The sequence below is a fragment of the Bubalus bubalis genome, chromosome 16, assembly GCF_019923935.1.
Source record: "Bubalus bubalis isolate 160015118507 breed Murrah chromosome 16, NDDB_SH_1, whole genome shotgun sequence".
Lineage (NCBI taxonomy): Eukaryota > Metazoa > Chordata > Mammalia > Artiodactyla > Bovidae > Bubalus > Bubalus bubalis.
Window position 1 is genome coordinate 47,689,938 of NC_059172.1, and position 72,089 is coordinate 47,762,026.

Consider the following 72,089-nt stretch of genomic DNA (forward strand, 5'->3'; position numbering starts at 1 on the left):
GGCAGCCCTACTTCCCAAGAGGAAGGAGCATGAAGCCCCCCCCCCCCCCCCCCCCCCCCCCCCCCACCGCAGGAAACATTATTCCTGTCCAGTCTTCAGGTTGAGAAAAACAGCCATGGTGACTCACTTTCAAGTCATGTTTCCTAATGAGAATGCATCAGAATCATTAATTATGTTGTCACAGAAACAGAGCGAGAACCACAAATTAAAAGAGAAAGTCCACTTAGCAAGGCATCCAGAGCCCCTCACAATTAATTTCAACCTACCTTTTAGCCTTTTCTGTAGTCTCTGACCAATTTTCTCCCTAATTTCCATTCTTTTTAGGAGCTCTGTGGTTTGGGTGAAAACGATTCCCCCTCCCCCACTGTAAGGATGGGTGTGATGATTTTAAATTATCACAAATTCTTACAGATTTACCCATCAAGAGGTGGGGACTTGCTTTGACCAATATAATATGACAGAAGTTACATTGCACAGGTCTCAAGTTTGGATGTCAAGGGTCCTTGAGCCGCTATTCTCATCTTCGGGAGGTGCTCTTTGCATGAGAACCTGTCCAAGCTGGCTGGGTAGAGAGGACACACAGAAGAGAACTGAGGCAGCCCAGACAACTGGCAGATATGGGGCCAAAACCCTGCAGGACTGTCTGGCCCTGAGCCAGCTTGCCAAATGACCCTAAATGCTTGAGTGAGCCTGGCCAATACCACATGGAAGAGAGTGAGCCATCCCACCTGAGTCCTGCCCAAATACCTGACCCACAGGCTCATGAACTAAGAAATTGTGGTGGTTTGGAGACACTAAATTTTGGAGTATTTTGTTATGTAGTAGCAAAGACTAATGGAAAGAGTAGGTTAAGCTAATCAGGGTGAATCCTTCTGGCCTGTCAGAACACAAGTGATCAGTGCAGGCTCAGGTGTGGTCCAATTGGTGAGAACCTCAAGGCCTTGATTGAGGATTCCTGATCAAAATTGTTTCTCCTAGAAGACTCCTGAGAGTCCTTTGAGTCCACGGAAATCAAACCAGTCACTCCTAAAGGAAATCAACCCTGAATATTCATTAGAAGGACCGTTGTTGAAGCTGAAGCTCCAATACTTTGGCCATCTGATGTGAAGAACTGACTCATTGGAAAAGACCCTAAGTGTGGAAAAGATTGAAAGCAAAAGGAGAAGGGAGTGGCAGAGGATGAGATGGTTAGATAGCACCACCAACTCAACGGACCTGAATTTGAGCAATCCAGGAGATTGTGGAGGACAGAGGAGCCTGGTGTGCTGCAGTTCATCGGGTCACAAAAAATTGAACACAACTTAGCAACTTAACAACAACAACAACTCTGCATATTGTGTCATAAGGTGAAGCTGGAACTATGCAGTCATTTGCCACCATAAACAGGAGCAGCTTGAGAATGGAACCCTTGCATGACAACCTGCCAGGAGGTGCAGAAAAATGGAGTCAGAGGCTTGGTCAAAATCTCTGTCAAATGGCACTGGAACTTCACATCTTCTCTAGACCTTAAATTTATAGTATATATAATAAATATCTATATTAAATTTATATGGGTTAATTTATAGGAGCCATAAATTCTTTGGTTATTCAGGACATCTGACCTCAGATTGGGTTATTTGTAACTGAAAGTGTCCAAATTTCAGTATACCCTCAAAGTGCTATATCTGTGGTTTCATGTTCATTTCACCAATGAAATCCTGCTTTCCAAACAAAACCTTAAGCTGAAACATAAAATGAAAGAAAAACGTTTAAAGTAGTCATGAGCAGCCAAGAATCCTGAGACCAACATCTTAACTCCTATATTCACTCCCTAGGATTGCTGTATGCAAGTACCACCAACTAGGTGACTTACAGCGACAGGAGTTTATTGCCCCCTAGATCTGGAGGCTTGAACTCAGACATCAATGTGTCAGCAGTGTCCTGCTCCCTCTGAAACCTGTAAGGGGAATCCTTCTTTACCTCCTCCTATCTTCTGACTTCCAAGGCAAGAAGGGGCTCTGAGTATTATAGACTATGGAGAAACTACCTAGATTCACATATTATATTTTATTTTTACATAAAAAGCTGATATCTATAGAGCAGAGTACCTGTCCAAAGGTTCACAGCTTACTGACTGACAGAACTGCAAGTTGCATATACCTCAGTGGCAGAAAGGCCAGACAGTCCCATTTGTTCAGTATGTTGCTCTTGCCACCTGTAACCAGCATGTAATGATTAACAGCTCTCCCTTATTCTGTAAGTGGTCCTGATTTAAACAATAAATTATACGGTCACCGTACTCACTGACTTTCAAAAAAGTTACTTTGGAAGTTGTCAGTGAAGATGATTTCAGTTGTAAGTAAGTGAAAACCAATTCAAACTGGATTAAATAATGAAAGATTTACACCAAAAGCTTGGTTTACTTTGATCTGTCTGATGCACATGGCACTTTCTCCAAAAGTTGACTTCACTTCAATGGGGCAAAGAATATAGCACCAACCTGCTTCCTCATACATATGACTGTGCTAGATGATTTCTCATTCCAATCCCAGGCAAAAAAAAAAAAAAAAAAGAAAAAAGGATATCTTAACTACCTGTCCCCCAACAAACAATAGCAAAGAGGCAGATGTCTCAGAGGCTCCCAGCAAAGGAATCCTATGCTTGTCTAATTTGCCAGCATTCACACCTTGTCACCAAAAATCTGTGGCCAGAGAGTAGTCTCACTGGTCTGAATCAGATGTCTTCCAAGGGCCAAGAATAAAATCAACTTCAGCCAAAGTGGTTGGGATGGGCAAAGTTGGCACAAATACCCAACAATAATCAAGGTAACCAAAAGAAAGGGAAATGGATGTCGGGGAGTCACTCTCTTGTCCTTTCACAAAAGAGATTGTTGTCTTCAAAAGATAAGTGAGGTTTTGGCCTTTAAACAATTAATGCACCAAAGTACAACCCAGAGAGTAGTGATCCAGTCGTTGCCAGGAGTCCCCATAAGGTAGGTTGCATACAGAGGACAGTGGGCTGAGGGTCATTTTCTCTATACCCACCCTCTGGTCTTGGAAAGGGACTGGGTCAGAGCATCAGATACACTTGGGTTTGAATCCCAGCTCTGTTACTGCTGCTTAACCTCTTGAAGTTCTCTGATTCCCACTTGGAAGATGGGGACAATAATGTCTACTTCATATTGTTTTGAGGGAATTAAAAAGCATTATCTAGCAGGGTACAAAGGTAATCAGTTTTCTTTCTTCATGCTTTAATAACTTGTTTAGAGAGAACAGAATCAGGGCAAAGGAGCCATAACAGTCTGAGTCATTGATCTTTACCAAAGAGAAGATCCTATTATCTTGGTTTATGAGACATAGCTTGCACCTACATCCCCCTGGTGCTTGCTGCAAACATTCTGAGTAATTCAGTTTGGCTCTCCCTTTTCTGGACTTGGTTGCCTGCCATCTCTGTGTGATTTTGTCATTAGTGTGTTAATTAATGATGTCACAGTCTTCTTTCAGATCAATTCCTTTTAGGGTTCACACTTCGGTCTACAGATGCCTAGTCTTGAACATTTTATGTGAGGTTATGCATTTTAACATATGACAAACCTGGACAGTGTATTAAAAAGCAGAGATATCACTTTGCCAACAAAGGTTCGTACAGTCAAAGCTATGTTCTTTTCAGTGGTCATGTACAGATGTGAGAGGCTGCCAGTGTCTGACACAGGTAGCCAATAAATACACTGTGTACATTTGATGTTAAAATTCATAGGAAAGACTTCTGAAAACGACTGGTAGAAGTGAAATTGTTAAAATCCCTAAGCATTACAGAAGCTTATTAGACTTGTCCACTGGGTTGATAGAGATGAAAAAATGGGAAGGGTTCTTGGCTAGAATAGTCCTATTTAGATGACACTTTGAGACTATAGCCTCTGTGTGCCTTGTATTCAGTGCTACTACATGTGTGTATAGTGGACAAACTTAAATCCTTATTTGAAACATCTAGCTTTTCTAGATGTGTAAAAGTATACAACTTATTTTGAAAGTAGAGAGTTAAACACCTTTTAAGTATTTTTTTTTCTGTTAATTCATAGAAATGGTTGTATTTGGGGCATGGAATTGTCTTGGAGAGTAAGCTGACTGGGTGGTGGGGACTGGGGGAGGGGACAGGGAAGGAAGTACAGAGAGAAGAGCTCCCTGTCCATCAGTCTTTAGACAAGTTCAGATTGTCTAGCCATTGTTCTGCTTGTGCATTTTAGTTAATACTGCTGTGTATTAAAGAATAAGCAAATCCTAATGCCCAAAGTGGGCTTCCCTGGTAGCCCAGCTGGTAAAGAATCCACCTGCAATGTAGGAGACTCTGGTTCAATTCCTGGGTCCAGAAGTTCCCCTGGAAAAGGGATAGGTTATTCACTCCAGTATTCTTGGGCTTCCCTGATGGCTCAGATGGTAAAGAATCCACTTGTTATGTAGGAGACCTGGGTTCGATCCCTGGGTTGGAAAGGTCCCTTGGAAAAGGGCATGGCAACCCACTCCGTATTCTTGCCTAGAGACTCCCATGGGCAGAGAAGCCTGGTGGGTTACAGTCCACGGGGTTGCAAAGAATCCGACACGACTAAGCATAGCACAGCACAGTATAGCATAGCATAATGCCCAAAGTATATTAAAAGCAGAGGTAGTAAAATAACCCCTTTAATGCCCTTTTGTTGGTTTTTAGGAAGGGCTGTGTTTTTTGGGAGTGTCTATGTTAGTCCACCTCTTGGAGCTGAGGTAGTCTGGTACTTAATCACTGAAATGCTAGAGGAGAAGTAAGAGGAAGGGAGGGGGAGGGGCTGTTAGTAATATTTCCATTAACTGGAATATAGTTTTAGGTTATAACCATAGGTCTATATGTGCATTTTTGTAAAGTATCTATGTTTATAGTGGACAAGGTTCATTACTTTGCAATATCTCGTCTTTTTATACGCCTCTGCTTGTGGCTCAGACGGTAAAGCGTCTGCCCGCAATGCAGGAGACCGGGTTCGATCCTGGGGTCGGGAAAATCCCCTGGAGAAGGAAATGGCAACTCACTCCAGTACTCTTGCCTAGAAAATTCCATGGATGGAGGAGCCTGGTGGGCTACAGTCCATGGGGTCCCAAAGAGTTGGACACGAGTGAGCGACTTCACTTCACTTATTGTTTCTTCTCCATGCTTCTCCCAACTCAATTTCATGGTTCTGTAAGATAACACACTCTGATTAAATGTCATATTAAGGTAAGGAATTAGTAGATAAAAGGAAACAGAAATTTTGCTAGTAGGTAAACGAAATCACAGGAAGCTGCGGGAAGATGACCTCAACCAGTGGAAAGAAGGGTAAAAAAGATATATTGTGAAGACTCGGACATTTTAGAGTTAGTTCCCCAAACTGGCTGTGCATCAGAATCACCTGGGAACTGTAGAAACTATTCATTGCTCACATCTGACTCCTGGAGATTCAGATTCATGTGACACAGATTGGGACCTCTGAATAGGAATACGTGTCTTTATCAATACCCAGATGATGCTGATATAATCATTCTCTAGACTGCTTGGAAATTTTTTAGGGCAAAATGTAAAGATTTTTTTTAAACTTAAACTTTTAACTTTCATTTTTTGAAAAACATTTTGAGGTCCCTTTTCTCATCAGATTTTTCCCTTGGCTTTCTTTTTTTGTGTGTGGTGGGATACATACTAGGTGATGTCTGCTCTTTTGTAGAAGCCAAGAGTCTGATACATTCTTTTGCAATGATCATGATAGGTTATTGTAATATCCTTTGAGTTAAATCAGATGGAGTTTTCCATTTCCATGTTTTCATTAGAACTTACAAAAACAGAACAAAACTCCTAGAGTATATGCTTAGGAGGCACTTTAAAATTTTTAATATTTGTATTTCCTTTAAATGTCAACATGAATTGCCAATGAACAGGACTAGCAGTATTTAGTTGATCGTTCCTTTTTAGTACAGAAATGACAGATTTTAGATCAATTTTCTTTCAGTGTTTGCTACAACTTTGACAACTGGATAAATGCTATTATGACTTACCAGAAGGATGATTTCTCCTAAGACAGATTCCTTACTCTTTGGCATTTTTCAGAACCTCCTAGAAATATCTAGAAGGCTTTTAAGCCATCTCTTCCTCACTCCTATAGTACACTAAGCAGAGCTCCCCAAAATTGTGTTGAGGATTTTCGTACTGGCCTTTTTATATTCTTTATCCCTAGTAGAAATTCATTCATTCATTCAAAAGTGTTTTTGAGCATAGTATGCTCTATGCTCAAACGACCGCACAATTGCACTCATCTCACATGCTAGTAAAGTAATGCTCAAAATTCTCCAAGCCAGGCTTCAGCAATACGTGAACCGTGAACTTCCAGATGTTCAAGCTGGTTTTAGAAAAGGCAGAGGAACCAGAGATCAACTTGCCAACATCTGCTGGATCATCGAAAAAGCAAGAGAGTTCCAGAAAAACATCTATTTCTGCTTTATTGACTATGCCAAAGCCTTTGACTCTGTGGATCACAATAAACTGTGGAAAATTCTGAAAGAGATGGGAATACCAGACCACCTGACCTGCCTCTTGAGAAACCTATATGCAGGTCAGGAAGAAACAGTTAGAACTGGACATGGAACAACAGACTGGTTCCAAATAGGAAAGGGAGTACGCCAAGGCTGTATATTGTCACCCTGCTTATTTAACTTATATGCAGAGTACATCATGAGAAATGCTGGGCTGGAAGAAGCGCAAGCTGGAATCAAGATTTCCAGGAGAAATATCAATCACCTCAGATATGCAGATGTCACCACCCTCATGGCAGAAAGTGAAGAGGAACTCAAAAGCCTCTTGATGAAAGTGAAAGAGGAGAGTGAAAAAGTTGGCTTAAAGCTCAACATTCAGAAAACGAAGATCATGGCATCTGGTCCCATCACTTCATGGGAAATAGATGGGGAAACAGTGGAAACAGTGTCAGACTTTAGTTTTGGTGGCTCCAAAATCACTGCAGATGGTGATTGCAGCCATGAAATTAAAAGATGCTTACTCCCTGGAAGGAAAGTTATGACCAACCTAAATAGCATATTAAAAAGCAAAGACATTACTTTGCCAATAAAGGTCCATCTAGTCAAGGCTATGGTTTTTCCAATGGTCATGTATGGATGTGAGAGTTGGATTGTGAAGAAAGCTGAGCGCCAAAGAACTGATGCTTTAGAACCGTGGTGTTGGAGAAGACTCTTGAGAGTCCCTTGGACTTCAAGGAGATCCAATCAGTCCATTCTAAAGGAGATCAGTCCTGGTTGTTCATTGGGAGGACTGATGCTGAAGCTGAAACTCCAATACTTTGGCCACATCATGCAAAGAGTTGACTCGTTGGAAAAGATCCTGATGCTGGGAGGGATTGGGGGCAGGAGGAGAAGGGGACGACAGAGGATGAGATGGTTGGATGGCATCACCGACTTGATGGACATGAGTTTGAGTAGACTCCTGGAGTTGGTGATGGACAGGGAGGCCTGGCGTGCTGCAATTCATGGGGTTGCAAAGAGTCGGACATGACTGAGCGACTGAACTGAACAGAACTGATACTCTATGCACTAGATACAGGGGTGAAATAGGCAGTACCATTCCTGCTTTAATGGTGCTTATAGTCTGATGTAAAAGAAACAGATAATTATGCAATCTGGATTGTAGTTGTATCAAACAGAAGTAGAAATAAACTTTCTCAACAACCTCCCCTCTCTATCTTCCCAAAGAGAAAGCAGAAAGGGTTTCTTAGTAGTATTTTGGGCAATGAAAATTCTTGAACTCCTGAGAGAGAGGTAAAAGGAAAAAGTTGTCCCAGACTGACCATAAGACAAATTAGAAAAGAAGAAACCAACCCTTCTCTAAAACTGTGATTTCTGCTTAGCCCTTGGTATCCTCCAGGAGTCCATTCTTCACGTTATTGTTTTAACTGGAGGTTTGCTGTGGATGGCACTTACTGGTGCTGAAGAGAAGGTAGGCATTGATTGCTTAAGTGTGTGTGACTGCTGCTCACTGCTTATGGTGTTCAGAGGACAACTGACCCAGGGATGAGGGGTTTCCAAAAGACCTATAAGATCCTTTTGGTTTTTGATGCCAAAAAGTGACTTTGAATTATATAAATCAATACAAAATCTGACACCTGGAAGTTAGCTGATATCATACCAGCTACAAGGACATCTGTCTAGTAATAGGAACACAATTGCTACTCATGTCCTCAGGGCCCTATTATCCTTATAAGATTGTAGCCCAGATCATTGAGCCCTTCTCATACCACATACTTCATCTTTACCTTGACTGTGGCTCCTGAGAGAAACTACAAAACACCCACTTGTCAGGTGTCCCCTGCCTGATGACCTCCATTAAACCAGGTAAGACTGAGAAGAAGAGACCAAGAAAATAGCCTCTGGAAAATTGAAACAGGCATCACAACAATTCATTACTGCTATCCTAACCATTACTAAGTTCTCACTCAGTGTCTGTAGGCTCTTCATTCACACCCAGCTCTAACTTGCTTGTCTGTTGTTGCAAAAGACCTGGAGGAGGATTCTGGGAAGGTGGCAGAGTAGGAAGTACCAGGTCTCTGTCTCCCCACAGTGCCAACAATTGTGCTGGTAAACGTGTCTAATGTAATTACTTTGGAACTCTGGAGTCTGTTGAAGGCTTGCAACTTCAAAGGGAAGACTGGGACTGAAAACTGAAGTTTATGTTAGCCAATACCATTTTTTATCATGATCATAGCTACCAATCTCCCATCCCCAAGCTATGTGGCAGTTAGCTGTGAGTGTTCCTGGAGTAGGTTGCAAACAGAGAGGACCAAAAAGACCCTGTTCTATAAGTATCAGGGATCTGTGCTCTGATTAGGGATAACTGGTTTCATCACAGTTATTGAACCTGTGTCCCCTGCACTGGAAGTGTGAAATTTTAACCACTGGACTGTCAGGGAAGTCCTGTGCATTTCTAAGATAGTTGTTTTAAATATATATATATATAATCAAGCATTATATATATATATATATATATATACAAAGCATACACAAAGCACACATATATATATACACACATATATATATATATACATACATACACACATACATATATTTTATATACCTACCATCAGGTCTTTTCAAGGAGAGTTTCTGTTGATTTAAGGAAGTGGGCCTGAGGGCCATTGTTGTTTCACCTCCCCTTGTTGCCAGCCCTTTTTCTCTGACAGAATGACTGCCAAGAGATTTAAAAGGCTACCACTTTTTCTGCATCCTTCAGTATTCTGTTTTTCCCATGGGAAAACAAATCAAAGACAAGGATATTAAAAACAACTACATATACAGGGAAATTAGAAAGTGACCATGCATGAACAGGGAAAAATTCAGAAGACAGACCTGAGAAGATCTTGTTTACACCTCAGATTGATCCTCACCACAGATTCAGCTTATACTAACAACAACAATGACAAAAAAAAAAAAAAAAAAAAAAAAGAAAGAAAGAAACCAAATACAAACTCCAGCGAACACTGAGGAAGATGTGGTGTGCAGAAAGTCAAGAAAATGATGAGTGGGGGAATTCTCTGCCAGTCCAGTGGCTAGGATTCTGCACTTTCACGGCCAAAGCCAGGTTTAAATCCTTGGTTGAGGAATTAAGATATCACAAGCCGTGTAGAGCCTCCAAAAAACCAAGCCAAACCAAGACACTAAATTTGATAAAGAAATGGGTATAAGAACCTAACAGACATTTTTCCAAAGAGACATGTAGATGGCCAACAAATAGGTACTCAATACCTGTAATCAGTGAAATACAAATTAAAACCACAATAGGATATCACCTCACACCTGTTAGAATGCCTATTATCAGAAAGACAAGAGATGACAAGTGTTGCTAAGAATGTGAAGGAAAGGGAACCCTTGTGCACTATTGGTGGGAATTTAAATTGGTGCAACCAGTATGGAAAACAGTCTGGAGGTTCCTCAAAAAATTGAATATAGAACTACCATATGATCCAGCAGTTCTAATTCTTGGTACTTATCCAGAGAATACCAAAACACTAATGTGAAAAAATATGTGCAGCCCGTTGTTCATTATATATATATATATATATAAAATGAAATATTACTCAGCCATAAAAGAAATGAAATCCTGCCATTTGTGACCACATGGATGAAACTTGAGGGCACTGTACTGAGTGAAAAATAAGTCAGATAGCTCACAGACACAGAGAACATACTGGTGGTTGCCACAGGTGGGGATTAGAGAATAGGCAAAGTGGATAAAGGGGTTCAATGGTACAAGCTTTCATATATGAAATTAAAAAGTTATGAAGATGCAACATAGATGGTGACTATAGTTAATAACCACAGTATATATGTGAAAGACCTAAGAGAGCAGACCCTAATAGTTCCCATCACAAGAAAAAAAATTGTAATAATATAGTGTGATGAATTTTAACTAGACTTGCAGTTATCCTTTTCCAATATATGCAAATATCAAAATCATTATCTTATATATCAGAAACTAATGTTACCTGTCAATTAAACATCCGTAAAAAAGCTTTAACATATCAATTAAAAAACCCTCTTACATAGCTACAGCAATCAGAAACAGTGTGGTACTAGGAAACGGACATTCATTAATGATTTAGAATAATAGACCCCAGAAATAAACCCTTGTAATAATGTATAATCAAATGACTGTTGACAAGAAGGTAAAGACCATTTAATGGGAAAAGGACAGTTTTCCCAACAGATGGTGCCAGGAAAACTGGATGTCCACATACAAAAGAATGAAGTTATACTTTTAATTAGCACCATGTACAAAAATTAATTCAAATTGGATCAAAGGCCTAAATGTAAGACCTAAAGAAACATATCTCTTAGAAGTAAACATAAGAGAAAAAATTTACAACAATGGATTTGACAATTATTCCTTGGATATGACACAAAAGGCGCAGATAATATAAGAAAAAATGAACAACTCTGACTTCATGAAAATTTAGGAAAATTTTTTATTCATGGAATCTATCAACAAAGTGAAATAGCAATCCATGGAATGGAAGAAAATATTTGTAAATCATATATCTGATAAGGAAAATAATATCCAGAGCATATGGAAAATTTCTAAAACTCAACCACAAAAAGTTAAACATCAATAAATGGCCAAAGGACTTGAATAGACATTTCAAAATAAGATATGGAAATGGCAAGTAAGCACATAAAAAATGCACAACGTCACTAATCATGAGGTAAATGCTAATCAAAAGTACAAGGAGATACAACCTAACATCTATTAGTGTGGATGCTATTTAGAAACTCAGAATAAAACAAATGTTGGCAAAAATGAAAAAATTAGAGTCCTGGTACACTTTTAGTGCATAACGTAAATGTAAATGAATGTGCAGCAGCTATACATGTATAGCCTTTGTGTAAAGAGTTACAGCCACTGTGGAAAACAGTAGGATAGCTTCTTAGAGAAATTAAAAATAGAATTACTATATGACCCAACATTTCTACTTCTGGGTATATGCCAAAAAGACCGAAAACAAGATATCAAAGAGATATTTGTACACTCGTGTATATAGTAGTAGTATTCACAATAGCTAAAACATGGAAGCTACCCAAGAGTCCATCAATGAATAGATAAGCAAAATATATATCCATACACTGGAATATTATTCATCCTTAAAAGAAGATTCTGGAATATTATTCAGCCTTAAAAAATCCTGACATATGCTACAAATAGGGATGAACCTTGAGGACCTCATGTTAAGTCAAAGAAATCAATAAAATAATACAAGTAGTGTATCATTCTACTTATTTGAGGTACTTAAAGTACTCAAAGTCATAGGGACAGAAAGTAGAATGGTAGTTGCCAGGAATGGGGAGTTGTAGTTTAATGGGTATAGTGTTACAGTTACACAAGATGAAAAGAGCTATACAGGATGAAAAATACTCCTAAATACTGACTCAGGAACTGTTTGCTATGTGTTTACACAAAACTTTATTTATATTTTCCTATATACAGGTTAACTGAGCAGATGACCACAGAGATCCTTCTAATATTGCTTGACCAGTGTTTGTAGGCTCTCACTTAATAACTACAGGATCTCTGTTCCTAGACTGTTTGGATTTTGTTGGTTTTGATTTGTTGTTAGTTTTATTGCACACCACATGAAAATTCAAGTGGGTAGACTGTTGCTGGAGAAGGCAATGGCAGCCCACTTCAGTACTCTTGCCTGGAAAATCCCATGGATGGAGGAGCCTGGTGGCCTGCAGTCCATGGGGTCGCTGGGAGTCGGACACGACTGAGCAAATTCACTTTCACTTTTCACTTTTGTGCACTGGAGAAGGAAATGGCAGCCCACTCCAGTATTCTTGCCTGGAGAATCCCAGGGACGAGGGAGCCTGGTGGGCTGCTGTCTATGGGGTCGCACAGAGTCGGACACGACTGAAGCGACTTAGCAGCAGCAGCAGCAGACTGTTGCTAAACTTATATGCAGAATACATCATGAGAAACACTGGGCTGGATGAAGCACAAGCTGGAATCAAGATTGCCGGGAGAAATATCAATAACCTCAGATATGCAGATGACACCACCCTATGGCAGAAAGCGAAGAAGAACTAAAGAGCCTCTTGATGAAATTGAAAGAGGAGGGTGAAAAAGCTGGCTTAAAACTCAACATTCAGAAAACTAAGATCATGGCATCTGGTCCCATCACTTCATGGCAAATAGATGGGGAAACAATGGAAACAGTGACAGACTTTATGTTTTGGGGCTCCAAAATCCCTGCAGATGGTGACTGCAGCCATGAAATTAAAACAAACATGCTTGCTCCTTGGAAGAAAAGTTATGACCAACCTAGACAGCATATTAAAAAGCAGAGACAATACTTTGCTAACAAAGGTCTGTCTAGTCAAAGCTATGGTTTTTCCAGTATGGTATTCCAGTCATGTATGGATGTGAGAGTTGGACCATAAACAAAACTGAATGCCGAAGAATTGATGCTTTTGAACTATGGTGTTGGAGAAGACTCTTGAGAGTCCCTTGGACTGCAAGGAGATCCAACCAGTCAATCTCAAAGAAAATCAGTCCTGAGTATTCATTGAAAGGACTGATACTGAAGCTGAAGCTCCAATACTTTGGCCACCTGATGCAAAGAACTGACTTATTGGAAAAGATCCTGATGCTGGGAAAGATTGAAGGCGGGAGAAGGGAATGACAGAAGATGAGATGGTTGGATGGCAGCATGGACTCAATGGACATGAGTTTGAGTGAACTCCGGGAGTTGGTGATGGACAGGGAGTCCTGGTGTGCTAAAGTCCATGGGGTCGCAAAGAGTCGGACACGACTGAGCAACTGAACTGAACTGAAATACAGTTATAATGCTACCAGCAAGAAGGGACAGTTGACAACCTGATAAAAAGAAGAAATGAAAGAGAATAACCACAAAATTATATGGATATTAGACATCAAAAAGAACTGACTGCATGATACTGTCTAGTTTAGGGCTAGAGATACTACCTAGAGACCCTACACATCTTATAACCCTCAGAGCAGCACTGTCTTCATGCCAGCACCATATCAGATGGTATCAGTCGCTCAGTCATGTCCAAATGTTTGTGACCCCATGGACTGTAGCCCACCAGGCTCCTCTGTCCATAGAATTCTCCAGGCAAGAATACTGGAGTGGGTAGCCATTTCCTTCTTCAGGGGATCTTCCTGACCCAGGGATCGAACCTGGGTCTCCCACATTGCAGGCAGGTTTTTTACCATCTGAGCCACCAGGGAAACCCCTCATGCCAGCTGATTAAGTAATAATTTTATGACAGTGTCAGTGTCCTTCAAGAAATAATTTAATTTGTATTCAGTTTAATCTTTCTAAGAAAGTAAAGGTGTATGCACTGCATTTTACTAATTTTCAATACAAATTGCTATGATTAGGCACTTTTCAAACAAATATAGGTGGCTGGCACACCCTGAGAAATCATCTTTCTAAAACATTTTAAATTAAAAAGCACAGGAATCTAATTTAAGAGAATGGAAATGTCATAGCAGAGTTTATTAGAATACTGTAAAGATTTTTTTTCTGAGCTGGATTGTTTTTACCTTGTGCTGATACCCAGGTTTAAAAGTTATGAAATAAGATTGTACAACCAAATGCCAAATAGTAAGCAACTATTTTAAAATTAGTACTTTCCTTGGTGACTTTGGTTACATCACACTCGTGTTTAGTGCTTCAGTATTGGGTGGATGTAATATAAGCCATCTGCATGTAGTAAGGTCTAAATTTCTGTTCACTTTGTAAATCAGAGATGGGCTCAGAGGAAAATGGTTTTATATCTCATATTAGGAGACCCTAGACTTCATAAAGAGCAAGCAAATGCTGCTGTACCTAACTAAGTCAGAATTCTCTGCAGATTGGGATTAGAGCCATATAATAGTGGTGAGATTGGCTGGTAAATCTGTCAGAGGAAATTAATTTCCATTCAATCATCAAACACTTGGTGAGTGCCACCTGGTGTGCAAGACATGGTGCTAAGTGCCAAAGAAAAGTTTTTTGTTTTTGTTTTTTCTAAACTTGCCCCAGATTAGCATCAGGGACTTTTTAGAAAATCAGAGTACTTGAGGGATAGTTAATTTGAGTCCCTCCATATCTGGAGATACTGACTTTTAAAATAAAGTTTGAAATTGCTGGAGGCTAAGTTAGAACCCTCTGGGTACAGACACTGATGATTCCTACCTCACATCACCAGTCCTCTGTAGCTTGAATAGGTTTCAAAGTGAGGAATGAATATACAGTTTAATGGCTCAAGGCACACATGCAGTCAGGAGTAGAGTTCTGAGTCCACAAAGTGACATGGTTACATATTCAGCTTCTAAAGTTGCCTTAGGAGACTCCAAGATGGCAGAGTAGAAGGCTGTATGCTCATCTTCTCCTGTGAGAACACCAAAGAAGGCCAATGCCAAAGAATATTCAAACTACTGCACAATTGTGCTCTATTCACATGCTAGCAAGGTAATGCTCAAAATTCTTCAAGCAGTATGTGAACTGAGAACCTCCAGATGTACAAGCTGGATTTAGAAAAGGCAGAGGAACCAGAGATTAAATTGTTAGATCCGCCAACATCTGTGGATCATAGAAAAAGCAAGAGAATTCCAGAAAAACATCTACTTCTGCTTCACTGACTACACTAAAGCCTTTGACTGTGTGGATCACAACAAACTGTAGAAATTCTTAAAGAGATGGGAATATCAGACCACCTTACATGAGAAACCCATAAAAAGGTCAAGAAGCAACAGTCAGAACCAGACATGGAACAATGGACTGGTTCCAAATTGGGAATGGAGAACATCAAGGCTGTATATTGTCACCCTGCTTATTTAACTTATATGCAGAGTACATCATAGGAAATGCTGGACTGGATGAATCACAAGCTGGAATCAAGATTGCAGGGAGAAATATTGACAGCCTCAGCTATGCAGATGACACTACCCTAATGGCAGAAAGCAAAGAGGAATAAAGAGCCTTTTTAAAAATTTTTTTTAAAGAGCCTCTTCATGAAGGTGAAACTCAACATTCAAAAAACTAAGATCATGGCATCTGGTCCTATCACTTGATGGCAAATAGAAAAAAATGGCAACATTGGCAGATTTTATTTTCTTGGGCTCCAAAATCACTGCGGACGATGACTGCAGTCATGAAATTAAAAGATACTTGCTCCTTGAAAGAAAAGCTACGACAAGCTTAGCACATTAAAAAGCAGAGACATCACTTTGCTGACAAAGGCCCATATACTCAAAGCTATGGTTTTTCCAGTAGTCACATACTGATGTGAGAGTTGGACCATAAAGAAGTCCGAGTATTGAAGAATTGAGGCGTTTGAACTGTAGTGCTGGAGAAGACTCTGGAGAGTCCCTTGAACAGCAAAGGAGATCAAACCAATCAATCCTAAGGGAAATTAACCCTGAATACTCATTGGAAGGACTGATGCTAAAGCTGAAGCTCCAATACTTTGGTCATCTGTTATGAAGAGCTGACTCATTGGATAAGACCCTGATGCTGGGAAAGATAGAGGGCAGGAAGACAAGGGGATGGCAGAAGGGGATTGTTGGATGGCATTAACAATTTAATGGACATAAGTTTGAGCAAACTCTGGGAGATAGTGAAGGACAGGGAAGCCTGGAATGCTATAGTACAATGGGGTCACAAAGAGTCGGACATGACTTAGCTTGACTGAATAACAACAAAGTCACCCTTTCTTAACCATTTGCAGTCACCATTGCACTGGTGAAAGCAATGGTTCTCTCAATAGGAAAAGGGAATCCACTGATATATGCAGTTACAAATGATCTCAGAATATTGACGTGTCAGAAACTTCATGCCTTGGAAGTCACTTTGGCAAAACTGTTTTGCACCTGAGTTTTAAAGCCTCACCTACAACAGTCTTAAGTGGCAGAGCCCACTTACATGCTGCACAGTATCTGCAATGCTGTGGTCACCAATTTGGTCTTACTTCTTGGCCCCCAAATGCTGGTCTGGTTCTCAGCCCCCAATTTTTGCTTCTAGACTCCACAATACACTGAGCCTGTAATATGCTGTTCTGAGCCCTTGCATATCTTTTCTTTCCCGGCTCTGTGCCCAAGTGCATTGCACATTATCAACCATTTCTTTCATTCCCATGGTCCCCAGATGCCCTGTCAGTCCACCCTGAGGAGAGGGAGTTTTTCAGGCACCCAGTTCCCCAGCTCTAAGATTTCATTCTCTTGTAGCCCTTCGGGCACCTGGGGTTTGAACAAGAGCATCTTGGAAATTAGGTGTTCTAAGACGAGTTACCACACTACTACACTGGAAAGAAATGTGACGTGAAACAAGTGTGTTGAAGAAAATATTGAAGCTTCCAGACACTGATACCTGGGTCACTCATGGGATATCCAAGACTAGTTTTGAGCTTTTTGGGTGGTGCAGTGGTAAAGAATCCATTTGCCAATTCAGAAGGTGCCAGAGACATGAATTTGATCCCTGGATAGGGAAGATCCCCTGGAGTAGGAAATGGCAACTCACTCCAGTATTCTTGCCTGGAAAATTCCATGAACAGAGGAGCCTGGCAGGCTACAGTTCATGGGGTCGCAAAGAGTCAGACACAGTTGAATGACTCAGCATGTAAAACTAGAAGAACTATCTACCTGTTCTGTTCTCTTTCCTCCCCAACTCACTGATGCTGCTGCTGTGTTGTTGCACTTGCGGGCTCTTATGTTGCTGTGGATCATGCGCTGTGTGCGTGTGTGTGGTGATCCTGGGATTGTGAGAAACTATTTTTTTGCACTCTACCCTCTGTGGACAGTAAGACAGGAACTCGGATCTTCCAGAAGGGCTTTGAGCAGTAGCTCAAAGGGTTCCAGAAACCTGGTTAAGCAGGGTGTAGAATGGTGGAGGTGCTGCATAATCAGCTGTTACCATGCATGCTTGTTCTTAAGTTGTTGCAGGTTTCTTGGAAGCAGTTTATTTTCATTCAGAAATGTGCACTTGCATGGACGCATGTGCACTTGGCACAATTAAGGTTGACACATCAATGACCCGGTGCCCCTATCTTTTTGTGAGTGCCTATGGTTTGGGAGTGGGCATGTGTTTGGAAGCTTTACTGAATTTTTGTGTGTGAAAGAATGACTGGAAATGACTGTGAGGATTACATTTAGCCATAAAAATAGATCTGACCATATTTCGTGTAAGCACAAAATATTTCATTGACGCTCCATCTCAAGGAGTCAGCAAACACTTGGATTAATGCAATGACTTACAGGGTCCGAGTTTTTCTTCCTGTCTCTCATCACCACTCTAATTTCTGCCTCCTCTCAAGCCCTACTTCCTCCTCCCACTGGCTTTCTATCCCTCATTCTGTATCCACCAGCACCAATATGCCCAGGTGTTTGGTCCTGCTTGTACCTTTCTTACTCAATGGCTCTGTCACCTCCAGATCTTTATTCAAATGTGGACTACCCTGGAAATCCTTTCTGAAATTGTACCTCAGCCTGCCAACACACCCTGATCCTCTCTCTTCTTCGCTTGTTTTCTCTTTATCACTCATTATCCACTATGTTGTACGTATTTTCTGACTTAATTTGGTTTATTATTTGTACACTATGCTGTGTGTGTGTGTGTGTGTGTGTGTTAGTTGCTCAGTCGTGTCCCACTCTGCCACCCCCATGGACTATAGCCCACCAGGCTTCTCTGTACATGGAGTTCTCCAAGCAAGAATACTGGAGTGGGTAGCCACTGCCTTCTCCAGGGGCTCTTCCCAACCCAGGGATCAAACTCACATCTCCTGCATTGCAGGCATATTCTTTACCATCTGAGCCATCAGGGAAGCCCCATGCTGTGGACAGTGTAAAATCCACATGTATAAGCATACGTCTATTTTGTTAATCTGCTGAATCCGCTACATACAGAACAGCGTCTGGCACAAAGTAGCACTCAATAAATATCAGTAAGACAGTTTAACAACTAGTAGGGCAAAGGTGCCCTTATATTTCTCTTTTTCAATATGCTCTTGGTGATTCTCACACATTAATTTTTCCAGAGGAAAGTTAGGATAATTACAAATTTTAAAATATCCTGTTGGAGTTTTATTTGCTTGGGCTTTCCAGATAGACAATTTTATCATCTACAAATAATAGTGAATCTTATTTATTTGTTTATTTGTGTTAGTATATCAAGTAGTACTTCTATATTCAAGAGTATATTGAATATATATATATTTTATATATATATATATATATGTTCTCTTCTTACTGGATAGTCAAAGATATTTTAAAAATCATAAATTATTTGATCAAACACTTTTTGTTACCTAAAATAATTATCTTGGGACTTCCCTCATGGCCTACTCGCTAAGACTCCATGCTCCAAATGCAGAGGGCTTGATCCTTGGTCAGGTAATTAAATCCCACATGCTGCAACTAAGACCCAATGCAGGCAAACAAACATTCAAAAAAAAAAAAAAAAAAGAGTAAAAAAATTTTTAAATTATTATCTTATGGTTTTTTCTTTGACTTGGTAATATGGCTAATATATTTCTAAAAATAAAAAGCTAATATTAACAGATAGTATTTTTGAGTGGTTACTACCTGCAGGCACTGTTGTAAGTGCATTACAGATACTATCTATTTTGTGCTCCCTTTTTTCTGTTTAAAATTGGGACTTTGCCAATGTTACCAAATAAGTTGGTGAATTTTTGAACTTTTTCTATGTTTGCTGCTGCTGCTGCTGCTGCTAAGTCGCTTCAGTCGTGTCCGACTCTGTGCGACCCCATAGACGGCAGCCCACCAGGCTCCCCCAGTCCCTGGGATTCTCCAGGCAAGAACACTGGAGTGGGTTGCCATTTCCTTCTCCAATGCATGAAAGTGAGAAGTGAAAGTGAAGTCGCTCAGTCGTGTCTGACTCTTAGCGACTCCATGGACTGCAGCCTACCAGGCTCCTCCATCCATGGGATTTTCCAGACAAGAGTACTGGAGTGGGTTGCCATTGCCTTCTCCATTCTATGTTTGAGATCAGTGTAAACAGCATGAAAATTTTCTGTTCCTTAAGCTTGATGTAATCGACCTGTGAAACTTCCTCATCAAGTTCTTTTTTAAACTTTTTTTAACATGCACACATTGCTTAATTTATTTATTATTTATTTGGTTACACTGGGTCTTCTTTAGCGCACATAGGCTTTCTCTGGTTGTGGAGATCAGGGGCTACTCTCTAGTTGCACTGCATGGGCTTCTCATTGTGGTGACTTCTCTTATTGTGGAGCATAGGCTCTAGGCACATGGGCTTCAGTAGTTGCAGTAAATGGGCTCAGTAGTTGAGGCTCAAGGGCTGTAGAGCACAGGCTCAGTTGCTCCGAGGCACGTGGAGTCTTCTTGGACCAGGGATTGAACCCATGTCTGCTGCATTGGCAGGTGGATTCTTACCCACCGTGCCACAAGGGTAATCCCCTGAATTCTTTTTATAACATAGTTCTTAGCAAAGTTTTAAATTTCTGTCATGGTTATTCAAGTTTACTACTGTTTTATTTTATTCAATCTATGTTTGATTTATATATATTTCTGTAAAACATCTTTTTTTTTGGCTGTGTTGTGCAGCTTGTGGGATCTTAATTCCCACAAGGGATCAAATCTGTTCCCTCAGCACTGAAAGTGCAGAGTCCTAACCACTGGACCAGCAGGGAATTCCCTATTTTTGTAAAAATTTTAACTTTAAATTTTTTTGCATGCATTAGCAAACTGTGCTTTTTCATTATAATTTAAAATCTTCATATTTGAGGTTATATCTTTTCTTTATTCTAGATGTAGTATATCTGTGTTTTCCCTTTTCCTCATTCAAATTAACAGCAATTTCTATTTTACTGAACTTTTCAAAGCACTAGCTTTAATATTTATTTTTCAGTTCCACTGCCAACTTCACATGAATTCTGCTTTCTAATTCATTAATATCTTCCTGACCCACTTAATTCCCTTATTCTGCATGAATGCTAAAATGTTTGTTTAGCTGGCCTGTTTCTAGATTTCTGAGTTGAATTATTGAATTAAATTGCTTACCTTTTCTTTTTCTTGATTAGTTGTATTGAATTGTTTCTCTCCACCTAACTGATTTAATTCTGATCACATTTATGATCATGTAATATCTGGAATGCTCTTACTAAAATGCCAATCAAGTAGTAACCAAGTCTCCATCATATTTTACCTGAACTATTATAACAACCTCCCAACTGATCCCCCTGTTTCTACTTTTTGCTATGTAGATAATTCTGGAGTGATCATTATAAAATATAACTCATACCATGTCTACCCTCTGCTCAAATCCTTCCACAGGCTCCCCACCTCCTTGGAGTAAGTCAGAATCCTTATGGTAGCCTAGAAAGTTCTACATGATCTGACCCCATATAATTTCTCTGACTTCCCTGTCAACCAACCCATAGCTTGCTCTACTCCCAGCTTCCTCAAGGTCTTTGTGCTTTCTATTTTCTCTGTCTAGCATGCTATTTCCTCAATGTCTCCATGATTGACTGTTTCTCTTCCTTCAGAACTCCTCTGAAACATCACCTTCTTAGAGATTGCTTCCTTACCACTATTTGCAAAAAGGCATCCCTTCTCTGATCTCCCTCTATCTACCTTATTATTTTTTCCAAAGAATTTATCACTATCTTAAATATTATATATTTATAGTGGGTTTTTGGTCTATGTCCTTCCACTAGCATGGAACTCTATGAATGAAGTTACATGTTTTCCTACTATGTCTCTGAAACATAGAAAAATTTCTAGAACATGGTAGCCCTACAGTAAATATTTGTTGAGTGAATAAGGGCTTCCCTGGTGGCTCAGATGGTAAAGAATCTAACTGTAATGTGGGAGACTCATGTTTGATTCCTGATGAGGAAGATCCCTTGGAGAAGGGAATGGCTGTCCACTCCAGTTTTCTTGCCTGGAGAATTCCATGGACAGAGAAGCTAATAAATAATAGAATTATATAAGGCTCTGATTTTGATCTCTAAGTTCATCTTATCATGTAGACATGTTATGTGATGTAAATATCTCATTTTTTAAATAGTCTATAATTTTTGTTTTGCTTTCCACTTTGTCTCGCAAGTTAAGAGCATTGCTATCTTCAAAATAGCTTTAAGAATTATACATCAGTTATTCAGTTTCAGGTTTTTTGCACTGAGGTTAGCTAAAATGATTTCTATAATTTTTTTTACTTGGGAAAATTATTGAGATTTTTTTCCGTGATTCTTTCTTAAAAAATATTTGTTAAATAATAGAAAATTTTTTTCCCTGAGATAAAAATATATCTATGTCTCTAGCTATAAATCTATGGATGTGAAATTAATATGACTCATGATATTATTCATATGCTATTTTTGCTTTGTAGTTGATCTTGAAAAGACTAAGAGAGGGCAATAAAATTTCCAACTACTATTGTTTCTTTTTTTGTGTGTGAACTACTCCTTGTATTCTAAAATCTTTTAGTTTGTATAATTTTTTCTGACCATTATAAACAACTTAAATAAGGTTTAAATATAAATTATATACTTTATATAATTTCAGTGAGTTTTATCAAGAATATGCCATATAAACCACGAAAAATACAGACTATTTCCATCATCCCAGCATGTTCTCTATGCCACTTTGAAATCAATATTTTCCAAATGACTCCCTCACACAATCACTAATGTGATTCATTTTTCAATGTAAATTCATTTTTCAATAGATATATGATATGTACTCTCTTTTATCTAGCTTCTTTCAGTCAGCATCATGTTTGGGAGATTGTTTTTTTTTTATTGTTGCATATATCAATATATAATTATGTGGGGGATTATTAGGTATTAATTTCAAAGGATTGGGGAGAAAGAAGTAAGTAGAACTTCAATGTATACCAAAGATTTATTGTTGGACAGACACATGTATAGCTTCTAACTTCAGTTACTATGCATGACACATGAACATTCATGCACAAATATTTCTATGAAGAGCTGAAGTCATTTCTCTTGGATAAATAGCTAGAACTTGTATGGTAAATGTCTATACAACTAAACTGACTATGCCTGTTTACAAATGGCTCTGTCATTTTACACTCCCAGCATAAATTTCAGATCATTTAACTTGTTCCATACAACCTTGACGATGACTGGTATTTTCAGCCTTTATAATTTTAACCATTCTTACGATACTATAACAATGCCTCATTATAGATTTTGATTATTTCCTTAATTAGCAGTGATAATTGAGTATCTTGGCCATTTATTTATATTCTTTTGTGAAGTTCCTATTCCAATGTTTTGTCCATTTTTAATTTGACACCTCATCTTCTTACTATTAAGTTGTAAAGGTCTTAATATACTCTAGATACAAGTCCTGCTTCCTTTGGGGACACTATTTCACTTATGTGCTCACATTTCTCTCACTCTTGAATCACTTCTTTTGTTGGAAGCTAGATGCCATGAATCAAGGGTGTTCAAGTAGGCTGTGGAGGAGTCTGTGTGTCAAGGAATGCAGGCCTCTGACCAATAGCCAGTGAAGAATGGAGGTCTGTCAACAACCAAATGAGTGAGTTTAGAAGTGGATTCTTTAGCTCCCATTGAGACTGGATATGACTGCAGATCTAGCTGAGAGCAAGACAACTTGAGCCAGAACCACCCAGCTGAGCCTCTCCCATATAACCTACCCTCAGATTATGTGAGATATTAATTTTTTGTTCTTCAAAGCTGCTAAGTTTTGAAATAATTTGTTTCACAGCAATAGATTACTAATATCCATCCAAACTATGATAACTTAATCCAGTTTTAGGATTGGATCAAGGTTTGGAAAGGCATCTGAATATTCCTGTAACAATTGCTGCATGTGATTGACAGAGCTAACAAATGCCTTGCCTCTGTCTCCTGTAGGGCCCTGAGCCAAGTACTATAAATCTGGGCCTCATCTCTCCTACTCAGACTTGCCAGGACAATGATGAGATTAATTATTTCCATGAAAAGAATTCTAGGAACTTCCTGGAGAGCTTGGCTCATGTGTAGATCTTGGAAAACTGTAAAAGTAGTTTCTTGCCTATTTAAACATAGCCAACAGTGACCAAGTCCTACACAAAACTTTTAACATTGTCCCAAAGCTATGTATGAAGTGGCACCTGATTATTGTTGTTTCAGTCTCATTTCTCACCACGCTTTCTTTCCCATTCTGAACTCCAATTACATGACGTTCTTTCAGTTTGTCAGAACCTACATGTTCTATCACAGGGCCCTTCAACATGCTATTTCCTTGTTCCAAAGTTCCTGTATCTTCTCTGTTCCTAGTTAATTCTTACTCATCTCCTAGATCTCATTTAAGTGTTGCTTCCTTAGAGGAGCCTGTCCAGACAACCACTCTGAGTCTAGGTTATATTTCTTTCTTATTTGATTTCAAAGAGCATACATACCTTTCCTTAGCTCATCATTTCAGGTTCAGTTAATCAATTTATTAGTGTGAATACTTGATTACTATCTTTAGTAATCCTTAGTTATAAGTTCCATTTAGCCTTAGTTATAAGTTCCATTCACACAGAAACTGCATCCATTTTGCTCCTCCCTGTAACACAGAATAGAATATAATAGGTACTGAGTAAGTGTTTGTGAAAGGAAGAAAAAATGGCAATTAAAACCCATTTTGGCCAAAGCAATCTTAAGAAAGAAAAACAAAGATGGGGGTTTCATGTGTCCTGATTTCAAACTATGCTACAAAACTACAGTAAATAAAACTATGGTACTGGCACAAAAACATACACTTAGATCAGTGGAACAAAAGAGAGAGTCCAGAAATAATCCCATGCTTTTGTAATCAATTAACAACAAAGGAGCCAAGAATACACAGTGGGGTAAAAGAAAATCTCTTTAATAAATAGTGTTCAAACAACTGGACAGACACATGCAAAAGAATGAAACTGGACTACTTTCTCACACTATATACAAAATAAACTCAAAATGTATTAAAGACTTAATGTAAGATCTGAAACCATAAGACTCCTAAAAGAAATCATAGGAGGTAAGCTCCATAACATCAGTGTTAGTGATATTTTTTGGGATCTGTTCCTCAGTCAAGAAAATAGAAGCAAAAATAAACACATGGTACTACAATAAACTAAAAACCTTTGCACACAAAGGAAACTATCAACAAAACAAAAAGATAAACTACTGAATGGGAAAAGATAGTTGCAAATAATATATATCTGATGAGGGGTTAATATATAAAATACATAAAAACCTCACACAGACTAGTATCAAAAAGATAAACAAACCAATTAGTAAATGGCAGAGATCCTGAATTATTCTTCCAAAGAAGACATACAGATGGCTAAAAGACACATAAAAGATGTTGAATATAACTAATAGGCAGGGAAATGAAAACTCAAACCATAATGATTTATCACCTCACAATTGTCAGAAGTGACTTAGCATGCACATGCACAAAAAGACAACAAATAACAAGGATGTGGAGAAAAGGTAACCTTTCTATACTGTGGAAGCTATGTAAATTGGTGCAGTCACTAAGGAAAACAGTATGGTGGTTTCTAAAATAATTAAAAATAAACAGTGCTGCAATGAACATTGGGGTACATGTGTCTCTTTCAATTCTGGTTTCCTCGGTGCACGTGTACACCCGTGGCAGATTCATGTTGATGTATGGCAAAACCAATACAATATTGTAAAGTAAAAAAGTAAATGAATAAAATAATTAAAAATACACAATCCAGCAATTTCACTTATGGATATTTATCTGAAGTAAGCAAAAACACTAATTTGAAAAGATACATGCACCCTTATGTTCATTATTTATTTACAACAGCCAAGAAACAGAAAGAACCAACTGCTCATCAATAGATGAATGAAGATGGTTATAATAGGCAATAGAATAAAACTCAGCCATAAAAAAAAATGGAATCATGCCATTTGTGACAGCATGGATGTAGCCAGAGGGTATTATGCTAAGTGAAATAAGTTGGGTGGAGAAAGTCAAATACTATATGATTTCACTTATACATAGAATCTAAAAAACAAATGAACAAACAAAACAAAACAGAAACAGACTCATAGATACAGAGAACAAATAGGTTGTTGCCAAAGGGGAGGCTATGGGATGGGTTGGGCAAAATAGGTGAAGGGGATTAAGAGGTACAACTTCCAGTTAAAAAATAAATGTCACAGGTAAGTAATGTATAACATAGGGAATATAGTAATATTGTAATAACTTTGTATGGTGACAGATGGCTAGTAGACATCATGGTGATCAGTTAGTAATCCCTCCTATGTAAATGTCAAATCATTATGTTGTATATCTGAAACTAATATGATATTATATGTCCACTATACTTAAATTTTTAAAAAGGTGATAAAATAATTGCAAAGAAAAGGAATCCATTTTAATAAATGGTACCCTCTGAGTAGCACAAGGACTATGTTCTAGTCAAATCCAGAGAGAAAGCTTTCCTGTAATGTGGTATCAAACCACATCTCTGAAAGTGAACAGCATTCTGCCATAAGAACAAAGCAACCACAAAAGTAAGAAATAATGAGAACCTACATAAGTTCACAAGTCATTGGCTCCAGATCTAGTCCATTATTTCTTCTCTGTAAATGAGAACATTAGTCCTTCTATCCGGATATAGGAAGTTCCTGAAGATCACGTAAAGAATGATAGGAGCTTCAAAATTAAACAGGAAATGAGTTTATAAGATGGCAGCTGAATGCCAAACAGATCTGAAGAGATAGCCAGATCCCTCCTAAGCATAGCTGATGAAGACCACCTTTGCTGGAGAGCTACCTACTCAACCACTCATAACTAGAATTCTGGACATGGCAAAATACCCAACAGCGACAGCTTAGGATTTGAAAGGGAGAAAAGGTGATGCCAAGGTAGGACAGGATCACTAGGCTATTTGTCCTTTGTTGTCTTGAAAGTTGGGCCCAGGACAAGACCCAGGAATGCAAAGGAAATTCCATAAAACACTAGAGAAACCAGAAGGCACTGTCACATACACTACATCTGGGGTGCTGCCAAAGAATGCTGGGCCTGTCTGTTAGGGAGCTATGTAATCTTGTGAGGTGGTGCTGAGTTCAGCTGATTTCCAAGAGTAATCAAATAATTCAGCCTCATTCAAATTTAAATGTTGAAGCCCTAAACCCTAAGTGATGGTGTCTATAGATGGGTTCTTTGGGAAATAATTAGGTTCAGAAGAGGTCATGAATGTGGACCTTCATACTGGGATAAGTATGTTTTTTATAAAGACACCAGAGAGTTGTCTGCACTACCCTTACCCCCTTTCTGTGCCATGTGAGCACACAATGAGAACGTGACTGTCTGTAAACCAGGATGAGAGACCTCATAAGAACTTGATCATGCTAGCACCCTGATGTCCAATTTCCAGTCTATAGAAATTCAAGAAAGTCTATAAAATATAGACAATAGAAATATAAAAAAACATGTCTGTTTAAATAACCCAACCTATGGTATTGTGTCATGGCAGGGTGCAACTACGATAGTGGCAGTGATACAGTGACGAATAGAAAATACACAGTCCCTACTCTCATTGGTGAATGAATATGGAAGTTTGATATCAAACATTAACATTAAACATGAGTAATAGAGTGTACAGTGCAGCACAGGTATATGTAACAAACATTTAGCCTTGGCAGGAACTAGGGAAAGAGCTACTTTAAGAAATAAACTTTGAGATCTGAAAATCGAAAAGCAGTGGGAGAGCATTAAAGGACTTTGAGGCATAGAGACCAGGGATACAGCCATAACATCAGGTTGGTAAAAAAGTAATCTCAGCTTTGGACCATGAATTTTAAATCATTAAAACTAGGCTCTATTAAACCCGTCTATATTAATCAAAATACGAACCATTACAATCAACACATTGTTTTGCTTATGAGAAATAAATTTGTTTATTCCTGTAGCATAAAAATCCATGCTTCAGGATTCAATGAACTCTTAGAAAGCATTTTCAACCTCCTGCTGGTTGTGCAAACATTTTCCCTGCAAAAAGTCGTCGAGATGCCTGAAGAAGTGGTAGTTAGTTGGTGACAGGTCAGGTGAATATAGCGTATGAGGCAAAATTTGTAGCCCAATTCGTTCAACTTTTGAAGTGTTGGTTGTACACTGTGTGGTTGGGCATTGTCCTGTTGAAGAATTGGGCCCTTTGTGTTGACCAACGCTGGCTGCAGATGAAGCGCATCTCATCAATTTTCTGAGCATACTTCTTAGATGTAGAGGTTTCCCTGGGATTCAGAAAGCTATTGTGGATCAGACCAGCGCAGCAAACAGGGACCACAATCTGTTTCTGGTGCAAGTTCGGCTTTATATTGCCAGTTGTCATATAAAATCCTCTTTGCATCGCACATCACAATCTGATCAAGAAATGGTTTGTTGTTGTACAGTATAAGAAAAGACGACACTTTAAAACAATGATTTTTTTTTTTTTGGTTAGCTCATAAGGTACCCACTTACCAAACTTTTTCACCTTTCCAATTTGCTTCAAATGCCAAATGACCATAGAATGGTCAATGATGAAGTCTTCGGCAGCTTCTCATGTAGTTGTAAGAAGATCAGCTTTGATGATTCTCTCACTTGGTTGTTGTCAACTTCTGATGGCCATCCACTGCACTTCTCATCTTCAAGGCTCTCATCTCTTTGCAAAATTTCTTGAACAACCACTGCTCTGTACATTCATGAGCAGTTCCTGCACCAAATGCATTGTTGACGTTGTGAGTTTTCTCTGCTGCTTTACAACCAACCCATTTTGAACTCAAATAAGAAAATTGCTTGAAATTGTTTTTTGTCTAAAATCATTTCCCTAGTCTAAAATAAATATAAACAGCAAGTAATAAGTCATTAGCAAAAAAACATAAAGTGAGAAATGAACATTAAAATGATGAATAACATAACCACATTTAAGAATGTACTCCAGTATCAAATTGCAGAGTTCAACAATATAAAACCACAATTACTTTTGTACCAACCTATCAGTGGGATGATATTAGATGATATTAGATATTAGATGAAAGATGAATTAGATATTAGATGATATTAGAGCCTGCTCAAACCAGCTCATACAAGTCATGGTTTGCATCTCTTCCCAACTTTGTGTTCAGTGATATCTCATTGGTAGCTTGAAAGTAGACATGTTGGGAGGATTTACACAGTGGAATTTTTTAAGTGCAACAAATCAGACCTTTCTCCCCTCACCTCCCACACCACAGAACTACCAGTTGTTAAATACTAACCACACACAACTGTAAAGCATGCTTAAGAAATAGGAGTAAGATCAGAGACCAGAGTAGAAGATAAAGTGGAAAGAAATGAGGTCAATATTAAACCTTCAGAAATGGTGTGTAACCATCAGTATCTCAAAAAAAAAAAACAACTTAGTTTTTATAAATAAGGGTGAGAATCACTGGGTAAGATTTAGAGGGCCTTGTAAGCTATGGTAAGAGGTTAATTATTAGATTATGATCAAAGAGGGCAGGGAATCTGAGAAGATGGCAGAGTAGGAAGATTCAGAATTAAAAGATTAAAGTTATCATACATTCAGAGTGAGTCTCCTCAATGTGGTACATTTCTATTTAAGATTGCCTTTAAAATGAATGCATAAAACTTGAGGACTGGTTGCCATCGTTTCAAGACATATAAGAGAAAATCGAATTCACAGACTTCATAAATTTAGGTGTCACTTGAAGTGACTGTGACTGTCATTTCTCATAAGCATTTTTAAAGTTCAGTTTTTTTTTTTTTTTGAGCACACATCTCCAAATCATAAGGTAAGATAGTGGAAAAATAAGATTCTATTTATAAATAAGCTATTCAAACAACTTTCTACAACCTTCCAGTAAGTACAGGAGATAAGTCTCCTCCCACTTCCTAAAAAGTTACAGTATTTTGACAGTTCATACCAACTTTAAGACTTTGTCAAAGTTGAAAAATATCTAAGACAATGGGCTGTTTCACAACTAAGAGAAAGAGCAAGTAGCTTAAAGGGTTAACATGTTAAGACTTCAGTTGAAAGCTACCTAAGGCAGATTTAGGCAAACAATGTCTTCAATTCATACAACGCTTTTAGTTTTTACTCCTTTCTCCTTTTGCTCTGTTCCTCTTGCACATAATATCAGTTTAACCCTATTCGATCTAGAGTAAAAGAGCCCTCTTTGTAAAGTGCTATGGTTTCCCCACACAGTTGTACCAGCAATAAAACTGGTTCAGTTCAGTTTAGTTGCTCAGTCGTGTGCAACTCTTTGCAACCCCATGAATCACAGCACACCAGGCCTCCCCATCCATCACCAACTCCCAGAGTTCATTCAGGCTCACGTCCATCGAGTCAGTGATGCCATCCAGCCATCTCATCCTCTGTCATCCCCTTCTCCTCCTGCCCCCAATCCCTCCCAGCATCAGAGTCTTTTCCAATGAGTCAACTCTTCGCATGAGGTGGCCAAAGTACTGGAGTTTCAGCTTTAGCATCATTCCCTCCAAAGAAATCCCAGGGCTGATCTCCTTCAGAATGGACTGGTTGGATCTCCTTGCAGTCCAAGGGACTCTCAAGAGTCTTCTCCAACACCACAGTTCAAAAGCATCAATTCTTCGGCGCTCAGCCTTCTTCACAATCCAACTCTCACATCCATACATGACCATTGGAAAAACCATAGCTTTGACTAGATGGACCTTTGTTGGCAAAGTAATGTCTCTGCTTTTGAGTATGCTATCTAGGTTGGTTATAATCTTCCTTCCAAGGAGTAAGTGTCTTTTAATTTCATGGCTGTAGTCACCATCTGCAGTGATTTTGGAGCCCAAAAAATAAAGTCTGACACTGTTTCCACTGTTTCCCCATCTATTTCCCATGAAGTGATGGGACCGGATGCCATGATCTTCATTTTCTGAATGTGGAGCTTTAAGCCAACTTTTTCACTCTCCTCTTTCACTTTCATCAAGAGGCTTTTGAGTTCCTCTTCACTTTCTGCCATAAGGGTGGTGTCATCTGCATATCTGAGGTTATTGATATTTCTCCTGGCAATCTTGATTCCAGCTTGTGTTTCTTCCAGCCCAGCATTTCTCATGATGTACTCTGCATATAAATTAAATAAGCAGGGTGACAATATACAGCCTTGGCGTACTCCTTTTCCTATTTGGAACCAGTCTGTTGTTCCATGTCCAGTTCTAACTGTTGCTTCCTGACCTGCATACAGATTTCTCAAGAGGCAGGTCAGGTGGTCTGGTATTCCATAAAACTGGTTACTTATATCAAATTCTTATCTATTGTACCAGATCTGCCTATGCCAGAAGACAGTTTCCAACACATTTATAATTTGTAATCTATTATGAGACTTAAAATACCCACTTTCCCATAGTAAATACAGAATTCCTTTCAGTTCAAATATCTATGTATGAAAAACAATTTTCTATTCTGCATAACACCATTTCACATAACTGGTTGTAAAACACTGTGTACTTTGTAGCCTTAATAAATTGCTCTGTAATTAATAACCAAGAACATCTGAGTAGCACTTAACTGTGTTCAGTTACTATTACCACCATTATGCATATCAGGAAAAATTAAGATTCAGACAAGTAAAGGTCAAGTTTTGTCTGATGAAACAGGACTCAACCTCTGTTCCTGTGCTTTAATAACTTCTGATTTCTCTGTAATACTGATGATGCTTCATACCAACACACCAGAGATCAAATATGAAAAATCAAAACCATGGAAATACACTTGAGAACTGGAGGATGGAAAACAAAATATAAGAATTATATATATTTAAGTCCAGCTTCCCTGTTGCGATATAAACCATTAGTGAACTGCAGAAACCTAGAATAATTCTTGTAAAAACCTGTTTAAATACGGATTCAAGCCCAAACCTAAAACACCACAATTGCCAAATAGCCCTGCGGTACTTTCCCTTCAAAACACATAATATTTGTGGTCGATCGTCAGATTAATTTTTCTTTTTCTCTCACTAGACTGCACCTAAAATCGGCCTGTGATTGCTTTCTTCACCTTTTCATCCCCAGCACCTGGTACAGTCTAGCTGGTAGTTTCTTTCAACAGAATGGATTCAAAAGAAAACAAGTCAGCTGCATCAGGGAATGATCTGGAAACTTCTGCTTTCTCAAAGGCAAGCTAGCATTCTGGCCTTTCCCCTGCTTGTTCGCAGCTGTGTGGCGGCCTGCAAGTCACTCAGCAGGTCTGTACAGCTGTTTCCTCCTCAGTTTAATGGGAAGGACCGGAGGACCTGCCCCCTGACGTCCGCACTGCAAGGGAGGTTGGCCCTCCCGCCGGCGAAGGCTCCGAGTTTGCTGCGGGGAGTCTCCGGTCTCCTGGCAGACAGGATAGCAGTGGTACTCCTCACTGATCTTCACTCATTAATTCATTCGCTCTTTCACAGTCATTTCCCGAGGCCTTCACCTGCGCTCTCTCCTCCTCACAGCAGACGCCTAGACCAGCCGTTCTCAAATGCAGACAGCCAAAGACATCTTATTAACTGTTAATTCAGTTCTTTCTAGGACGCCTGGTTTCTCCAGAAATCGTTGGCGGAAGGTAACCTTCACAGGGAATGCCGCTAATTATGGTCGAGAAGCCTGGCGTTGAGTCGGCGCGTGGAGGAAAGCTCCCTTCAAGCCCGACGGGGCAACAGGCGGGCCTGGGACCTCACTGCGCAGGCGCGGGAGCAGCACCTCGGCGCCCTCAGCTGCAAGGAAAATCCCCCCGCAGGCGTGATCCCGCAGGCATTAGGTGGGTGGGGCTCGCGGCTGGCTGGGCTTCTTCTCACAGCTGCCTCGCGGAGTAAGGACCTCGCCCCCCACGCCGACCCAGGAAGCGGGCCTCTCTCCATGCCATTGGCACACGTAGAGGAGTCCCGACAGCTCGCGCCCACAAGCGTCAGCCCACCCGGGAGGAAGGCCCTGGTCCTCTCTGTCCGAGGCTGTACCTCATGATACACGAGGCTGTACCTCATGATACACCTGGCTCTGCTTTTTCGCGTAGACATAGGGGAGCTCGGCCAAGACTGCCAGCAAGTAGATGTTGCTGATAAATGGTAGCCCCGACTGCCATGCTGGCGAACCCCCAGCGCAAAGAATAGCAGAAAGAGTGCTGCCAAGGACCTCCGCGAAAGCCTCAGTCTGTGAGGTTCCCACCTGGCCCTGGCCTGAAGCTGTGAAGTCCTAGTCCTGCAGTATCCCGTTGGCCCGCAGAACTGGAGGTCCCGCCCCACCTCCATGACATTGGCTGGCTGAGCCTAGGGCCCTCGGGCCCAGTTTCTCCCCACGTTTCCGAGCTCAGAATCTGCTGTGCAGAGGGCGTGTGGTTCTCTGGGTCTGGGCGCAGTTCTAGGCAAGCCACAGCTGGTTGGGCACTGATGGTGGTGGTGGTGGTGGTTTAGTCGCAAAGTCTTGTCCGACTTGCAATCCCATGGACTGTAGCCCGCCAGGCTCCTCTGCCCATGGGATTTTCCAGGCAAGAATACTGGAGTGGATTGCCATTTCCTTCTCCAGGGGATCTTCCCGACCCAGGAGTTGAACCTGGGTCTTCTGCATTGCAGGCAGATTCTTTACCAACTGAGCTATGAGGGAAGCCCTGGGCACTGATCCTGGAGGCCTTTTCTGGAGTGTTGACGCTTGAGCCTGGAACACGTGACAGCACCGCCTCCCTCACAGGGCCGGGCGCATCTTGCGTCCCTAGCGGTCAGCGGTTTCTGTGGGTATCCTTTTAGGAACCAGGTCTGCTTATTTCAGCCTGGAAGAGTGGGACAGCAATTATCAGCACTGTGGTCTTTAGCTCAGCGGGATAATCTTTAGATTCTCCGTTAAAGAATTGACCCATCAATGCAAAAAGAAAATAATCATATTATTTTACCTCCTTGTCTGATTGTTCCTCCTTATGGTATGAGGCATTTTTGTTTGTGATGCTTTAACAGTTGTGATGATTGTGAGATATTTATGTGATTAACTGAGGATACCTATCTTTTCACTTTCTGGTCTTCTAGGAAAATGGAAAAAAAATAGTATGAGAAGTCATTGCTAAACTTAGTCCTCAATGTCTAACCAAGGGTCAGTGGAGGTGGCCCAGGATGGATATTGGCATTGCCAGCGGAGCACAGTGATTCGGAGGCACCAGGAGTGGAATGATAACACCTACTGGATGTCTGAGGTCAGCCCTGTCAGCCTTCCCCAACATCATCCTGCTGGTGTCTGGCTGGCCGCAGATGTTACACAGTATGGTACTTGATTCAGGAGTGGCCCCCTTCCATCATTTATTTTCAAAAAGGATTAATTTCCATTCCAAAAATATTCTCCTGTAAAGTAAGAAGCAATTCTGTTTGGCATTTCCCCCCTGCCTACCTAAGCAGAGGAGAACTGAAGCCTTGACGGCAGCCTGACTCACTAACAGCCCTGATGAGAGGCTTCATCCCCACCCCCACTGCCCCTTTGGGACACTGTGTGTGGGAGGTCTTCAGGACTCACTGAAAGTCTCTCAGAACACAGATCTTTCCCTGTCATCATTTTCATCATTTATTGTGTTCCTTCAGCACTCAGCAACGAGAAATCACTCTTTTTGTCTGCCCTTCCAACATTTGCTCCTAGAGTGATAGAAAACAACCAATATTGTGTTTCTGGATTTTTTCAGGTTGGAGAGGTTCTGGTAGAACAGGAAATGGAGGATTTCATTGTTTCATGGCAGAGATCCTGTCTTCAGTATGCTGGGCAGAATGTGAAAACCCTGCACGTGGCTCTGGCATCTTTGTGTGCAGACAGGTAAAGGTTTCAATCGGACTGTTGTGTTCCAGCAAAAGCTTCTCTCCCTCTTGGGCCTTGGGAGTCTCCCTCCAGGATTCATTCTGAGGATTTCCTGCCAATTCTTGGATGCCTGCTCCCCTGGCCTGGGCCCTGGGTGCCCTCCCAACAGCCTTCCTCCCCCAGCACACAATGATGAAAAAGGCACAATTTCATTAGTGCACTCAGTTACTGTTTCATCAGAATGGAAGGGAGTGAGAGTCAAGGAAGTGCCTAGAGCCTGAGGCAAAAGAAGAAAAATCAACAATACTGATGTTGGGTCATTAAAAATTTGATATTTTGTTCATCATGGAATTTTGCATTAATTTTGATTTTCAAGTGTTACATTAAAATACCTTAATTACTGAGCTTTTTGACGCCCACTTAAATTTTGCTCATAAGGTGAGTGCCTTACAAGCCTTACCTTATTTCTGACCCTGAGATGTAGGGTACCCAAATGATCTGATTACAAAGTGATACATAGGAAGTTGGTTTGTTCATTTGATTTTTCATGCATTCCTAGGAGTGAACACCAAGGTGACTGGCAGAGCACTGGAGCCCCTGGGTGAGATTTAAGAAGCTTCATGAAACTCTCCTTTACCACTAAAAAAGGTACCCCCCCCCTCCTTTGCCTGAAATCTTTGCCAATTAATTTATAAGTTAAACATTCTCTAAAACAAGTTGAATTGGAAAATGCAAACCCTGATGGCAGAAGGATAAAGTCTTACAAAGTTCTTAAAACTGTACTTATAATGTGAATGTTTTTTCCAACATTTTCTTAGAGGCAGGACAGAATGGAAGGCATGATGATTCTGATTTGTTGGAGTTTTTAGCATGGTCATGTTGATGGTGGTAGGTGTGGAAATTTAAGAAAGGGATACAGAAAGAAAAAAAGAGATTTTCAGTGAGAAACTTCTTTGCCTTCCCAAAGGCCATAGAGAGGTTACACTTCATCCAGGAATCATTCATACTGTTTCTTGGGGATGCTCAGCCAATCACCCTCAGCCACTGCCTTTCCTCCAGCACTCTACTGGACTGTCTTCTAATCTTGACATCTTCTGTTTCATTCCTTGTATTTAAAGAGATTACAAGTCTTAAGTGGATGGACAAACACTTAGTGACCATCTTGTTGAAGACCCTCTTCCAAGCATGGTATCTGAGACTAAGTGGAAATGTAATTCTCTGTTCAAGATCACACAAGACAGCATCAGTAGAACCAGACACATGCTCTGGACTTGACACATGTTTCTTCAGTCATTCATCACAGAATTATTGAGCACCTCCTAGATTAGATGCTGGAGATGTAATGGTGAGCAAAACCAGTCATGGTCCTCACTCTCCTGGGATTTAGTCTGTTGCAGGGGGGATGAGTACATCAATCAAATAATCACAAATAGATATATCATTACAAGCAGTTAAGTTTTATGATGTAAAGAAACAGTTCTATAAGCCTGTATAACAAGAAATGTGGTAAGTGTTGGGATCAGAAATTGCTGTCTGTGTCATAGAACCAGTTTATAACCAAGGACTTATTATCTCTATGATGTTGACAGCAAGTTTTACTGATATATTTCCCAAGTTATTGGTCTTCTATGGGACATTGTGTTCCAGGTAGAAAGGGAAAGGAAAGTGGATAAAACAAAATTCATTCTTTAAAGTCTTTAAGGATACACTTAGAAATAAGGTGTAATCAACTATCTGAGCATTCCTTGGCCCAGTCAAATGGACACAGAAGATTAACCATCACATTGCATTATTGCCAGATCACTAAGTAAAATTCGCATTTGGGTACCTTGCTTCCTAAATTTGTCAGCTCCCCAAATACAGGTGTCATCGTTCTCTCTGATAATATCCTATATACCTCAAGCTGGCAACCACTTCATTTTCTTTCTATTTTCTCTCACAGTAGGTCCTTTCATAGAAAGCTTTTGGCTCTCTACAGAAAAATTATGATCTCTGTACAATTTGGAACAGTTTAGTTAATTAGAGATCTTCAAATCCTGCCAAGATAGAGGAAGGGCCAGGCTTAAAACAACAGTGTCTTGCTTGCACATGGATCAATCCAAAAGCTGTATTTAAACCTAAGTTCCTAAATACAGTTTTTCAGTAAATATTTTCCCAGGAGAAATGAACACTTTGAAAAAAAGGCATTTTAGCAGCATGATAATTGTGATTTATAATGAGAAATATATATTTGGCATTTGGCCTTTGTCCTTTTTCCAGCACAGAAGTAGTAAAACCCTAGGCATTTCCTAAGCAAAGAGAATGATAAAGATGTCTTTTGTTATATTAATGTAACTTTGGTGTGCTCCCAAAGATGCCAGCTGGTTGCCAGGAGCCAGCCACAGGATTAGAGGTTGGAACTTTCAGTCCCACTCCCTGACCTTCTGGCAGTAAAGTGGGGCTAAATTTGAATTTAATCACCAGTGGCCAACGATTTAATCAATCATGCCTGTGTAACAAGCCCTCCATAAAAATCCAAAAAAGATGGGGTTCAGAGAGCTTCCATGTTGCCAAATATATAGGGATACAGGGAGAGTAGCATGACTGGAGAATCGTGGAAACTTCATGCCCTTTCCCATATACCTTGCCCCATGCATCTCTTTGTTCTGGCTGTTTGGAAGTTATATCCTTCAGTCAGTACAGTTCAGTTCAGTCACTCAGTCATGTCTGACTCTTTGCGACCCCATGGACTGCCGCACGCCAGGCCTCCCTGTCCATCACCAACTCCGGGAATTTACCCAAACTCATGTCCATTGAGTCGGTGATGCCATCCAGCCATCTCATCCTCCGTCATCCCCTTCTCCTCCTGCCCTCAATCTTTCCCAGAATCAAGGTCTTTTCAAATGAGTCAGCTCTTCGCATCAGGTGGCCAAAGTATTGGAGTTTCAGCTTCAACATCAGTCCTTCCAGTGAACACCCAGGATGGATCTCCTTTAGGATGGACTGGTTGGATCTCCTTGCAGTTCAAGGCACTCTCAAGAGTCTTCTCCAACACCATAGTAGAAAAGCATCAATTCTTCGGTGCTCAGCTTTCTTTACAGTCCAACTCTCACATCCATACATGACTACTGGAAAAGCCATAGCCTTGACTAGATGGACCTTTGTTGGCAAAGTAATGTCTTTGCCTTTTAATATGCTGTTTAGGTTGGTCATAACTTTTCTTCCGAGGAGTAAGCATCTTTTTATTTCGTGGCTGCAATCACCATCTTCAGTGATTTTGGAGCCCCCCAAAATAAAGTCAGCCACTGTTTCCGCTGTTTCTCCATCTATTTGCCATGAAATGATGGGACCGGATGCCATGATCTTCGTTTTCTGAATGTGGAGCTTTAAGCCAACTTTTTCACTCTCCTCTTTCACTTTCATCAAGAGGCTTTTTAGTTCCTCTTCACTTTCTGCCATAAGGGTGGTATCATCTGCATATCTGAGGTTATTGATATTTCTCCTGGCAATCTTGATTCCAGCTTGTGCTTCATCCAGTCCAGTGTTTCTCATGATGTACTCTGCATATAAGTTAAATAAGCAGGGTGACAATATACAGCCTTGACGTACTCCTTTTCCTATTTGGAACCAGTCTGTTGTTCCATGTCCAGTTCTAACTGTTGCTTCCTGACCTGCATACAGGTTTCTCAAGAGGCAGGTGGTCTGTTATTCCCATCTCTTTCAGAATTTTCCACAGTTTATTGTGATCCACACAGTCAAAGGCTTTGGCATAGTCAGTAAAGCAGAAGTAGATATTTTTCTGGAACTCTCTTGCTTTTTTGATGATCCAGCAGATGTTGGCAACTTGATTTCTGGTTTCTCTGCCTTTTCTAAATCCAGCTTGAACATCTGGAAGTTCACAGTTCATGTATTGCTGAAGCCTGGCTTGGAGAATCTTGAGCATTATTTTGCTAGCGTGTGCTGCTGCTGCTGCTAAGTTGCTTCAGTCATGTCCAACTCTGCGACCCCAGAGATGGAAGCCTACCAGGCTCTTCCGTCCCTGGGATTCTCCAGGCAAGAACACTGGAGTGGGTTGCCATTTCCTTCTCCATTGCATGAAAGTGAAAAGTGAAAGGAATGTCGCTCAGTTGTGTCCAACTCTTCGTGACCCCATGGACTGCAGCCCACCAGGCTCCTCCATCCATGGGAATTTCCAGGCAAGAGTACTGGAGTGGGGTGCCATTGCCTTTTCCGTTGCTAGCTTGTGAGATGAGTGCAATTGTGCAGTAGTTTGAGCATTCTTTGGCATTGCCTTTCCTAGGGACTGGAATGAAAACTGACCTTTTCCAGTCCCGTGGCCACTGCTGAGTTTTCCAAATTTGCTGGAAATGACCTTAATTCTAGTTAATAAAATGTTTTTCTAAGTTTTGTGAGCCACTCTATCAATCGGACTCTAAGAGAAGGTCATGGGGACCTTTGATCCATAAGAAGCCAGTTGACAACCTGAACTTGTAGTTGGTGTCTGAATTGTGTGTGGAAGAGCACCGTCTTGTGAGACTGAACACTTAACCTAGGATCTGATGCTATCTCCAGGTAGACAATACCAGAATTGAGTTGAATTGTAGGACATCCAGCTAGTGTTGAAGAATTGCTTGGTGGGGTGGTAACCCCCTCTCCCATTCCCCCAACCGAAGTTGATGATCTAAGTCAGAGATTTCTTTATTTTTTATTAGAGTATAGATGATTTACAACATTGTGTCAGCTTCTGCTGTACAGCGCAGTGAACTAGTTATACATACATCTATATATATACACACATACACACACATATATATATCCACTCTTTTTTAGATCTAGTCCCATATAGGGAATTTGCCATCTAAATCTTGCCATCAGGACTGAAGCTTGCATTGCTCCAGTCACTGTGTATATGTGGCTGATAACTCCCAGATGAGTCTCAGAAGAGAATGGCTCTCAGACAAAGAGGGTTGCCATGTTCAAGATCTGAATCCTTCCCTGGGAATCATTCTCATTCAATGTATGGTTGAGGACAGAACTAGCTATATAATTTGCAAGTCCCAATGAAAATGAACATGTTTAAAACCTTGTTTAATGAAACAAGTGTTTAATGAAAACACTTTAAATGAACCTTGTTTAAAAATTAAGAAGGCAACATAAAAAATTAAAAATAATTTTTAAAAATTTTAAAAATTAAGAAAGTTACAAATGACTGTGACAACGGATAATTAAACTAAGACATGGGGCTCTTCTGAGTGTGGGGGGCCTGTGTGATTGCATGGGTCATATGCCATCAAAACTGCACTAGTCCAGGAAGGTAGAAAGACCCAGGCTGTTTGTCTAGAGGAGGTACAAGTCTGAAGTCCTGACCCAGCTTTCAGGGGGTCAGGGAAAAGTGGAAGCCTTCCTTGTCATTTCAACTTTCCTCTCTGCCCAAAACCCTTTTTACACTCCCTGACAGCTGTTGATCTAGAAGTACACCCTTGTACACTTTCTGCATGCAAATATCCAATTCAGCTTCCCCAGGGAACCCAAAATAGTATATTATTGTTAAAGGAGACAAAAATAAATGGGAATGAAACTCAGGGAAAAAAATACAGTAATTGTGTAAAAAATTTTTCTCCTTTCTGAATTTTAGTAATATGTTTATATGACATTTAAAACCAAACAATTTTACATTTAAAAAAATGATACTTCTTGTTGCATACCCCTAATAATTGAAAGCAGGGGTTTAAGCAGATATTTTGTTCACTAGTGTTCATAGCAGCATTATTCACAAAAGCCAAAAAGTGGAAACAACCCAAGTGTCCATCAACAGATGAACAGATAAATGAAATGTGTATGTGCACACAGTGGAATAGATTCAGTTTTTTAAAAAAAGTGAAATTCTGTCACAAGCTACAATATTGACAAATTTTGAGGACATTGTGCTAAATGAAATGTCATGCACAAAATGACAAATATTGTATGATTCTATCAATATGCTGTATGTATCCAGAAGAGGCAAATTTATAGAGACAGAAAGTATAATATAGGTTATCAAGAGCTGGAGAGAGGAAGGAAAGGGGAGTTATTATCTAATGGACACAGAGTTTCCATTTTGGATGACAAATTTTGGAAATGGGTAGTGGTGATGGTTACTTAACATTGTGAATAAACTACATGCCACTGAATTGTACAATTAAAAATGGTTAAAATGGTAATTTAAAAGAAAGTTCTATTCCTGTTTAGGATCTAGAAAGCAACCAGAGTGTCACTCCAACAATGAGAAAAAGCTGGTTAATTTCTAAATCATAATTTTTAAAAATTATTTTTTAATTAGAGTATAATTGCTTTACAGTGTTGTGTTAGCCTCTGCTGTAGAACACATGAATCAGATATATATATACACACATACACACACACACGTGTCACCACCTTCTTGAGCCTCCCTCCCAACCCTCCCAAATCATAATTTTTTGAACCCACTGAAGAGCTGGAGTCACAAGGCAAGCCAGGTGTACTGAATCAAAGCTGACAAACACCTCCAAAAACAAATGGATCTGGATCACATGAACTGTTTGAACTTGGATGAAGAAGTGGTACTTACAAAAGCTGGTAAGTAGGCCTGGGTCAGGTTGAGCAAGTGAGACATTCTCCTGTAGTGCCAAATTTAACACAGTGACAAAAACTGAGAAAGCAATGTATACATTGGTTAATGAAGTATTTTAAAAAACAAAAATTATTGTAAAAATCTGTGATGAACAAAGTATCAGCATTTTAAATGAAGGCATGATGGGACCTGGCACTTACATGAACCTGCCTTGCTCACCTCACCCTATTCTTTGCCCTGTCAAATCTGGTCTTTATTCAAAAGTTAGATGTTTTATCGTGGATTTTTTTCACATCAGTTTTTATCTTTATATATATTATATTAAAATATTTGCCTTGGGTCCTGAGATTTTTGGCACCCCTTTTAGTTTTGCAATGGAAGCAAGTGCCTCATTTGCCTCACCCTATTCCTGGCTTCCAGGACATCTCTATCTGGAAATTGATTTTGTTCACCAGATAAAATTAGGCAAGTCAATGTCCCAGTAGTTTGCTTTCTCAACTAGACAGAGATCAAACAGAAAATGCAAATGTGCTCAGGATTTACTCTTGATTGGGGATTGTATGAGATGGTGATAACAAAGCGTTTCTGTTTTTTTGTTTCAGTATTTTAGTGTGATAAAGTAGACGTAACAAAATTTATCATCTTAACCATATTACATTTAAATGTACCATCTTATGTTTTTAAGTATATAGTTCAGTGGTATTAAATATATTTGTTTTTTTAAAAATGAAAGTGTTAGCCACTCAGTCATGTCTTACTGTTTATGACCTCATGGACTGTAGCCTGCCAGGCTCCCTGTCTATGGAATTCTCCAGGCAAGAATACTGAGGTGGATAGCCATCCCTTCTTTAGGGGATCTTCCTGACCCAGTGATTGAAACCATGTCTCCTACATTGTAGGCAGATTCTTTACTGAGTGAGCCATCAGGGAAACCCAAATATATTCATAATTTTGCAAACATTACTCTTTTCATCTTGTAAAATTGAAACTCTGTGCCCATTAAACTGTAACTGCATTCTTACCAGACTCTGGCAACCACTGTTCTACTTTCTGTCTCTGTTTTTGACTATTCTAAGAATTGTATATAAAGGAAATCATATTTGATTTGGAGGGACTGCTTATTTCACTTGACATAATGTCCTCAAGGTTCAGCTTTATCTTTGCTATAGCATGTATCAGAATTTCCTTCCTTTTTAAAGGCTGAATAATATTCCATTATATGTTTATACCACATTTTGCTCACTTGTTCATCCATTGAACACTTGGCTTATTTACATATTTTAGCTACTGTGAAAAATGAACATAGGTGTACAAAAATTTCTATAAGATATTGTCTTCAATTTGGATATATACACAGTAGTAGAATTGCTGGTTCATATAGTAATTCTATTTTAATTTTTGAAGAAACACCTTACTATTTTCCAGTGGTTGTATCATTTTATGTTTCTGCCAATAGTGCATAAGATTTCCAGTTTCTCCAAATGCTCACCAACACTGTTATTTTTTAAAAAAATTTTTTATATAGTAGCTATCCTAATGTGATGTGATATCTTACTATGCTTTTGATTTGCCTTTCCCTACAATTAGCGATGTTGAACATCTTTTCACGTGCTTATTGGCCACTTGTGTATCTTTGAAGAAATGGTTATTCAAGGCCCTTGTACATTTTTAAATCAGGTTATTTTTGTGTTGTTCAGTTTTAGGTAATCTTTTTATATTCTGGATGTTAATCATTTATCAGATATATGATTTGCAAATACTCTGTCCCATTTGGTGGGTTGCCTTTTTACTTTGTTCAGTTCAGTTCAGTTCAGTCGCTCAGTTGTGTCCGACTCTTTGCGACCCCATGAATCGCAGCACGCCAGGCCTCCCTGTCCATCACCAACACTCAGACTCACGTCCATCGAGTCAGTGATGCCATCCAGCCATCTCATCCTCTGTCATCCCCTTCTCCTCCTGCCCCCAATCCCTCCCAGCATCAGAGTCTTTTCCAATGAGTCAACTCTTCGCATGAGGTGGCCAAAGTACTGGAGTTTCAGCTTTAGCATCATTCCTTCCAAAGAAATCCCAGGGCTGATCTCCTTCAGAATGGACTGGTTGGATCTCCTTGCAGTCCAAGGGACTCTCAAGAGTCTTCTCCAACACCACAGTTCAAAAGCATCAATTCTTCAGCGCTCAGCCTTCTTCACAGTCCAACTCTCGCATCCATACATGACCACAGGAAAAACCATAGCCTTGACTAGCCCGACCTTTGTTGGCAAAGTAATGTCTTTGCTTTTCAATATGCTATCTAGGTTAGTCATAACTTTCCTTCCAAGGAGTAAGCGTCTTTTAATTTCATGGCTGTAGTCACCATCTGCAGTGATTTTGGAGCCCCCAAAATAAAGTCTGACACTGTTTCCACTGTTTCCCCATCTATTTCCCATGAAGTGATGGGACCGGATGCCATGATCTTGGTTTTCTGAATGTTGAGCTTTAAGCCAACTTTTTCACTCTCTTTCACTTTCATCAAGAGGCTTTTGAGTTCCTCTTCACTTTCTGCCATAAGGGTGGTGTCATCTGCATATCTGAGGTTATTGATATTTCTCCCGGCAATCTTGATTCCAGCTTGTGTTTCTTCCAGTCCAGAGTTTCTCATGATGTACTTTGTTAGTATTGTCTTTTGATGTGCAAAATTAAAAAAAAAAACTTTCATCCAGTCCAACTTGTCTATTTTTTCCTTTGTTTTTTGGGCTTTTGATGTCATATCCCAGAAATCATTGCCATGAAGATTTTGCCCTATGTTTTCTTCTAAGAGTTTTATAGTTTTTTTGTGTGCTTAGTTGCTTAGTTGTGTTTGACTCTTTACGACCATGTGGACTGTAGCCTGCCAGGCCCCTCTGTCCATGGGGATTCTCCAGGCAAGAATACTGGAGTGGATTGCCATGCCCTCTTCCAAGGATCTTCCCAACCCAGGGATCAAACCCAGGTCTCCCACATTACAGGCAAATTCTTAACTGTCTGAGCCACAAGGGAAGCCTAAGAATAGTGGAGTGGGTAGCCTATCCTTTCTCCAGGGGATCTTCCTGACTCAGGAATTGAATCAGGGTCTCCTGCATTGCAGGTGGATTCTTTACCAGCTGAGCTATAGTTTTAGGTCTTAAAATTTGATCTTTGATTTTTTTAAAATAAATTTTTGTATATGGTGTCAGGTAAGGGTCCAACTTCATTCTTTTACATGTGGATTTTCAGTTTCCCCAGTGCCATTGATAAAAAGACAACTCTTTACCCATTGAATATCTTTGCACCTTTGTCAACAAATATCTGATCATAAATGTGAGGGATTATTTCTGAGTTTTCTTTTCAGTTGGTCTATATGTCTGTCTTTATAATGATACCACTTTTTTTGTTTTAATTACTGTAGCTTTGTGGTGAATTTTCAAATCAGGAAATGTGAATCCTCCAGTTTTGTTCTTCTTTTCCAAGAATGTTTTGGCCATTCAGGGTCCTTTGAGGTGCCATGTGAATTTTAGAATGGATTTTTCATTTCTGCAAAAAACATACTTAGAATTTTTGTAGAGATTGCATTGAATCTGTAAATTGGTTATGTTACTGAATTGGTTACTAAGCATGGACTAAGACCCCTTGCTTCAGGTGGGGAGGTTCTTTTTCTCCTAAGATTCCCACAGTTAATAACAAAACTAATGTTGAGATTGTAACAGCACAAGCTTTATTCAGTGGTCAAAGAATGAAAAAGTGGAAATCAAGTTCTCAGCCCTGTTCCAGTGGAAACACCATATATATATACCTTGATGCTCCATAATCATAGGAGGGTCAAGGTAAAAAGGAGGGATTCAGGAAGAGTGGGAAGAATATTCATGACTTGTCCATGAACAGGGGTGTGGTTTGGACCCAGAATATAACACTTCTTTCAGCCCTTTTATTGGGTTTTCAGGTTTTTGTCATGGCAATTGTCAACTGTCTGGACACTGGTGGGTGTGTCATTTAGAATGCTGATGTATTACAGTAAGTGTATAATAAGGCTCAGGCCTACTGGAGGTCACGGCTTCCACCATCTTGGGCCTAGTTTGTTCCTACTGGTTTTATTTTTCTCTTTGCAGCTTAGATAAGAGCAACTGGTTTCCATTTGAGGGAAGGTCAGGGGTAAGATTCTGGGGCAACAGCCTTGGTAACAGCTGGCTGGCCTTGACATCTTAACAATATTGTCTTCTAATACATGAACATGGAATGTGTTTCTATTTCTTTATATCTTTTACAGTTTCTTTCAGCAGTGTTTTGTATTTCTGTTGTACAAGTCTTTCACCTCCTTAGTTAATTTGTAAATATTTTATTCTTATTGATTCTCTTATAAATGGAACTTTTTTAATTGCAATTACCTTTTCAGATTATTAGTGTATAGAAATGCAACTAGTTTTTGTGTGCAGACTTTATAGCCTACTACTCTGTTGAACTTATTTACTAGCTCCAACAGTTTTTCTTTTAATCTTTAGAGTGTTCTATATATATAATCATATCATCTATGAACAGACATAATTTTACTTCCTCATTTCCAATTTGAATGTCTTTTCTTTTTCTTGCCTAATTGCGCTGATTAGAATTTCTAGTACATTGTTGAATAAATGTGGTGAAAGCAGGCATCCTTGCCTAGTTCTTGACTTAGAGGAAAAGCTTTCAGTCTTTCATCATTGAGTATTATTGGGCTGTACCCCAAGGGCCTGCAAGCCTTATACTTTCCCAGCCTCAAGACTGAAGAAAGAGCCTGGAATCAGCAACAGAGACATCTATGGTTTAATGGATAGGGGTAATCTTACACATCTGAAGCAAGTCCTGGAGTGACACCCCACTGTATGTGCCCAGAAGGCAGGCAGGATGTGGCAGTAGTCTTTGCTTCCTAGGGAAGAAGGACGTTTTCAGTTATAGAGGGAATTGATGTCAGGATTACCAGGGAAAGCAGCAGAGGGGCATACCCCTTTGGTATACTATCATAGTGGAGATAGTTCTGATCTGAAGATTGTTGTTGTTGTGAAAGTTGCTCAGTAGTGTCCGACTCTTTGCAACCCCATGGACTGTACAGTCCATGGAATTCTCCAGGCCAGAATGCTGGAGTGGGCAGCCTTTCCCTTCTCCAGGGGATCTTCCCAACCCAGGAATCGAACCAGGGTCTCCTGCATTGCAGGCGGATTCTTTACAAACTGAGCTATTAGAATAGTCATTTAGCTGGGCCATGGGCAAGTGTATAGTAGTGATAGTGAAGTCACTCAGTTGTGTCCAACTCGTTGTGACCCCATGGACTGTAGCCTACCAGGCTTCTCCATCCACGGGATTCTCCAGGCAAGAATACTGGAGTGGGTTACCATTTGCTTCTCTATGGGATCTTCCCGACCAAGGGATCAAACCCGGGTCTCCCGCATTGGAGGCAGACTCTTTAACCCCTGTAGGCATTTCTAACTGGACTCTATGATTAAGAGGGGAAAGTCAGGTAACTAGGTGAGTCAAAGACTGGTCCAGCAGGAGATGTACAGAGAGAGAGAGAACAGCCAAAGTGATGCCCTGATCCTACAGGTATGTTTGCTGTCGGTTTTTCATTATGGCTTTTATTATGTTGAGCTATTTTCTGTCTATTTCTAATTTACTGTTTTCATCATGAAAGTACATTGAATTTCATGTAATGCCTTTTTTACATTAGTTGAAGATCATGAGGAGTTTCTACCCTTTGCTCTGTTAATGTGGTGTATTACACTGATCAGTTTTTGTATGTTGAACTATTATTGAATTCTGGTAATAAATCCATTTTGTTATTGTGTGTAATCCTTTTAATATGCTGAATTCAGTTTCCTGAAATTTTACTGAGGATTTTTGCATGAATGTTCATAAAGAATATTAGTCTGTAGGTTTTTGCTGTTGTTGTTTTAGTGTCTTTTCCTGATTTTGCTATCAGGGTAATGTTGGACTCATAAAATGAGTAGGAAGTGTTCCTTCCTCTTCAATTTGGTGGAAATGTTTGATAAGAAATGATATTAATTTTTTAAATATTTAGTAGAAGTCACCAGGTAGAAGTCATCGGGATCAGGGCTTTTTATTTAGTTGGGAGATATTTGCTGATTAATCAGTCTTCATTGTTACAGGTTTGTTCACATTTTCTATTTATTTATGACTTAGTTTTGGTAGAATTATGCCATCATCATGGCAGAATAACAGTTTTCTACCACCTTTCCTCCAGAGAACACTGATTTAGACAATCACCCTTGGGTGAGAAGGCTGTTGTGGACATCCAAGAATCCATTGGATGAGTTTGTGCATACCATTTGGGGAAAAAAAAAAATCGGAGCTTGCATGCACTGAAGATTAGTGTAACATTTTCACTTATATCATTCTTCTCCCAAGGCAGCACAGTTCAGCACAGAGATAACTTCTTGGCCTATGATTTCTCCCTTGGGGGAAAGTGAGAGCGTTTAATTATGTGCTTGGCTTCCCCAGCTTTGTGGGAGCTGCCAGAGTGACTCACTTCTTTCTCATCCATCCAGAGTACTGTGGCAGTCAGGCAATTTGGGGGTGGGGAGCAGGTGGGAGAGCAGCTGATAGGGCTAATTAGTAGCATGAATGCATATGAAAATATACATCACACTGATAAAGGTATCAGTTAAATTCAGAATACTCTAATACTAAAACATGATGTCTTAATCACTTAACTCCAGTATAAAAACTAAAGGACAAAAGTATTTAAAATAACAATATCTATAATAATTTATTAATCAGTATGCTGCTGCTGCTGCTAAGTTGCTTCAGTCGTGTCCAACTCTGTGTGACCCCATAGACGGCAGCCCACCAGGCTACCCCATCCCTGGGATTCTCCAGGCAAGAACACTGGAGTGGGTTGCCATTTCCTTCTCCAATGCATGAAAGTGAAAAGTGAAAGGGAAGTCGCTCAGTCGTGTCCAGCTCTTAGCGACCCCATGGACTGCAGCCTACCAGGCTCCTCTGTCCATGGGATTTTCCAGGCAAGAGTACTGGAGTGGGGTGCCATTGCTTTCTCCAATTAATCAGTATAAAAAGAGGTAAATTGTGATATCAAGAAAAAAAATATAGGAGGAAAATTAAAAAAGATAAAGTAAATGTATATTGTATACCCACAAACTAAAGGCTGCCCAGTGGCCCCAGCCACATCACAAATCAAACCTAACTCAGCCTGCACTTAACAGGAAAAACTTGTCAAGGATACCTAAACCCAATCACAATCCTGAAGCTCATCTTTACTAGTATACCTTCCATTCAGTTCAGTTCAGTTGCTCGGTCATGTCCAACTCTTTGCGACCCCGTGGACTGCAGGATGCCAGGCCTCCCTGTCCATCATCAACTCCCGGAATTTACCCTAACTCATGTCCATTGAGTTGGTGATGCCATCCAACCACCTCATCCCTTCTCCTCCCGCCTTCAATCTTTCCCAACATCAGGGTCTTTTCACATGAATCAGCTCTTTGCATCAGGTGGGCAAATATTGGCGTTTCAGCTTCAACATCAGTCCTGATGAACATTCAGGACTGATTTCCTTTAGGATGGACTGGTTGGATCTCCTTGCAGGCCAAGTGACTCTCAAGAGTCTTCTCCAACACCACGGTACAAAAGCATCAATTCTTTGGTGCTCAGCTTTCTTTACAGTCCAACTCTCACATCCATACATAGCCTTGACTAGACGGACCTTTGTTGGCAAAGTAATATCTTTGCTTTTTAATATGCTGTCTAGGTTGGTCATAACTTTTCTTCCAGGGAGTAACGTCTTTTTATTTCATGGCTGCAATCGCCATCTGCAGTGATTTTGGAGCCCCCCAAAATAAAGTCAGCCACTGTTTCCACTGTTTTCCCATCTATTTGCCATGAAGTGATGGGACCAGATGCCATGATCTTCATTTTCTGAATGTTGAGCTTTAAGCCCACTTTTTCACTCTCTTCTTTCACTTTCATCAAGAGGCTCTTTAGTTCTTCTTCACTTTCTGCCATAAGGATAGTGTCATCTGCATATCTGAGGTTATTGATGTTTCTCTCAGCAATCTTAATTCCAGCTTGTGCTTCATCCAGCCCAGCGTTTCTCATGATGTACTTTTCATATAAGTTAAATAAGCACGGTGACAATATACAGCCTTGATGTACTCCTTTTCCTATTTGGAACCAGTCTGTTTTTCCATGTCCAGTTCTAACTATTGCTTTCTGACCTGCATACAGATTTCTCAAGAGGCAGGTCAGGTGGTCTGGTATTTCCATCTCTTTCAGAATTTTCCACAGTTTATTGTGATCCACACAGTCAAAGGCTTTGGCATAGTCAGTAAAGCAGAAGTAGATGTTTTTCTGGAACTCTCTTGCTTTTTCAATGATCCAACGGATGTTAGCAATTTGATATCTGGTTCCTCTGCCTTTTCTAAAACCAGCTTGAACATCTGGAAGCTCATGGTTCACGTATTGCTAAAATCTGGCTTGGAGAATTTTGAGCATTACTTTACTAGTGTGTGAGATGTGTGCAATTGTGTGGTAGTTTGAACATTCTTTGGCATTACCTTTCTTTGGGATTGGAATGAAAACTGACCTTTTCCAGTCCTGTGGTCACTGCTGAGTTTTCCAAATTTGCTGGTATATTGAGTGCAGCACTTTCACAGAATCATCTTATAGGACTTGAAATAGCTCAACTGGAATTCCATCACTTCCACTAACTTTGTTCATAGTGATGCTTCCTAAGGCCCACTTGACTTCACATTCCAGGATGTCTGGCTCTAGGTGAGTGATCTTACCATCGTGATTATCTGGATTGTGAAGATCGTTTTTTTGTGCAGTTCTTCTGTGTATTCTTGCCACCTCTTCTTAATATCTTCTGTTTCTGTTAGGTCCCTACCATTTCTGTCCTTTATTGAGTCTATCTTTGCATGAAATGTTCCCTTGGTATCTCTCATTTTCTTGAAGAGATCTCTAGTCTTTCCCATTCTATTGTTTTCCTCTATTTCTTTGCACTGATCACTGAGGAAGGCTTTCTTATCTCTCCTTGCTCTTTTTTGGAACTCTGCACTCAAATGGGTATATCTTTCCTCTTCTCCTTTGCTTTTGGCTTCTCTTCTTTTCACAGCTATTTGTTAGGCCTCCTCAGACAGCCATTTTGCTTTTTTGCATTTATTTTTCTTGGGGATGATCTTGCTCCCTTTCTCCTGTACAATGTCACAAACCTCTGTCCGTAGTTCATCAGGCACTCTGTCTATCAGATCTAGTCCCTTAAATCTATTTCTCACTTCCACTGTATAATCATAAGGGATTTGATTTAGGTCATATTTGAATGGTGTAGTGATTTTCCCTACTTTCTTCAGTTTAAGTCTGAATTTAGCAATAAGGAGTTCATGATCTGAGCCACAATCAGCTCCTGGTCTTGTTTTTGTGACTGTATAGAGCTTTTCCATCTTTGGCTGTACAGAATATAATCAATCTGATTTCGCTGTTGACCATCTGGAGATGTCGATGTGTAGAGTCTTCTTTTATATGGTTGGAAGAGAGTGTTTTGTTATGACCAGTGCATGCTCTTGGCAGAACTCTATTAGCCTTTGCCCTGCTTCATTCTGTACTCCAAGGCCAAATTTGCTTGTTACTCCAGGAGTTTCTTGACTTCCTACTTTCTTGACTTCCTACAACAGAACCTTGTGTGCCAGGACCCAGGAGAAAGGGACAGTGATCCCACAGGAGACTTGCCTGTGGTTGTCTGGGAGTCTCTGCCAAAGGCATGGGTTGGCAGTGGCCTGCTGCAGGGTTGGGGGCAGGGACTGTAGCAGTACATGCATGGGATCTTTTGAAGGAGGTCATTGTTATCTTCATTACCTCCACCATAGTTTGGTCCCAGGTAAATAGCAGGGAGGGAACACAGCTCCACCAATCAACAGAAAGTTGGATTAAAGATTTAGGGAGCATGGCCCTGCCCATCAGAACAAGACCCAGTATCCCCCTCAGTCAGTCTATCCTATCAGGAAGCTGTCATAAGCCTCTTATCCTTCTCCATCTGAGGGCAGACTGAAAATCACAATCACAGAAAACTAACCAATCTAATCACATGGACCATAGCCTTGTCTAACTCAATGAAACTATGAGCCATGCTATGTAGGGCCACTCAAGATGGATGGGTCATGGTGGAGAGTTCTGAAAAAATGTGTTCCACTGGAGAAGGGAATGGCAAACCACTTCAGTATTCCTGCCTTGAGAACCCCATGAACAATATGAAAAGGCAAAAAGACAGGACACTGAAAGATGAACTCCCCAGGTCAGTATGTGCCCAATATGCTACTGGAGATCAGTGGAGAAATAACTCCAGAAAGAATGAAGAGACGGAGCCAAAGCAAAAACAACACCCAGTTGTGGATGTGACTGGTGATGGAAGCAAGGTCTGATGCTGTAAAGAGAAATATTGCATAGGAACCTGGAATGTTAGTTCCATGAATCAAGGCAAATTGGAAGTGATCAAACAGGAGCTGGCAAGAGTGAACATTGACATGAAGTAGCCATTGTCAACAAGAGAGTCCGAAGTGCAGTACTTGGATGCAGTCTCAAAAATGACAGAATGATCTCTGTTCATTTCCAAGGCAAACCATTAAATATCACAGTAATCCAAGTCTATGCTCCGACCAGTAATGCTGAAGAAGCTGAAGTTGAAGGGTCTCTGAAGACCTACAAGACCTTTCTAGAATCAACACCCCCCAAAAGATGCCCTTTTCATTTTAGGGTACTGGAATGCAAAAGTAGGAAGTCAAGAAACACCTGGGATAATAGGCAAATTTGGCCTTGGAGTATAGTATACCTTACCCTAGTGTCAACTACAAATTGGCTCTTGCCAAGGGCATTTGCCATCTGCCTCTGCAGAGATTGAACTTTGTGCTGCTGTAGCTGTTGACCTTCAGTATGCCCTGAGGGGGTTCAAGGTGGAGAGTGAGGCACTCTGTGCTCCAGGGAAACTGGTGAAACAGGTCTTTGGATAGTTAGATAATTTAGAAACTGACTTCAAGATCCCAATCCTTGCATCTCTTCATATCTAGAAAAGCACTAAATCCCTTCACGGTGACAGTAGCTCCACCTGACTAGCAGAAAACCTTTAGTAAAATAAATGTTGATGCATTGAACTCCCCCTTCACCAAAATCTTGTATATTGACCTTCCCCTACTACCTCTTTGGAGCAGTTTCTCAGAGCTATCTGAGGTGCTCTCTTCTAGGCTACAGTCCTCATTTTGTCCCAGATAAACCTCAGCTCGTGCATCTTTTTGTTGACACTGGAGAATAGGACCTCCTAGCCAACTAAACCATTTCTGAGTTGCCTCTTCTATTACTCCATAAAATTCATTCTTACTCAAATCCCCATGGAAAGAGTGTTCCACTACTTGTGAAGATTGGACGCTTTCAATCCATGAATGGCTTTACCTTGAATGAAACTGAGTAAAAGTCGCTCATTCATGTCTGACTCTTTGTGGACCCATGGACTATACAGTCCATGTAATTCTCCAGACCAGAATACTTGAGTGGGTAAGCTTTCCCTTCTCCAGGGGATCTTCTCAACCCAGGGATTGAGCCCAGGTCTCCCACATAGCAGGCAGATTCTTTACCCGCTTAGCCACAAGGGAAGCCCAAGAATCTTGAGTGGGTAGCCTATCCCTTCTCTAGCAGATCTTCCCAATCCAGGAATCAAACAGGGGTCTCCCGCATTGCAGGTGAATTCTTTAGCAGCTGAGCTATCAGGGAAGCCCCATTAAAATCATTTTTAAATTGTTTTAATTTTGTCATTTGACAAAGGGTATAGTCAAAGTGGAAATGATGCCCAACCTTGTATATGTCTGGTGGTGAGAGTAAAGTCTGATGCTATAAAGAACATTATTGTGTGGAATCTGGAAAGTTAGGTCCATGAGTCAAGGTAAATTGGAAGTGGTCAAACAGGAAATGGTAAGAGTGAACATCGACATTTTAGGAATCAATGAACTAAAATGGGTGGGAATGGGCAAATTTAATTCAGATGACCATTATATCTACTACTGTGGGCAAGAATACCTTAGAAGAAATAGAATAGCCCTCATAATCAACAAAAGAGTCTGAAATACAGTACTTGGGTGCAATCTCAAAAACGACAGAATGATCTCTGTTTGTTTCCAAGGCAAACCATTCAACATCACAGTAATCCAAGTCTGTGTCTCAACCACTATGCTGAAGAAGCTGAAGTGAATGGTTCTATGAAGACTTACAAGACCTTCTAGAACTAACACAGGAAAAAGATGTCCTTTTCATTGTAGGAGACTGGAATGCCAAAGTAGGAAGTCAAGAGATACCTGGAGTAACAGGTGAGTTTGGCCTTGAGTGCAAAATGAAGCAGGGCAAAGGCTAACAGAGTTTTCCAAGAGAATGCATTGGTCATAGCAAATACTCTCTTCCAACAACACAAGAGACAACTCACTCATGGACATCACCAGGTGGTCAATACCAAAATCAGATTGATTATATTCTTTGCAGCCAAAGATGAAGAAGCTCTATAGAGTCAGCAGAAACAAGCATGGGAGCTGACTATAGCTCAGATCATGAACTCCTTATTGCAAAATTCAGACTTAAATTGAAGAAAGTAGGAAAACCACTGGGCCATTCAGGGATGACCTAAATTGAATCCCTTATGATTATATAGTAGAAGTGACAAATAGGTTCAAGGGGTTAGATCTGATACAGTGCCTGAAAAATTGTGGATGGAGGTTCATGACATTGTACAGGAGGTGGTGATCAAAACCATCCCCAAGAAAAAGAAATGGAAAAAGACAAAATGGTTGAGGAGGCCTTAAAAATAGCTGCTAAAAGAAGAGACACAAAAGGCAAAGGAGAAAAGGAAAGATATATCCATCTGAATGCAAAGTTCCAGAGAATAGCAAGGAGAGATAAGAAAGCCTTCTTTAGTGAACAATGAAAAGAAATAGGAGAAAACAATAGATTAAGGAAGACTAGAGATCTTTTCAAGAAAATGAGAGATACCAAGGGAACATTTCAGGCAAAGATGGACACAGTAAATGATAGAAATGGTATGGACCTAATAGAAACAAAAGATCTTTAGAAGAGGTGGCAGGAATATACAGAAAAAAAAGTGAAGTCACTCAGTCATGTCTGACTCTTTGAGACCCCATAGACTGTAGTCTGCCAGGCTCCTCCATCCGTGGGATTTCCCAGGCAAGAATACTGGGTTGCCATTTCTTTCTCCAGGGGATCTTCCCAACCCAGGGATCGAACTCTGTTTTCCTGCATTGCAGGCAGACTCTTTACCATCTGAGTCACCAAGGAATACACAGAAGAACTATACAAAAAAAGTTAATGACCTGGATAACCATGATGGTATGATCACTCACCTAGAGTCAGACATCCTGGAGTGCAAAGTCAAGTGCATCTTAGGAAGCATTACTATGAACAAAGCTAGTAGAGGTGATGTTATTCCAGCTGAACTATTGAAAATCCTAAAAGGTAATGCTGTGAAAGTGCTGCACTCAATATGCCAGCAAATTTGGAAAACTCAATAGTGGCCACAGGACTGGAATAGGTCAGTTTTCATTTCGATCCCAAAGAAGGGCAATGCCAAAGAACGTTTGAACTACCACACAGTTACAGTCATTTAACATGCTGACAAAGTAATACTCAAAATCCTTCATGCTAGGCTTCAACAGTATGTGAACTGAGAACTTCCAGATGTATGAGCCAGATTTAAAAAAGGCAGAGGAACCAGAGATCAAATTGCCAAAATCCATTGGACCATAGAAAAAGCAAGAGAATTCCAGAAAAATATCTATTTCTGCTTCATTGACTACACAAAAGCCTTTTACTGTGTGGAGCAAAGCAAACTGTAGAAAATTCTTAGAGAGATAGAAATACCAGACCACCTCACCTGCCTCCTGAGAAACCTGTATGCAGACCAAGAAGCAGCAGTTAGAACAGGACATGGAACAACAGACTGGTTCAAAATTGGGAAAGGAGAACATCAAGGCTGTATATTGTCACTCTGCTTATTTAACTTATATGCAGAATACTTTGTGTGAAATGCCATACTGGATGCTCAAGGTGTAATTAAGATTTCCGGGAGAAATATCGACAACCTCAGATATGCAGATGCCACCACCCTTATGGCAGAAATCGAAGAGGAACTAAAGAGCCTCTTGATGAAGGTGAAAGAGGAGAGTAAAAAGGCTGGCTTAAACCTCAACATTCAAAAAACGAAGATCATGGCATACAGTCCCATCACTTCATGGCAAATACATGGGGAAACAATGGAAACAATGACAGACTTTATTTTCTTGGGCTCAAAAATTACTGCAGATGGTGATTGCAGCTATGAAATTAAAATACACTTGCTCCTTGGAAGAAAAGCTATGACCAACCTAGACAGCATACTAAAAAGCAGAGACATTACTTTGCCAACAAAGGTCCGTCTAGTCAAAGCTATGGTTTTTCCACTAGTCATGTGTGGATGTGAGAATTGGGCTATCAAAAGAGCTGAGCACCAAAGAACTGGTGCTTTCAAACTGTGGTGCTGGAGAAGACTCTGGAGAGTCTCTTGTACTGCAAGGAGGTCAAACCAGTCAATCCTAAAAGAAATAAACCCTGTCAACTCATTGGAAGGACTGATTCTGAAGCTGAAGCTCCAATACTTTGGCCATCTGATATGAAGAGCTGACTCATTGGAAAAGACCCTGATGCTGGGAAAGATTGAAGGCAGAAGGAGGAGGGAGTGACAGAGGATGAGACGGTTGGATGCATCACTGACTCAATGGACATAAGTTTGAACAAACTCAGGGAGATGGTGAAGGACAGGAAAGACTGGTGTGCTGCAGTCCATGGGCTCGCAAAGAGTTGGACACACCTGAGAGACTGAACAATAACCATCCCCATTAAACTTCAACTGCAGAGGAAAGAGGCCTGGAGCAGGGGAATGCATTTATTTTGCTGAGGGGTGGGGATGGGTCTAAAAGGCCCTGATCTGTGGTGGTCATTGATCTGTCCAGGTCTCAGACCTTAAAGGAATGTTTAGAAGTAGGGGTAATCCAGGATGACATGACCCAGGATTTGGCAGATGTTCCCTTAGTCCAGCTCAAATAGGAAGAACAGCTCTGCTAAAGTGCAAATAAATACTTTGAAAGAGAATGTTGTAAAGCCTGTTTTTTGGACCTTTCCAAGTAAGACTGGGATTTTTAGACTTTCCTGTAGAGGTTTGTTTGATGTTTGTCCTTGGGGTGTGACCTCTGAGAGACTCCCTGTGTACCTCAGAGTGGGACTGGGAGTAACCCCCACATTCACTGAGGTCCTTTTGGACTTTGTCAGTCGCCCCCTTCCTGGCACCAAAGGGATTGACTGTGAGGGACAGGAAGAGGAGGGAAGAATCCATGGAGTGTGTGCCCCACAGTCAGGAATGAGGGATCTCACTGGGTTCTGGGTTTTCTGTGACATTCTTTGGGGAGGGCTCCCAGCAAAGATTGGCATGATAATTTCCTCTAATGGCTCCTGTGATCTTCTGTCTCGATGATTATGTTTAGAAACACTTAATTGGTTAAGTGGTACAACCCAGAACCTTAAATTCTTTTTATGAAGCTCCCTTGAGATAGACTGTTCTCCCCTGAATTCTGCTAATCTCAAAAACTCACAGTCCTTTCTCTTTTTCATCCTGTAAATCAATGTCACTGCCCAGAAGAGAACCCACAAAACTGCCTTTGTGTGACCCTGGCTACCTGCTGGCCAGTATCTGAGCAGTTAGGGTGGGGAGGGTAGAGCAACTTTGTGCCTACCAATGGGCTCCAAAGTCTCTGGCTGGACTCCAAGGACTTCAGAGGTCTTTAGACACCTCAGGAAGAAGTGACGTGTTTCATGGTCATGAAGAAGAGACAGGTTAAATCAGGGTAAAGGCCGACATATTGAGCCCACTAGATGTGGGGCTGTATTATTATGTGTGTTGTAGAGAGAGAAGATGGGCCAGTCTGATTTTCTTCTGTGATTCTGAGTTCATCCATTGAAGACATTTCAATGAAGTTAATCTAAAACATAGGTCATTTAAAAAAATAATTGCAGTCATTCAGGTGTGAGACATGATCCGATCCTTGATTACATGTTCATGATTTTCTTTTAGGTTGTGGTGAAACTGAACTTGCCACTTCTTTTGATTTATAAGGGAAGCATTGTAAATTAGAAAACTTTTGTGGAAAATATGCATGCTACACTCTTTTTTGACATTGAAAAGTTTCTTTTTGCTCTAAAACAGTATGCAAAATAAGCTCATTCCAGTTCTTCTGTAAATAAACTTTTTAAAATAAACTTTTATTTTTTTAAATAAAATTAACTTTGAAAATAAACTTTTTATTTTGGAATAATTTTAGATTCATTGCAAAGTTACAAAGATAGTACAGAGAGTTCCTGTGTACTTTTCTCCCCTTTTTGCCTAGTTTTTCATCTTACATAACCAGGTTACATTGGTTATAACTAAGATATTAGATTGGTATGTTACTACTAACTAAATTCTAGATATTTTTCAAATTTCACCAGTTTTTTTTTGGTAGTGTCCTTTTTCTGTTCCAACATACAATCCATGATGCTACATTAAATTTCCTTAGTCTCCTCTGGTCTATGACAGTTTCTTTCTTTAAAAATTTTTTTTATTAAATTATGAATTATTTGCTTCAGTTTTGATTGGCTTTTAAGTTCATATATTATTTTTTAACAAACTTTTATTGGGGCATAGTTGATTTACAATGTTGTGGATCATTTCTTATTCTTTTTTTCTTTTTTGACTTTTGTTTTTATTTTGTCTTTTTTTAGAGACTTAGAGAATTTTGAAGAGTTCTAGTCAACATTTGGTAGAATGCCCCTCAATTTGGATTTGTCTAATGCTTTCCTGAGGTTTCTATCAGAGCTTTAGGATTTGGGGAAGAATATCATAGAAGTGAAGTGCGCTTCTCATCAAATTATATCAGTGTGCGCTGTATTAACCTGTCAACATGAGCTGACACTAGTATGTTAATCTTGATCACTTCATCCAAGTAGTGTCTGCCGGGTCTCTTCCTTGTAAAGTTACTGTTGTTCCCTTTCCCTTTCTTTGGAAGTCCATCCCACACAAAGGTAGGGATATTAAGCTCCATCTCCTAGAGGGGGTGGTTGTTGAGCAGAATACTGTGTGAAAGTGAAAGTGAAGTTGCTCAGTCATGTCCGACTCTTTGCAACCCCGTGGACTGTAGCCTACCAGGCTCCTCCGTCCATGGGATTCTCCAGGCAAGAATACTGGAGTGGGTTGCCATTTCCTTCTCCAGGGGATCTTCCTGACCCAGGGATTGAACCCAGGTCTCCCGGATTGCAGGCAGATGCTTTAACCGCTGAGCCACCAGGGAAGCCCAGAATACTGTGTACCGGACAAATCTCAGGGCAGGACTCCAACTAAGAAGAACAGCAAAGATCGTCACAATGCCAACCTCCAGGAATGAAAGTCCAAACACTTCTGCCCACTGCAACTGTGTAACAGACTCACAGAGGAAAATACAACACAGTCAAGCACTGGACAGGACCACACTTTACTCACATAGAGAAGAGACCAAACAAGATCAGCTCCAGTACTATGCCTTGATCCCTCACAGCTAGTCAGTGCCCCTAGCCAACTTGGGGCAAGTGACCCCTCTGCTGCCACAGAAGGATTCCCCCACCTCTCCTATGGAGTCTGAAATACTGAAAACTAGAGGTGTTGGCTATCAATACACATGCTTAAGCGGAAAAAAAAAAAAAACAAACAAAAACACTCATTGAGCCTGAGTCTGGGAGAAATATTCTCACACAAGGCAATAAGCCTGGCACAGCTATGTGGGTCCTTTACCATTACTAAGGAAGTGTTTCAGGCCCAAGACCCAGTCTTAGTGGCCCAGCGGGGGTGGATGGATTACATACATGAGATTGCTTTTTCGAACATTAGTATTTAGATATATAGTTTGGAATTCTTCTGTAAAAAATATTTGTCTCTTCTATATTTATTGAATCATTTATATCAGTATGAAGTCATTTATTGTATAATATTGTATCACTTACGTTGTTGTTCAAATTGTTCCAGCTTTGGCCATTGTGAGCTCTTTCAGGTGGGCTCCTGTCTCCTGTTGGCATGCCTCTGTTTTTTGAGTATTTCCTTGCTATCTGGCATGACAATATACTCCAGCTTTATGTTGCTTATTTTCCCTGTCCCAGCCCTAGAATCAGTCCTTTCTGGAAGGAGTCTTGGTTTCTGTTATTGAATAATGGTATATACTCCAGCCCAGTGTTTCTCATGATGTACTCTGCATATGAGTTAAATAAGCAGGGTGAACAATATACAGCCTTGACGTACTCCTTTCCCAATTTGGAACCAGTCTGTTGTTCTTCTGTTTTCTCTTTGTTTTTGTCCATCTGATCTTTGTTCCTTTTTTCTTGTTCTGTTTTGTATGAACGAAGTTTGTTTGTTTCTCCCTCCCTCCTCTCCCTTCTCTTTGCCTTCGCTTCCTTTCTTTGTAACTCTTCTAATAGTTTTTTCTGAAAACATCAACTTTATTGATGTATAATTTATATAAAATTAAATGCATTCATTTTATAATTTGACAAGTTTTGACAAATACAACCACCATTTCAGTCAAGGTATAGATTACTTTCTTAGCTCTTGATTTGTGTTCTCTTGCAGTTAATTCCCAGAACTGTCAATCCTTGATCTACCTTTTTTCTCTATAGTTTTGTTTTACCAGTTTTAGTATTTTACATAAATGGAATCATATAAGATGGAAGTTCTGTAATCAAATCCCACATACCTCCAAAGTCAAATTCCCTGGGGATTCTCAGTCCCTTTGCCAGATCCCCAGATTGGGAAATCTGTTGTGGGTCCAAGAACTTTCTTAACAGTGCAAGAATTTCTTTGGCATAATTGTTTTACGGTTTGTGGATCGTCTTCTTGGTGGCTCTATAGTGGGGCTAATGGCGACCTCCTCCAAGAGGGCTTATGCCACATGCTGTGTGACCCAAGTCTGCTGCAGCCAGAGCCCCTGTCCCCGTGGCAGTCACTGCTGACCTGTGCCTCCTCAGGAGACACTCAACACTCAAAGACAGGTCTGGCTCAGTCTCTGTGGGGTCTCTGGGTCCTGGTGCACACAAGGTTTTGTTTAAGCCCTCTGAGCATCTCTGACAGGTATGGGGTTTGATTCTAAATGTGATTTTGCCCCTCCTACTCTCTTGTTGGGGCTTCTCCTTTGCCCTTGGACATGGGGTATCTTTTTTGGTGGGATCCAACATTCTCCTGTTGATGGTTGTTCAGTAGCGAGTTGCAATTTTGGAGTTCTTTATTTTTTGACACTCTGTATTAAGGGTATCAACCCTTTATCTGTGATGTAAGTTACAAACTTTCCCCTAGCTTTCTACTTTTTAAAAAACCTTGTGTTCATGATTTTTTTCCCTCATATAAAAGTTTTGTTTATACAATATCAAATATCTCAGTCTTTTCTCATTTTTTCTCTGAATTTTTAGTCATACTAATGAAAGATTTTTCTCCTTGGAGCTATAGAGGAAGTCACTTCAACTTTCCTCTAATATTAGTATTTATATGGTGTAATTTCTATTTAGACATTTGATCCATTTGGAGCTTCTGGCATGAGAAATGAATCCAACTTTATCTTATTCTATTAAGCTATCCAGTTACCTCAATACCATATTAAAAAAATTTTTTTTCTCTACTTATTGAATTCTTGCTTTTGTCAAACAAATTACCATATCAGATCAGATCAGATCAGTCACTCAGTCGTGTCCAACTCTTTGCGACCCCATGAATCGCAGCACGCCAGGCCTCCCTGTCCAACACCAACTCCTGGAGTTCACTCAGACTCACGTCCATCGAGTCAGTGATGCCATCCAGCCATCTCATCCTCTGTCGTCCCCTTCTCCTCCTGCCCCCAATCCCTCCCAGCATCAGAGTCTTTTCCAATGAGTCAACTCTTCGCATGAGGTGGCCAAAGTACTGGAGTTTCAGCTTTAGCATCATTCCTTCCAAAGGAATCCCAGGGCTGATCTCCTTCAGAATGGACTGGTTGGATCTCCTTGCAGTCCAAGGGACTCTTAAGAGTCTTCTCCAACACCACAGTTCATTTGGATCTATTTTTGTATTTTGTATTTTCTGTTAATATTATTAGACTTATTATCTGTGCACCAATACTATACTTACTATTTTCAGTTCAGTTCAGTTCAATTCAGTTGCTCATTCGTGTCAAACTCTTTGCGACCCCATGGACTGCAGCAAGCCAGGCTTCACTGTCCTTCACCAACTCTTGGGGCTTGCTCAAACTCATGTCCATTGAGTCTGTGATGCCATCTAGCCATCTCATCCTCTGTCGTCCCCATCTCCTCCTGCCATCAATCTTTCCCAGCATCAGGGTCTTTTCCAAAGAATCAGTTCTTTGCATCAAGTGACTAAAGTATCAGAGTTTCAGCTTCAGCATCAGTCCTTCCAGTGGATATTCAGGACTGATTTCCTTTAGGATTGACTGGTTTGATCTTATAGTTCAAGGACTCTCAAGAGTCATCTCAGCACCACAGTTCAAAACCATCAATTCTTCGGCACTCAGCTTTTCCTTTATGGTCCAACTCTCACATCCATATGTGACTACTGGAAAAATCACAGCTTTGACTAGATGGATCTTTGTTGGCAAAGTAATGTCTCTGCTTTTTTGTATGCTATCTAGGTAGCTTTTCTTCCAAGGAGCAAGTGTCTTTTAATTTCACAGCTGCAGTCACCATCTGTAGTGATTTTGGAGCCCAAGAAAATAAAGTCTGTCACCGTTTCCATTGTTTCCCCATGTATTTGCCACAAAGCCATGGGGCTGCTATGATCTTAGTTTTCTGAATGTTTAGTTTTAAGCCAACTTTTTCACTCTCCTCTTTTACTTTCATCAAGAGGCTCTTCAGTTCCTCTTCACTTTCTGCCATAAGGGTAGTGTCATCTACGTATCTGAGGTTATTGATATTTCCCTGGCAATATTGATTCCAGCTTGTGCTTCAGCCAGCCTGGCATTTTGCATGATGTACTGTGCAGAGAAGTTAAATAAGCAGGGTGACAATATACAGCTTTGACGTACTATACACACACACACACACACACATACACATTCTTTTTTATATTCCTTTCCATTATGGCTTATCACAGGATATTGATGTAGTGTCTTGCTTATTGTACTCAGTATATTTTTGTCAGATGCATCAATTTTGTTGTCTGTATTATAGTTCATTCTTTGTTGGCTAGGAAACTTTCCTAACAATGAATGAGAGTGCCTGTTCTGCTTAGCCTAGACAACAGAATATGCTATAAACCTTTGAAATTTGATGGGTGAACAGTATTCTCTCAGTAGATTTTTAATTTGTACTTTTTTGTGTGTGAGTCAGGCTAAGAACCTTTCATCTGTTAAGATCCATTTGTATTTATTTCCCTGAGAGTTGTTTACTTCAGCTCATTCTTCTCAAGAATTCTTGGTTTTCTTCTTTTTAAAAATGTTATATATTTATTTTTGGCTGTGCTGGATCTTTGTTGCTGTGAAGGTTTTTCTCTAATTGCAGTGAGTGCTACTTTTTTAGTTGCTATATGCTGGCTTCTCTTGTTGCAGAGCACGGGCTAAAGGGCAAGTGGGCTCAATAATGGCAGGTTCTAGAGCACAGGCTCAGTAGTTGTGGCTCATGGACCTAGTTGCTGTGCACTCATGGGACCTTCTTGGATCAGGGATTGAACCCTGCCCCTGGCATTGCAGGGAGGATTCTTTACTGAGCCACTGATTTCTTCTTAATTTTTGTTTATTTAAAAAATTTTTACTGGGGTATAGATGGCAGAAAGTGAAGAGGAACTAAAGAGCCTCTTGATGAAGGTGAAAGAGGAGAGTGAAAAGGGTGGCTTAAAACTCAACATTCAGAAAACTAAGATCATGGCATCTGGTCCCATCATTTCATGGCAAACAGATGGGGAAAAAGTAGAAACAGTGACAGATTTTATTTTCTTGGAATCCAAAATCACTGTGGATGGTGACTGCAGCCATGAAATTAAAAGACACTTGCTCTTTAGAAGAAAAACAATGACAAACCTACACAGTGTATTAAAAAACAGAGACCTTACTTTGCCAACAAATGTCCATATGGTCAAAGCTATGGTTTATCTAGTCGTCACTAACAGATGTGAGAGTTGGACCATAAAGAAGGCTGAGAGCTGAAGAATTGATGTTTTCAAACTGTGGTGCTGGAGAAGACTCCTGAGAGTCTCTTGTACTGCAAGGAGATCCAAACAGTCAATCCTATAGGAAATAAACCCAGAATATTCATTGGAAGGATTGATACTGAAGCTGAAGCTCCAATACTTTGGTCACCTGATGTTGGGAAAGATTGAGGGCAAGAGGAAAAGGGGGCGACAGAGTATAAGATGGTTGGATGGTATCACTGACTCAATGGACATGAGTTTGCACAAACTCAGGGAGATAGTGAAGGACAGGGAAGTTTGTATTGCTGCAGTTCATGCAGTTTCAAAGAGTCAGACATGACTTAACCACTGAACAATAGTTGATTTACCGAGTTATGTTAGCTTAATCAGTTATACATATACATATATCCACTATTTTTTTTTAAGATTCTTATCCCACATGGGCCATTGGCAGAATATTGAGTAGAGTTCCCTGTGCTATACAGCTGGTTCTTATTAGTTATCTTTTTTATATATGTGTTCGTGCATGCTAAGTCGTTTCAGTCGTGTCTGACTCTTTGCAACCCTGTGGACCATAGCCTGCCAGGCTTCTGTGTCCATGGGGTTCTCCAGGCAAGAATACTGGAGTGGGTTGCCATACTCTCCTCCAGGGGATCTTCCTGACCCAGGGGATCAAACCTGAGTTTCCTGCATCTCCTGCCCTGGCTGGTGGGTTCTTTACCACCAGCACCACCTGGGAAGCCCCATTTTATATATAGTAGTGTGTATATGTCAATCCCAGTCTCTCTGTTTATCCCTTCCCGGACCATCCCCTGGCAAGTGCAAGTTTCTTTTCTACATCCATGACTCTACTTCTGTTTTGTAATAAGTTCGTTTGTACCTTGTGTTTTAGATTCCACATGTTAGTGATATCATATGATATTTGTCTGTCTGTTACTTAGTTCACTCAGTATAACAAATCTCTATGTCCATCCATGTTGCTGCAAATGGCATTATTTTCTTCTTTTTAATAGCTGATTAATATTCCATTGTATATATGTACCACATATCTATCCATTCCTTTGTTAATGGACATTTATTCTGCTTCCATGTCCTGGCTATTGTAAATAGTGCTTCAGTGAACATTGTGGGTAAATGTATCTTGTTGAATTATGTTTTTTTCTGGGTATATGCCCAGGAGTGGGATTGCTGGGTCATATGGTAGTTCTATTTTTAATTTTTTGAGGATCTTTCATACTCTTCTCCATAGTAGATATACCAGTTTGCATTCCCACCAACAGTGTAGGAAGATTCTCTTTTCTCCATATTTTCTCTTGGATCTATTGTTTGTAGATTTTTTTGAATATGGCAATTCTGACTGGTGTGAGGTGATACCTTTTTGTAGTTTTGATTTGTATTACTCTAATGAATAATGATGTTAAGCATCTTTTCATGTACTTTTTGGCCATCTGTAAGTCTTCTTTGGAGAAATGTCTATTTAGATCTTCTGTCCATTTTTTGATTGGATTATTTGGGATTTTTTGATATTGCGCTGCATGAACAGTTTGTGTATTTTGAAGATTAATCCCTTGTCAGTTTCTTCCTTTGCAAATGTTTTCTCCCATTCTGAGGGTTATCTTATTGTTTTGTTTAGAGTTCCCTTTGCTGTGTAAAAGCTTTAAAGGTTCATTAGGTCCCAATTGCTTATTTATTTATTTACTTTTAATTACTCTAGGAAGTGGATCAAAATTCTTTATTTTTCAATTCAGTCACTCAGTCGTTTCCAACTCTTTGCGACCCCATGGGCTGAAGCATGCCAGCCTTCCCTGTCTATCACCAACTCCCAAGCTTACTCAAACTCATGTCCATCGAGTCAGTGATGTCATCCAACCATCTCATCCTCTGTCATCCCCTTCTCCTGCCTTCAATCTTTCCCAGCATCAGGGTCTTTTCGAATAAGTCAGTGCTTTGTATCAGGTGGCCAAAGTATTAGAGCTTCAGCTTCAGCATCAGTCCTTCCAATGAATATTCAAGACTGATTGCCTTTAGGATTGACTGATTTGATCTCCTTGTAGTCCAAGGGACTCTAGAGTCTTTTCCAATACCACTATACAAAAGCATCAATTCTTCAGCACTCAGCTTTCTTTATGGTCCTTCTCTCACATCTATATATGACTACTGGAAAAACCATAGCTTTGACTAGACAGACCTTTGTTGGCAAAGTAATGTTTCTGCCTTTTAGTATGCTGTCTAGGTTGGTCATAGCTTTTCTTCCAAGGAGCAAGTGTCTTAATTTCATGGCTGCAGTCACCATCTGCAGTGATTTTGGAGCCCAAGAAAATAAAGTCTGTTACTGTTTCCATTGTTTCCCCATGTATTTGCCATGAAGTGATGGGACCAGATGCCATGTTCTCAGTTTTTTGAATGCTGAGTTTTAAGCCAGTTTTTTTCACTCTCCTCTTTTACTTTCATCAAGAGGCTCTTCACTTTCTGCCATAATGATGGTGTCATCTGCATATCTGATCATGATTTTTCTCCAGGCAATCTTGATTCCAGCTTGTGCTTCATCCAGTCTAGTATTTTGCATAATAAACTCTGCATATAAGTTAAATAAGTAGGGTAACAATATACAGCCTTGACATATTTCTTTCCCAATTTTGAACCAGTCTGTCATTTCATGTCTGGTTCTAACTGTTGCTACTTGACCTGCATACAGATTTCTCAGGAGGCAGGTCAGGTGGTCTGGTATTCCCATCTTTTTAAGAATTCTCCATAGTTTATTGTGATCCACACAGTCAAAGCCTTCGGTGTGGTCAGTAAAGCAGAAGTAGATGTTTTTCTGGAACTCTCTTGCTTTTTCGATGATGCAGCAGATGTTGGCAATTTGATCTCTGGTTCCTCTGCCTTTTCTAAATCCAGCTTGAACATCTGGAAGTTCTCGGTTTATGTACTGTGAAAGCCTAGCTTGGAGAATTTTGAGAATTATTTGGCTAGCGTGTGAGACGAGTGCAATTGTGTGGTAGTTTGAACATTCTTTGGTATTGTCTTTCTCTGGGAGTGGAATGAAAACTGACCTTTTCTAGTCCTGTGGCCACTGCTGAGTTTCCAAATTTGCTGACATATTGAGTGCAGCACTTTCACAGCATCATCTTTTAGGATTTTCAATAGGTCAACTGAAATTCCATCACCTCTACCTGCTTTGTTCGCAGTGATGCTTTCTAAGGCCCACTTGACTTCAAATTCCAGGATGTCTGGCTCTAGGTGAGTGATCACACCATCGTCATTATCTGGGTCATGAAAATCTTTTTTGTGTAGTTCCTCTGTGTATTCTTGCCACCTCTTCTTAATATCTTTTACTTCTGTTAGGTCCATACCATATCTGTCCTTTATTGTGCCCATCTTTGCATGAAGTGTTCCCTTGGTATCTCTCATTTTCTTGAAGAGATCTCTAGTCTTACCCATTTTATTGTTTTCTTCTATTTCTTTGCATTGATCACTGAGTAGGGCTTTCTTATCTCTCCTTGCTATTCTTTGGAACTCTGCATTCAGATGGGTATATCTTTCCTTTTCTCCTTTGCCTTTAGCTTTTCTTCTTTTCTCAGGTATTTGTAAGGCCTCCTCAGACAACTGTTTTGCTTTTTTGCATTTCTTTTTCTTGGGGATGGTCTTGATCCCTATCTCCTGTACAATGTCACAAACCTCCGTCTATAGTTCATCAGGCACTTAGTCTATCAGATCTAATCCCTTGAGTCTATTTGTCACTTCTACTGTGTAGTCATAAGGGATTTGATTTAGGTCATTCCTGAATGGTCAGTGGTTTCCCTACTTTCTTCAATTTAAGCCTGAAGTTTACAATAAGGAGTTCATGATCTGAGCTACAGTCAGCTCCCAGTCTTGTTTTTGCTGACTGTACAGAGAGGTACTCCATCTTTAGCTGCAAAGAATATAATCAATCTGATTTTGCTATTGACCACCTGGTGATGTCTATGGGTAGAGTCATCTGTTGTGTTGTTGGAACAGGGTGTTTGCTATGACCAGTGAGTTCTCTTGGCAAACTCTGTTAGCCTTTGCCCTGCTTCATTTTGCACTCCAAGTCCAAACTTACCTGTTACTCCACGTATCTCTTGACTTCCTACTTTGGCGTTCTGGTCCCCTATGATGAAAAGGACATCTTTTTTGATGTTTGTTCTAGAAGATCTTGTAGGTAATCATAAAACCCTTCAACTTCAGCTTCTTTGGCATTAGTGGTTGGGGCATAGACTTGGATTACGTGATATTGAATGATTTGTTTTTGAAATGAATTGAGATCATTCTGTCATTTTTGAGATTGCACCCAAGTACTGCATTTCAGGGGCTTCCGTGGTGGCTCAGATGGTAAAGAAGCCACCTGCAATACTGGAGACCTGGGTTCAAACCCCCTCCACTATTCTTGCCTAGAGAATTCCCATGAACTGAGGAGTCTGGAGGGCTACAGTCCATGGGCGTCACAAAGAGTTGTACACGACTGAGCAACGAAGCATAGCACAGCACTGCATTTCAGACTCTTACATTGACTATGAGGGCTACTCCATTCCTTCTAAGGGATTCTTGCCTACTGAAGTAGATATAATTGTCATCTGAATTAAATTCACCCATTGTGGTTTATTTTAGCTCATTGATTCTAAAATATTTAAGTTCACTCTTGCCATCTCCTGTTTGACCGCTTCCAATTAACCTTGATACATGGACCTAATATTCCAAGTTCCTATGCAATATTGTTCTTTGCAGCATTGGACTTTACTTCCATCACCAGTATATCCACAATTGGGCGTTATTTTTGCTTTGGCTCCATCTCTTCATTCTTTCTGGAGTTTTTTCTCCACTCTTCTCCAGTAGCATATTGGGTACCTTCCGACCTGAGGAGTTCATCTTTCAGTATTATATCTTTTTGCCTTTTCATACTGTTTATGGAGTTCTCAAGGCAAGAGTACTAAAGTGGTTTGCCATTCCCTTGTCCAGTGGACCATGTTTTGTCAGAACTCTCCACCATGACCCGTCCATCTTGGGTGGCCCTACATGGCCTGGGTCATAGTTTCATTGAGTTAGACAAGGCTGTGATCCATGTGATCAGTTTGTTAGTTTTCTGTGATTTGGGTTTTCATTCTGTCTGCCCTCTGATGGATAAGGAAAAGAGGCTTGTGGAAGCATCCTGATGGGAAAGACTGACTGTGGGGTAATCTGGATCTAGTTCTGATGGGCAGGGCCATGCTCAGTAAATCTTTAATCCAATTTTCTCTTCATGGGTGGGGCTGTGTTCCCTCTCTCTTGTTTGGCCTGAGGCCAAACTTTGGTAGGAGTAATGATGGTAATGGAGATCTCCTTCAACAGGGCTTATGCACGGACTGTTGTATTCAGTGCCCCTGACTCCACAGCAGGCCGCTGTCGACCCATGCCTCCACTGGAGACTCCTGGAGACTCACAGGCAAGTCTGGGTCAATCTTTTGTATGGACACTGCTCCTTTCTCCTGACTCCTGCTGCACACAAGGTTTTGTTTGTGCCCTCTAAGGGTCTGTTTCCCCAGTCCTGTGGAAGTTCTGTAATCAAATCCCACGTACCTCCAAAGTCAAATTCCCTGGGGATTCTCAGTCCCTTTGCCAGATCCCCAGATTGGGAAATCTGTTGTGGGTCCAAGAACTTTCTTAACAGTGCAAGAATTTCTTTGGTATAATTGTTTTACAATTTGTGGATCGTCTTCTTGGTAGCTCTATAGTGGGGCTAATGGCGACCTCCTCCAAGAGGGCTTATGCTACATGCTGTGCGACCCAAGTCTGCTGCAGCCAGAGCCCCTGTCCCCGTGGCAGGTCACTGCTGACCTGTGCCTCCTCAGGAGACACTCAACACTCAAAGACAGGTCTGGCTCAGTCTCTGTGGGGTCTCTGGGTCCTGGTGCACACAAGGTTTTGTTTAAGCCCTCTGAGCATCTCTGGCAGGTATGGGGTTTGATTCTAAATGTGATTTTGCCCCTCCTACTCTCTTGTTGGGGCTTCTCCTTTGCCCTTGGACATGGGGTATCTTTTTTGGTGGGATCCAACATTCTCCTGTTGATGGTTGTTCAGTAGCGAGTTGCAATTTTGGAGTTCTTTATTTTTTGACACTCTGTATTAAGGGTATCAACCCTTTATCTGTGATGTAAGTTACAAACTTTCCCCTAGCTTTCTACTTTTTAAAAAACCTTGTGTTCATGATTTTTTTCCCTCATATAAAAGTTTTGTTTATACAATATCAGATATCTCAGTCTTTTCTCATTTTTTCTCTGAATTTTTAGTCATACTAATGAAAGATTTTTCTCCTTGGAGCTATAGAGGAAGTCACTTCAACTTTCCTCTAATATTAATATTTATATGGTGTAATTTCTATTTAGACATTTGATCCATTTGGAGCTTCTGGCATGAGAAATGAATCCAACTTTATCTTTTTGTATTAAGCTATCCAGTTACCTCAATACCACATTAAAAAAAAAAATCTTTTCTCTACTTATTGAATTACTGCTTTTGTCAAACAAATTACCATATTCTATTGGATCTATTTTTGTATTTTGTATTTTCTGTTAATATTATTAGGCTGACTATCTGTGCACCAATACTATACTTACTATGTTCAGTTCAGTTCAGTTGCTCAGTCCTGTCCAACTCTTTGTGACCCCATGGACTGCAGCATGCCAGGTTTCCCTGTCCTTCACCAACTCTTGGGGCTTGCTCAAATCCATTGAGTCTGTGATGCCGTCCAACCATCTCATTCTCAGTCGTCCCCTTCTCTTCCTGCCATCAATCTTTCCCAGCATCAGGGTCTTTTCCAAAGAATCAGTTCTTTGCATCAAGTAGCCAAAGTATCAGAGTTTCAGCTTCAGCATCAGTCCTTCAAATGAATGTTCAGGACTGATTTCTTTTGGGATTGACTGGTTTGATCTCGTAGTTCAAGGGACTCTCAAGAGTCATCTCCAGCACCGCAGTTCAAAACCATCAATTCTTCGGCACTCAGCTTTTCCTTTATGGTCCAACTCTCACATCCATGTGTGACTACTGGAAAAATCATAGCTTTGACTAGATGGACCTTTGTTGGCAAAGTAATGTCTCTGCTTTTTAGTATGCTGTCTAGGTTTGTCAAAGCTTTTCTTCCAAGGAGCAAGTGTCTTTTAATTTCACAGCTGCAGTCACCATCTGTAGTGATTTTGGAGCCCAAGAAAATAAAGTCTGTCACCGTTTCCATTGTTTCCCCATGTATTTGCCACAAAGCCATGCGGCTGCTATGATCTTAGTTTTCTGAATGTTTAGTTTTAAGCTAACCTTTTCACTCTCCTCTTTTACTTTCATCAAGAAGCTCTCCAGTTCTTCTTCACTTTCTGCCATAAGGGCAGTGTCATCTACGTATCTGAGGTTATTGATGTTTCCCCTGGCAATATTGATTCCAGCTTGTGCTTCAGCCAGCCTGGCATTTTGCATGATGTACTGTGCAGAGAAGTTAAATAAGCAGGGTGACAATATACAGCTTTGACGTACTCCTTTCCCCATTTGGAACCAGTCTGTTGTTCCATGTCCAGTTCTAACTGTTGCTTCTTGACCTGCATACAGATTTCTCAGGAGGCAGGTCAGGTGGTCTGGTATTCCCATCTCTTGAAGAGTTTTCCACAGTTTGTTGTGATCCACACAGTCAAAGGCTTTGGCATAGTCAATAAAGCAGAAGTAGATGTTTTTCTGGAACTCCTTTGCGTTTTCAGTGATCCAATGGATGTTGGCAATTTGATCTCTGGTTCCTCTGCCTTTTCTAAATCCAGCTTGAACATCTGGAAGTTCATGCTTTGTTGAAACCTGGCTTGGAGAAATTTGAGCATTACTTTGCTAGCATGTAAGATGACTGCAATTGTGTGGTAGTTTGAACTTACTATTTTAGAGGCTTTTAAATGTATTTTTATATCTGATAGGGCCAGCCCCCACTTACTATTCTTTTATTGGGTTTTCTGGTTTCTGGTATTTCTTGATTCTACCAAATTAGCTTTATAGTAAACTTGTCTAGCTTGTAAATCATATGCTGATATTTTAATTGGAAATTTATAAATTAATTTAGGGAAAACTGCCATAGATTTTTAAAAATTAATTAATTTATTTAAATTGGGCACTAATTACTTTGCAATATTGTAGTAGTTTTTGCGATACATTGACATGAATCAGCCATGTGTGTACATGTGTTTTCCATCTTGAACCCCCCTCCCACATCCCTCCCCATCCCATCCCTCGGGGTCATCCTAGTGCACCAGCCCTGAGCACCCTGTCTCATGCATCAAACCTGGACTGGCGATCTATTTCACATATGATAATATACATGTTTCAATGCTATTTTCTCAAATCATCCCACCCTCACCTTCTTTCACAGAGTCAAAAGTCTGTTCTTTACATCTGTGTCTGTTTTTCTGTCTTGCATATAGGGTCATTGTTACCATCTGTCTAAATTCCATATATATGCCTTAATATACTGTATTAGTGTTTTTCTTTCTGACTTACTTCAGTCTGTATAATAGGCTCCAGTTTCATCCAACTCATTAGAACTGATTCAAATGCATTCTTTTTAATAACTGAGTAATATTCCATTGTGTATATGTACCACAGCTTTCTTATCCATTTGTCTGCCAATGGACATCTAGGTTGCTTCCATGTCTTGGCTATTGTAAACAGCGCTGCAATGACCATGGGGGTACATGTGTCTCTCTGCTGGGTGTGTATGCCCAGCAGTGGGATTGCTGGGTTGTATGGCAGTTCTATTTCCAGCTTTTTAAGGAATCCCCACACTGTTCTCCATAGTGGCTGTACTAGTTTGCATTCCCACCAACAGTGTAAGAGGGTTCCCTTTTCTCCACACCCTCTCCAGCATTTATTGTTTGTAGACTTTTGGATAGCAGCCATTCTGACCAGCGTGAGATGGTACCTCATTGTGGTTTTGATTTGCGTTTCTCTGATAACGAGTGATGTTGAGCATCTTTTCATGTGTTTGTTAGCCATCTGTAT